A 72,089-nucleotide genomic window follows, 5' to 3' on the forward strand; every position below is an offset into this window, starting at 1 on the left:
ATTACGGTATTTCTACTAATCTGTTATAACAGATTACGGTATTTCTACTAATCTGTTTAAACAGATTATAATCTGTTATAACAGATTACGGTATTTCTACTAATCTGTTATAACAGATTACGGTATTTCTACTAATCTGTTATAACAGATTACGGTATTTCTACTAATCTGTTTAAACAGATTATAATCTGTTATAACAGATTACGGTATTTCTTCTAATCGGTATTTCTTCTAATCTGTTATAACGGTATTTCTACTAATCTGTTATAACAGATTACGGTATTTCTACTAATCTGTTATAACAGATTACGGTATTTCTACTAATCTGTTATAACAGATTACGGTATTTCTACTAATCTGTTTAAACAGATTTTATAATCTGTTTAAACAGATTAGTAGAAATACCGTAATCTGTTATAACAGATTAGTAGAAATACCGTAATCTTTTATAACAGATTAGTAGAAATACCGTAATATGTTATAACAGATTATAATCTGTTTAAACAAATTAGTAGAAATACCGTAATCTGTTATAACAGATTAGTAGAAATACCGTAATCTGTTATAACAGATTATAATCTGTTTAAACAGATCAGTAGAAATACCGTAATCTGTTATAACAGATTAGTAGAAATACCGTAATCTGTTATAACAGATTAGTAGAAATACCGTAATCTGTTATAACAGATTATAATCTGTTTAAACAGATTAGTAGAAATACCGTAATCTGTTATAACAGATTAGTAGAAATACCGTAATCTGTTATAACAGATTAGTAGAAATACCGTAATCTGTTATAACAGATTATAATCTGTTTAAACAGATTAGTAGAAATACCGTAATCTGTTATAACAGATTAGTAGAAATAGTGGTTTTTTTTCTCCGTGGCACTAATGGTCTTTCGTAATCTTGCCCACGATCAATTATAAGAATTCTAACAAATAATAGCTAAAATATTGCAAAATAAAACAGATTATAATTACTTTTTTATATCATATCTATTTATCTGTCTGTCTATCTACCTACATGACATATCTATCTCTCTGTCTAATATATATCTTTCTGTTTGAATACGTCCCTCTCTCTCTATCTATCCATATGTCTGTCTGTCTATCTACCTACATTGTATATCTATCTGTCTGTTTATCTCTCTCTCTCTCTCTCTGTCTAATATATATGTATATATCTGTTTAGATATGTCTATCTATCTATCCATCCATCTGCCTGTCTCTATCTATCTATCTATCTATCTATATATCTATCTATCTATCTGTCTGTCTGTCTATCTATCTATCTATCTATCTATCTATCTATCTATCTATCTATATGTCTGTCTCTCTATTCATCTATATGTCTGTCTCTCTATCTATCTCTGTCTCGATCTCTATCAATCTATATGTCTGTCTCTGTATCTATCTATATGTCTATCTATCTATCTATCTATCTATCTATATATCTATCTATATGTCTGTCTCTCTATCTATCTATATTTCTGTCTCTCTGTCTATCTATATGTTTGTCTATCTATATGTCTGTCTATCTATCCATGAAGCTATCACGAGAAGGAGAACCATCTTCCAATTTCTCTCTTAATCCTTTGTTATCGCTTCCTTCGGGCGAAGGAACGATATCTAACATCAATTGGCGAGCTGCCAGGCGAAAGTTAGAGCCCGCTTACATAACGCGATAGGACCACGCAGCATGAAGCTATTACGAGATAGCTCGTAATAGCTTCATGATATGTCTGTCTCTCTATCTATATATATGTCTGTCTATCTATCTGTCTATCTATCTATCTGTCTGTCTCTCTTTCTATCTATATGTTTATATATGTTTTATTAATATAACCACCAATCATCTCTCTATCTATCTATATATCTATATATCTATCAATCTATCTCTCTATCTATAAGTCTGTCTCTCTATCTATCTATATGTCTGTCTCTCTATCTATATGTCTGTCTCTCTATATCTATCTTTATATGTCTATGTTTTATTAATATAACCACCTATAATTTATCTCTCCATCCATCACTCCATCCATCTAATATAATTATCTTTCTTGTATGTATCTGTTTGATTATGTAAATCTGTTTGTCTATCTATTTTTCAATCTAATATCTGTTTAAATATTTTTTTCCTGTTTATCTATCTATACGACAGACCACCTAATTCGTCCGCATGACGAATTAAAATCTAGTTAGGTGGTCTGTCTATGACAGATCACCTCTTATGTTTGTCCGAATTTTCTTTCTTTATTAGGTGGTCTGTCTATGACAGATCACCTCTTATATTTGTCCGAATTTTCTTTCTTTATTTATTATTAGGTGGTCTGTCTATGACAGATCACCTCTTATGTTTGTCCGAATTTTCTTTCTTTATTTATTTATTTTTATTTATTATTTTTATTTCCTCCATTTCTTGTGGACAGCAAATCTCAGAAAGTTCATATTCAATAATCATCAAAATATCAGCACATATCAACATCAATAAGACCTCAATTCTGCAAGAATCTTAATGTCATGACGTCATCATGACGTCATCTAGACGCCATTTTGTAAAATCACATTATCAATCATATCTCCATTATCAATTATCAAAAATAAATCAAATTCACATGACATAAACTTCAGATCAAGGGTCATCAGGTCATGTCATCAAAGGTCACCTGAAGGTCACGACGCGCGCGTACGCGCGCGTCAAAATTTTAAAATGCTAAAAATCACTTTTTGACCAAAACAGAGTACGTTTTAGGTCATTTTAAGCATTTCAAAAAATTGCGCGCGCAAACGTATGCGCGCGCGTTTCCGCGCGTAACGCCTCAATGCAACTCAGAAACACCGTTTTTTTTTATTTCATTGCATTGATCATATAATTTTGAGCAATTTGATACCTTGATCAACCTTCTACGACCATTAATAAGGAAATTAACACCCGTTAAAGTTTGCAGCACGTGTGCGCGCGAGCTCTCACTATAGGCCATATATGGGCAAAAACATGCCTATAGAAAATCCGCTGTAGCTCTTCAGAACGCATGGGGACCCCCAATTTTTTTTTCATATTTTGATAGAGTATGAACTAGAGATATAATTTCATGTCTCATTTGACCCTCAAGTATATTATGACGTCATCAAAATGGCGTCGGAATTCAAAAAATCCATTTTGCCTATTATGACGTCATTATAATTATGCAAATCTTGCTCTAACTCCGTGAATATTGGTCAATTTTCACCCAATTTTCGATATGTTGTAGCTTAGTTCTTACTCTTTCTGAGTTATTGCCTTTATTTTTCATTTTGATAGACAAATCATCCTCAAAAATTGCAAATAATAATGGCATGTCATTTTTACTCATTTTGCGTGTAATCTCTATGGGAAATGACTTTTTCTCAAAACTGGATTTTACATTCCTCTATTTCGCGAGCCATATCTCCATTTCTGTTAGTCAATTTTCTCTGAGCTTGGAGTATGTTGTAGCTGAGATTGTAAGCTATCGCAAGTGTGGTCTCCATTTTCCGATCAGATGCCGAGATCATGCCCGTATTTCGCTTTCAAATTTGGATTTGAGATTCTCGTGTTTTGCTTACGTGTAAAGTCTATGGGAAATATTCTAGCTCAATCGGTTAGGCGTCAGACTTGCTTCTCATTCCATCATGCGGGCAGGGGTTCGAGTCCGCGGGTGAACATGATTTTTTTTTTTTTTTTTTTTTTTTTAGCTATCTTGCCCACGATCAATTATAAGAATTCTAACAAATAATAGCTAAAATATTGCAAAATAAAACAGATTATAATTACTTTTTTATATCATATCTATTTATCTGTCTGTCTATCTACCTACATGACATATCTATCTCTCTGTCTAATATATATCTTTCTGTTTGAATACGTCCCTCTCTCTCTATCTATCCATATGTCTGTCTGTCTATCTACCTACATTGTATATCTATCTGTCTGTTTATCTCTCTCTCTCTCTCTCTGTCTAATATATATGTATCTATCTGTTTAGATATGTCTATCTATCTATCCATCCATCTGCCTGTCTCTATCTATCTATCTATCTATATATCTATCTATCTATCTGTCTGTCTGTCTCTCTATCTATCTATCTATCTGTCTATCTATCTATCTATCTATCTATATGTCTGTCTCTCTATTCATCTATATGTCTGTCTCTCTATCTATCTCTGTCTCGATCTCTATCAATCTATATGTCTGTCTCTGTATCTATCTATATGTCTATCTATCTATCTATCTATCTATCTATCTATATATCTATCTATATGTCTGTCTCTCTCTCTATCTATCTATATTTCTGTCTCTCTGTCTATCTATATGTTTGTCTATCTATATGTCTGTCTATCTATCCATGAAGCTATCACGAGAAGGAGAACCATCTTCCAATTTCTCTCTTAATCCTTTGTTATCGCTTCCTTCGGGCGAAGGAACGATATCTAACATCAATTGGCGAGCCGCCAGGCGAAAGTTAGAGCCCGCTTACATAACGCGATAGGACCACGCAGCATGAAGCTATTACGAGATAGCTCGTAATAGCTTCATGATATGTCTGTCTCTCTATCTATATATATGTCTGTCTATCTATCTGTCTATCTATCTATCTGTCTGTCTCTCTTTCTATCTATATGTTTATATATGTTTTATTAATATAACCACCAATCATCTCTCTATCTATCTATATATCTATATATCTATCAATCTATCTCTCTATCTATAAGTCCGTCTCTCTATCTATCTATATGTCTGTCTCTCTATCTATATGTCTGTCTCTCTATATCTATCTATATATGTCTATGTTTTATTAATATAACCACCTATAATTTATCTCTCCATCCATCACTCCATCCATCTAATATAATTATCTTTCTTGTATGTATCTGTTTGATTATGTAAATCTGTTTGTCTATCTATTTTTCAATCTAATATCTGTTTAAATATTTTTTTCCTGTTTATCTATCTATACGACAGACCACCTAATTCGTCCGCATGACGAATTAAAATCTAGTTTATTTTTATTTCTTATTTTTATTTCCTCCATTTCTTGTGGACAGCAAATCTCAGAAAGTTCATATTCAATAATCATCAAAATATCACCACATATCAACATCAATAAGACCTCAATTCTGCAAGAATCGTAATGTCATGACGTCATCATGACGTCATCTAGACGCCATTTTGTAAAATCACATTATCAATCATATCTCCATTATCAATTATCAAAAATAAATCAAATTCACATGACATAAACTTCAGATCAAGGGTCATCAGGTCATGTCATCAAAGGTCACCTGAAGGTCACGACGCGCGCGTACGCGCGCGTCAAAATTTTAAAATGCTGAAAATCACTTTTTGACCAAAACAGAGTACGTTTTAGGTCATTTTAAGCATTTCAAAAAATTGCGCGCGCAAACGTATGCGCGCGCGTTTCCGCGCGTAACGCCTCAATGCAACTCAGAAACACCGTTTTTTTTTATTTCATTGCATTGATCATATAATTTTGAGCAATTTGATACCTTGATCAACCTTCTACGACCATTAATAAGGAAATTAACACCCGTTAAAGTTTGCAGCACGTGTGCGCGCGAGCTCTCACTATAGGCCATATATGGGCAAAAACATGCCTATAGAAAATCCGCTGTAGCTCTTCAGAACGCATGGGGACCCCCAATTTTTTTTTCATATTTTGATAGAGTATGAACTAGAAATATAATTTCATGTCTCATTTGACCCTCAAGTATATTATGACGTCATCAAAATGGCGTCGGAATTCAAAAAATCCATTTTGCCTATTATGACGTCATTATAATTATGCAAATCTTGCTCTAACTCCGTGAATATTGGTCAATTTTCACCCAATTTTTGATATGTTGTAGCTTAGTTCTTACTCTTTCTGAGTTATTGCCTTTATTTTTCATTTTGATAGACAAATCATCCTCAAAAATTGCAAATAATAATGGCATGTCATTTTTACTCATTTTGCGTGTAATCTCTATGGGACATGACTTTTTCTCAAAACTAGATTCTACATTCTTCTATTTCGTAAGCCATATCTCCAATTTTTGTTGCTAGTTATCCCTGAGCTTTTAGTATGTTGTAGCTGAGATTCTAAGCTTTCGGTTGCGTTTCCTTCATTTTCCGATCAGATGTCGGGATCATGCCCGTAATTCACTTGCAAGATTGGATTTGAGATTCTGGTGTTTTGCTTACGTGTTAAGTCTATGGGAAATATTCTAGCTCAATCGGTTAGGCGTCAGACTTACTTCTCATTCCATCATGCAGGCAGGGGTTCGAGTCCGACTCCTGCAACTTTTTTTTTCTTTGTTATTCTTTTTTTCACCTTATTTCTTATGTCCATTGGAATGTATATAGGTACACATATTGCAATAAATAACCATTTTAAAGGTCATTTTCCATGTTTTTCATATAATTTCTCAGTATCAAGCCTTTTTTACGTATCTAATGCCTATACCACCATCTTTCTTGATTATGTTCATTTCCTATGTTCATTTTAATCACATGGATTATGATAGTGATCCTGATGATGCTGTTGATGACCATGCTGATAATAATGATGTTATGTATGATCATAATGATGATCGTTATGTTGCTTATCTCTGGTAATATCAAATGGTCATGAGCATATTAATGATCATGATCATCATAATAAACATATTACAGAGAGAGAGAGAGAGAGAGACAGAGAGACAGAGAGAGAGAAAGAGAGACAGACAGACAGAGAGAGAGAGAGAGAGAGGTTAAAAGAGGAAAGATTTTTCTTTCTCTGTTTCTCTTTGTTTTTAACATTACCATCATCACCATCATTACCAATTTTATCATGGTCATAAGCTGCGTTGTATTTATCATTAATCTTAGTTTATTCTGATCTGTCACTATCAATTTTTCCCGAAAATTATCATCGCCGTATCATTTTATGATATTTTTGCCATCATCAAAGGTTTGGGGCAAAAGCCTCCTACCAACCACCAATGAAGTCCGTTGAAAAAGAGAGAAAAGAAACAAATAAAAGAGGAAAATAGAAATGATAGATCATGGTCGACTTTCCTCTTTCAGCATATCTTCTGTATTTTTATCATCATCACAATCCCTTTTTTCATTATTGCCATGATTATCAACATATTCATCATCATAATTGTCTTTAATATGGTTCTCATTTTCCAAGTATGTTTATCAAGGTAGCACAAATATCTCAACATTCCAGCTTATCATTATGTGTGTGCGTGTGTAATTAAGTTTATACAGACGTGTATCAATCAGATATGATTATTTACGCCCGAGACCGACCTTTAACGTCAACGTCCGATAGACGTGACTAGGGCCCGAACCTCGAACATCTGCAGCAATTTATAACTTCCTCAATGTAGCTTAGATTACAGGCGCACGTCACAACGCCCATGCAATTAACTTCTGATATAAGTGGTGATGACGTCTCAAGATGGCGGTATACCACTAATCACAATGGAATTGTTCGTTGCTTTTTAAAGAAAAATTCATACTTTATGTTGTTCCATCAGTTGTAAAACAACAGTAGATTTTTTTTGGAAAAGAAAGGAAAAAAAGGGGGAAAGGGGAACAGAGGATCAGGTACATGGTCTAAAATAATTGTCATCGCTGTCATATAGATAGATAAACAGGAAAAAAATATTTAAACAGATATTAGATTGAAAAATAGATAGACAAACAGATTTACATAATCAAACAGATACATACAAGAAAGATAATTATATTAGATGGATGGAGTGATGGATGGAGAGATAAATTATAGGTGGTTATGTTAATAAAACATAGACATATAAAGATAGATATAGAGAGACAGACATATAGATAGAGAGACAGACATATAGATAGATAGAGAGACAGACTTATCGATAGAGAGATAGATTGATAGATATATAGATATATAGATAGATAGAGAGATGATTGGTGGTTATATTAATAAAACATATATAAACATATAGATAGAAAGAGAGACAGACAGATAGATAGATAGACAGATAGATAGACAGACATATATATAGATAGAGAGACAGACATATCATGAAGCTATTACGAGCTATCTCGTAATAGCTTCATGCTGCGTGGTCCTATCGCGTTATGTAAGCGGGCTCTAACTTTCGCCTGGCGGCTCGCCAATTGATATTAGATATCGTTCCTTCGCCCGAAGGAAGCGATAACAAAGGATTAAGAGAGAAATTGGAAGATGGTTCTCCTTCTCGTGATAGCTTCATGGATAGATAGACAGACATATAGATAGACAAACATATAGATAGACAGAGAGACAGAAATATAGATAGATAGAGAGACAGACATATATATAGATATATAGATAGATAGATAGATAGATAGATAGATAGATAGACATATAGATAGATACAGAGACAGACATATAGATTGATAGAGATCGAGACAGAGATAGATAGAGAGACAGACATATAGATGAATAGAGAGACAGACATATAGATAGATAGATAGATAGATAGACAGATAGATAGATAGATAGAGAGACAGACAGACAGATAGATAGATAGATATATAGATAGATAGATAGATAGATAGAGACAGGCAGATGGATGGATAGATAGATAGACATATCTAAACAGATAGATACATATATATTAGACAGAGAGAGAGAGAGAGAGATAAACAGACAGATAGATATACAATGTAGGTAGATAGACAGACAGACATATGGATAGATAGAGAGAGAGGGACGTATTCAAACAGAAAGATATATATTAGACAGAGAGATAGATATGTCATGTAGGTAGATAGACAGACAGATAAATAGATATGATATAAAAAAGTAATTATAATCTGTTTTATTTTGCAATATTTTAGCTATTATTTGTTAGAATTCTTATAATTGATCGTGGGCAAGATTACGAAAGACCATTAGTGCCACGGAGAAAAAAAAACACTATTTCTACTAATCTGTTATAACAGATTACGGTATTTCTACTAATCTGTTTAAACAGATTATAATCTGTTATAACAGATTACGGTATTTCTACTAATCTGTTATAACAGATTACGGTATTTCTACTAATCTGTTATAACAGATTACGGTATTTCTACTAATCTGTTATAACAGATTACGGTATTTCTACTAATCTGTTATAACAGATTACGATATTTCTACTAATCTGTTTAAACAGATTATAATCTGTTATAACAGATTAGTAGAAATACCGTAATCTGTTATAACAGATTAGTAGAAATACCGTAATCTGTTATAACAGATTAGTAGAAATACCGTAATCTGTTATAACAGATTATAATCTGTTTAAACAGATTAGTAGAAATATCGTAATCTGTTATAACAGATTAGTAGAAATACCGTAATCTGTTATAACAGATTAGTAGAAATACCGTAATCTGTTATAACAGATTAGTAGAAATACCGTAATCTGTTATAACAGATTATAATCTGTTTAAACAGATTAGTAGAAATATCGTAATCTGTTATAACAGATTAGTAGAAATACCGTAATCTGTTATAACAGATTAGTAGAAATACCGTAATCTGTTATAACAGATTAGTAGAAATACCGTAATCTGTTATAACAGATTAGTAGAAATACCGTAATCTGTTATAACAGATTATAATCTGTTTAAACAGATTAGTAGAAATATCGTAATCTGTTATAACAGATTAGTAGAAATACCGTAATCTGTTATTACAGATTATAATCTGTTTAAACAGATTAGTAGAAATACCGTAATCTGTTATAACAGATTAGTAGAAATACCGTAATCTGTTATAACAGATTAGTAGAAATAGTATTTTTTTTTCTCCGTGGCACTAATGGTCTTTCGTACAAGATAGCTAAAAAAAAAAAAAAAAAAAAAAAATCATGTTCACCCGCGGACTCGAACCCCTGCCTGCATGATGGAATGAGAAGTAAGTCTGACGCCTAACCGATTGAGCTAGAATATTTCCCATAGACTTAACACGTAAGCAAAACACCAGAATCTGAAATCCAATCTTGCAAGTGAATTACGGGCATGATCCCGACATCTGATCGGAAAATAGAGACCAGATTTGCGATAGCTTACAATCTCAGCTACAACATACTCCAAGCTCAGAGAAAACTGACTAACAGAAATGGAGATATGGCTCGCGAAATAGAGGAATGTAAAATCCAGTTTTGAGAAAAAGTCATTTCCCATAGAGATTACACGCAAAATGAGTAAAAATGACATGCCATTATTATTTGCAATTTTTGAGGATGATTTGTCTATCAAAATGAAAAATAAAGGCAATAACTCAGAAAGAGTAAGAACTAAGCTACAACATATCAAAAATTGGGTGAAAATTGACCAATATTCACGGAGTTAGAGAAAGATTTGCATAATTATAATGACGTCATAATAGGCAAAATGGATTTTTTGAATTCCGACGCCATTTTGATGACGTCATAATATAATTGAGGGTCAAATGAGACATGAAATTATATCTCTAGTTCATACTCTATCAAAATATGAAAAAAAAATTGGGGGTCCCCATGCGTTCTGAAGAGCTACAGCGGATTTTCTATAGGCATGTTTTTGCCCATATATGGCCTATAGTGAGAGCTCGCGCGCACACGTGCTGCAAACTTTAACGGGTGTTAATTTCCTTATTAATGGTCGTAGAAGGTTGATCAAGGTATCAAATTGCTCAAAATTATATGATCAATGCAATGAAATAAAAAAAACGGTGTTTCTGAGTTGCATTGAGGCGTTACGCGCGGAAACGCGCGCGCATACGTTTGCGCGCGCAATTTTTTGAAATGCTTAAAATGACCTAAAACGTACTCTGTTTTGGTCAAAAAGTGATTTTTAGCATTTTAAAATTTTGACGCGCGCGTACGCGCGCGTCGTGACCTTCAGGTGACCTTTGATGACATGACCTGATGACCCTTGATCTGAAGTTTATGTCATGTGAATTTGATTTATTTTTGATAATTGATAATGGAGATATGATTGATAATGTGATTTTACAAAATGGCGTCTAGATGACGTCATGATGACGTCATGACATTAAGATTCTTGCAGAATTGAGGTCTTATTGATGTTGATATGTGGTGATATTTTGATGATTATTGAATATGAACTTTCTGAGATTTGCTGTCCACAAGAAATGGAGGAAATAAAAATAAGAAATAAATAAATAAAGAAAGAAAATTCGGACAAACATAAGAGGTGATCTGTCATAGACAGACCACCTAACTAGATTTTAATTCGTCATGCGGACGAATTAGGTGGTCTGTCGTATAGATAGATAAACAGGAAAAAAATATTTAAACAGATATTAGATTGAAAAATAGATGGATAAACAGATTTACATAAACAAACAGATACATACAAGAAAGATAATTATATTAGATGGATGGAGTGATGGATGGAGAGATAAATTATAGGTGGTTATATTAATAAAACATAGACATATATAGATAGATATAGAGAGACAGACATATAGATAGAGAGACAGACATATAGATAGATAGAGAGACAGACTTATAGATAGAGAGATAGATTGATAGATATATAGATATATAGATAGATAGAGAGATGATTGGTGGTTATATTAATAAAACATATATAAACATATAGATAGAAAGAGAGACAGACAGATAGATAGATAGACAGATAGATAGACAGACATATATATAGATAGAGAGACAGACATATCATGAAGCTATTACGAGCTATCTCGTAATAGCTTCATGCTGCGTGGTCCTATCGCGTTATGTAAGCGGGCTCTAACTTTCGCCTGGCGGCTCGCCAATTGATGTTAGATATCGTTCCTTCGCCCGAAGGAAGCGATAACAAAGGATTAAGAGAGAAATTGGAAGATGGTTCTCCTTCTCGTGATAGCTTCATGGATAGATAGACAGACATATAGATAGACAAACATATAGATAGACAGAGAGACAGAAATATAGATAGATAGAGAGACAGACATATAGATAGATATATAGATAGATAGATAGATAGATAGATAGATAGACATATAGATAGATACAGAGACAGACATATAGATTGATAGAGATCGAGACAGAGATAGATAGAGAGACAGACATATAGATGAATAGAGAGACAGACATATAGATAGATAGATAGATAGATAGACAGATAGATAGATAGATAGAGAGACAGACAGACAGATAGATAGATAGATATATAGATAGATAGATAGATAGAGACAGGCAGATGGATGGATAGATAGATAGACATATCTAAACAGATAGATACATATATATTAGACAGAGAGAGAGAGAGAGAGAGATAAACAGACAGATAGATATACAATGTAGGTAGATAGACAGACAGACATATGGATAGATAGAGAGAGAGGGACGTATTCAAACAGAAAGATATATATTAGACAGAGAGATAGATATGTCATGTAGGTAGATAGACAGACAGATAAATAGATATGATATAAAAAAGTAATTATAATCTGTTTTATTTTGCAATATTTTAGCTATTATTTGTTAGAATTCTTATAATTGATCGTGGGCAAGATAGCTAAAAAAAAAAAAAAAAAAAAAAAAATCATGTTCACCCGCGGACTCGAACCCCTGCCTGCATGATGGAATGAGAAGTAAGTCTGACGCCTAACCGATTGAGCTAGAATATTTCCCATAGACTTAACACGTAAGCAAAACACCAGAATCTCAAATCCAATCTTGCAAGTGAATTACGGGCATGATCCCGACATCTGATCGGAAAATGAAGGAAACGCAACCGAAAGCTTAGAATCTCAGCTACAACATACTAAAAGCTCAGGGATAACTAGCAACAAAAATTGGAGATATGGCTTACGAAATAGAAGAATGTAGAATCTAGTTTTGAGAAAAAGTCATGTCCCATAGAGATTACACGCAAAATGAGTAAAAATGACATGCCATTATTATTTGCAATTTTTTAGGATGATATGTCTATCAAAATGAAAAATAAAGGCAATAACTCAGAAAGAGTAAGAACTAAGCTACAACATATCAAAAATTGGGTGAAAATTGACCAATATTCACGGAGTTAGAGCAAGATTTGCATAATTATAATGACGTCATAATAGGCAAAATGGATTTTTTGAATTCCGACGCCATTTTGATGACGTCATAATATAATTGAGGGTCAAATGAGACATGAAATTATATCTCTAGTTCATACTCTATCAAAATATGAAAAAAAAATTGGGGGTCCCCATGCGTTCTGAAGAGCTACAGCGGATTTTCTATAGGCATGTTTTTGCCCATATATGGCCTATAGTGAGAGCTCGCGCGCACACGTGCTGCAAACTTTAACGGGTTTTAATTTCCTTATTAATGGTCGTAGAAGGTTGATCAAGGTATCAAATTGCTCAAAATTATATGATCAATGCAATGAAATAAAAAAAACGGTGTTTCTGAGTTGCATTCAAGGCGTTACGCGCGGAAACGCGCGCGCATACGTTTGCGCGCGCAATTTTTTGAAATGCTTAAAATGACCTAAAACGTACTCTGTTTTGGTCAAAAAGTGATTTTTAGCATTTTAAAATTTTGACGCGCGCGTACGCGCGCGTCGTGACCTTCAGGTGACCTTTGATGACATGACCTGATGACCCTTGATCTGAAGTTTATGTCATGTGAATTTGATTGATTTTTGATAATTGATAATGGAGATATGATTGATAATGTGATTTTACAAAATGGCGTCTAGATGACGTCATGATGACGTCTTGACATTAAGATTCTTGCAGAATTGAGGTCTTATTGATGTTGATATGTGGTGATATTTTGATGATTATTGAATATGAACTTTCTGAGATTTGCTGTCCACAAGAAATGGAGGAAATAAAAATAAGAAATAAAAATAAACTAGAAATTTAATTCGTCATGAGGACGAATTAGGTGGTCTGTCTTCAATTTTTATGATCATGCTCATTTTCAATTCAATGATCCAATATAATGTTAATGTAAAATGATGTATTAAGATATGAATTGATGAATGAAGTACTGATGAACTGATAGATTGAACTGATGTGAAATGAACTGAATTGATGAGCTAAACTGATGAATGAATTACTGATGAACTGATAGATTGAACTGTGACCTGAACTGAAGTGATAACTTAACTGATGAACAAAATACTGAGAAATGATTATGATCAAAATCATGATCATAATGAAATCTAATGAAAATATAGATATAGAGAAGGAGAGAGAGAGACGGGTTATAGTCATGTAAAAATACATGAGGTGGACCGAAGGATGAAAGAGGAATCATGATCAGAATGCATACACTTGGAAGAGAGATAGATATGTCATGTAGGTAGATAGACAGACAGATAAATAGATATGATATAAAAAAGTAATTATAATCTGTTTTATTTTGCAATATTTTAGCTATTATTTGTTAGAATTCTTATAATTGATCGTGGGCAAGATAGCTAAAAAAAAAAAAAAAAAAAAAAAAATCATGTTCACCCGCGGACTCGAACCCCTGCCTGCATGATGGAATGAGAAGTAAGTCTGACGCCTAACCGATTGAGCTAGAATATTTCCCATAGACTTAACACGTAAGCAAAACACCAGAATGTCAAATCCAATCTTGCAAGTGAATTACGGGCATGATCCCGACATCTGATCGGAAAATGAAGGAAACGCAACCGAAAGCTTAGAATCTCAGCTACAACATACTAAAAGCTCAGGGATAACTAGCAACAAAAATTGGAGATATGGCTTACGAAATAGAAGAATGTAGAATCTAGTTTTGAGAAAAAGTCATGTCCCATAGAGATTACACGCAAAATGAGTAAAAATGACATGCCATTATTATTTGCAATTTTTGAGGATGATCTGTTTATCGAAATGAAAAATAAAGGCAATAACTCAGAAAGAGTAAGAACTAAGCTACAACATATCAAAAATTGGGTGAAAATTGACCAATATTCACGGAGTTAGAGCAAGATTTGCATAATTATAATGACGTCATAATAGGCAAAATGGATTTTTTGACTTCCGACGCCATTTTGATGACGTCATAATATAATTGAGGGTCAAATGAGACATGAAATTATATCTCTAGTTCATACTCTATCAAAATATGAAAAAAAAATTGGGGGTCCCCACGCGTTCTGAAGAGCTACAGCGGATTTTCTATAGGCATGTTTTTGCCCATATATGGCCTATAGTGAGAGCTCGCGCGCACACGTGCTGCAAACTTTAACGGGTGTTAATTTCCTTATTAATGGTCGTAGAAGGTTGATCAAGGTATCAAATTGCTCAAAATTATATGATCAATGCAATGAAATAAAAAAAACGGTGTTTCTGAGTTGCATTCAAGGCGTTACGCGCGGAAACGCGCGCGCATACGTTTGCGCGCGCAATTTTTTGAAATGCTTAAAATGACCTAAAACGTACTCTCTTTTGGTCAAAAAGTGATTTTTAGCATTTTAAAATTTTGACGCGCGCGTACGCGCGCGTCGTGACCTTCAGGTGACCTTTGATGACATGACCTGATGACCCTTGATCTGAAGTTTATGTCATGTGAATTTGATTTTTTTTTGATAATTGATAATGGAGATATGATTGATAATGTGATTTTACAAAATGGCGTCTAGATGACGTCATGATGACGTCATGACATTAAGATTCTTGCAGAATTGAGGTCTTAATGATGTTGATATGTGGTGATATTTTGATGATTATTGAATATGAACTTTCTGAGATTTGCTGTCCACAAGAAATGGAGGAAATAAAAATAAGAAATAAAAATAAACTAGATATTTAATTCGTCATTGGGACGAATTAGGTGGTCTGTCAGTCAACTTGTCAATCATGATCATGAATATCATCATTATCATCATGGTCATCAACAGCATTATCATGATCATTATCATTATCCTTTTCCTAAAAGAAAAGAGCATAGGAAATGGAAATAATCTGTGATAATGATAATCATGATTATAATAGTGAAGTATTAAATGAAGTAATAAAATTTGGTTGATGTTTGAATTGATAATAATTAAGATGATAATGGTGATGATAATGATAATGTTGATGATGATGATGATGGTGATAGTGATGATGATCATGATCATTATCATGATCCTTTTGCTAAAAAAAAGTGCATAGGAAATGGAAATAATCTGTGATAATGATAATCATGATTATAATAGTGAAGTATTAAATGAAGTAATAAAATTCAGTTGATGTTTGAATTGATAATTAAGAAGATAATGGTGATGATAATGATAATGATGGTGATGATGATGATGATGATGGTGATAGTGATGATGATGATAATGATTATGATGATGATAATGATTATGATGATAATGATTATGATGATGATAATGATAATTTAGAAATTTTATTTTATTGACAACTTTGATCATGAGAACTAAATAAGCACTCTTGAAATTTAAATAATTGAACATGTGTCAAAGCTATGTAAAGCTCCCTCCCCAATTTAGTCTTTGATGTCAAGTTTATCATCACTCTAAACAAAAGACTTCCAAGAATTGAGTGACTCCTCACCACTCGTGCACTTATTTGAAAGAGAAAGGTTTATGAACCATTGCCTGTCAGTCTCATTGTCTACCACGCAAATCCCTGCCCATGAATGCTTCAGACCCTTTAATTTGTTGACTGTGAATCAGTACCTTTGTCAGAGAACAGACCACCTGGAGGACATTAGCACCCGTAAATAATGTAATTAAAGTCTGTCCTGGGTCACTTTGAATAAAGTTGTTTATTATCATCCGAACAATTTTATTGTTATCATGGCAAATCATTTGAATAATAGAAAAAATATGGAAAAAATCCAAGGATAATTTAAAAAAAAAAAAAAGTGGGGAAGGTCGAGACTTAATACAATGAGGGACAAAATGATGTCAAAAATGGGAAAAATGAAGTACTTGTCCTTTAACGCACCTCTTTTACGTTTCCTTTTTCCCCGCTTTTATGGGGGGGGGGGGGCGGAGGAGTACTTTCTTTTTTTATCACTAAAGTGTAAAGGCGGTGCTCCCTTGCCTTTAATCACTTATAATGATGATCATGATAATGACAGCGATGACAATTATTTTAGACCATGTACCTGATCCTCTGTTCCCCTTTCCCCCTTTTTTTCCTTTCTTTTCCAAAAAAAATCTACTGTTGTTTTACAACTGATGGAACAACATTAAGTATGAATTTTTCTTTAAAAAGCAACGAACAATTCCATTGTGATTAGTGGTATACCGCCATCTTGAGACGTCATCACCACTTATATCAGAAGTTAATTGCATGGGCGTTGTGACGTGCGCCTGTAATCTAAGCTACATTGAGGAAGTTATAAATTGCTGCAGATGTTCGAGGTTCGGGCCCTAGTCACGTCTATCGGACGTTGACGTTAAAGGTCGGTCTCGGGCGTAAATAATCATATCTGATTGATACACGTCTGTATAAACTTAATTACACACGCACACACATAATGATAAGCTGGAATGTTGAGATATTTGTGCTACCTTGATAAACATACTTGGAAAATGAGAACCATATTAAAGACAATTATGATGATGAATATGTTGATAATCATGGCAATAATGAAAAAAGGGATTGTGATGATGATAAAAATACAGAAGATATGCTGAAAGAGGAAAGTCGACCATGATCTATCATTTCTATTTTCCTCTTTTATTTGTTTCTTTTCTCTCTTTTTCAACGGACTTCATTGGTGGTTGGTAGGAGGCTTTTGCCCCAAACCTTTGATGATGGCAAAAATATCATAAAATGATACGGCGATGATAATTTTCGGGAAAAATTGATAGTGACAGATCAGAATAAACTAAGATTAATGATAAATACAACGCAGCTTGTGACCATGATAAAATTGGTAATGATGGTGATGATGGTAATGTTAAAAACAAAGAGAAACAGAGAAAGAAAAATCTTTCCTCTTTTAACCTCTCTCTCTCTCTCTGTCTGTCTGTCTCTCTTTCTCTCTCTCTGTCTCTCTGTCTCTCTCTCTCTCTCTCTCTGTAATATGTTTATTATGATGATCATGATCATTAATATGCTCATGACCATTTGATATTACCAGAGATAAGCAACATAACGATCATCATTATGATCATACATAACATCATTATTATCAGCATGGTCATCAACAGCATCATCAGGATCACTATCATAATCCATGTGATTAAAATGAACATAGGAAATGAACATAATCAAGAAAGATGGTGGTATAGGCATTAGATACGTAAAAAAGGCTTGATACTGAGAAATTATATGAAAAACATGGAAAATGACCTTTAAAATGGTTATTTATTGCAATATGTGTACCTATATACATTCCAATGGACATAAGAAATAAGGTGAAAAAAAGAATAACAAAGAAAAAAAAAGTTGCAGGAGTCGGACTCGAACCCCTGCCTGCATGATGGAATGAGAAGTAAGTCTGACGCCTAACCGATTGAGCTAGAATATTTCCCATAGACTTAACACGTAAGCAAAACACCAGAATCTCAAATCCAATCTTGCAAGTGAATTACGGGCATGATCCCGACATCTGATCGGAAAATGAAGGAAACGCAACCGAAAGCTTAGAATCTCAGCTACTACATACTAAAAGCTCAGGGATAACTAGCAACAAAAATTGGAGATATGGCTTACGAAATAGAAGAATGTAGAATCTAGTTTTGAGAAAAAGTCATGTCCCATAGAGATTACACGCAAAATGAGTAAAAATGACATGCCATTATTATTTGCAATTTTTGAGGATGATCTGTTTATCGAAATGAAAAATAAAGGCAATAACTCAGAAAGAGTAAGAACTAAGCTACAACATATCAAAAATTGGGTGAAAATAGACCGATATTCACGGAGTTAGAGCAAGATTTGCATAATTAAAATGACGTCATAATAGGCAAAATGGATTTTTTGACTTCCGACGCCATTTTGATGACGTCATAATATAATTGAGGGTCAAATGAGACATGAAATTATATCTCTAGTTCATACTCTATCAAAATATGAAAAAAAAATTGGGGGTCCCCACGCGTTCTGAAGAGCTACAGCGGATTTTCTATAGGCATGTTTTTGCCCATATATGGCCTATAGTGAGAGCTCGCGCGCACACGTGCTGCAAACTTTAACGGGTGTTAATTTCCTTATTAATGGTCGTAGAAGGTTGATCAAGGTATCAAATTGCTCAAAATTATATGATCAATGCAATGAAATAAAAAAAACGGTGTTTCTGAGTTGCATTCAAGGCGTTACGCGCGGAAACGCGCGCGCATACGTTTGCGCGCGCAATTTTTTGAAATGCTTAAAATGACCTAAAACGTACTCTGTTTTGGTCAAAAAGTGATTTTTAGCATTTTAAAATTTTGACGCGCGCGTACGCGCGCGTCGTGACCTTCAGGTGACCTTTGATGACATGACCTGATGACCTTTGATCTGAAGTTTATGTCATGTGAATTTGATTTATTTTTGATAATTGATAATGGAGATATGATTGATAATGTGATTTTACAAAATGGCGTCTAGATGACGTCATGATGACGTCATGACATTAAGATTCTTGCAGAATTGAGGTCTTATTGATGTTGATATGTGGTGATATTTTGATGATTATTGAATATGAACTTTCTGAGATTTGCTGTCCACAAGAAATGGAGGAAATAAAAATAAGAAATAAAAATAAATAATAAACTAGATTTTAATTCGTCATGCGGACGAATTAGGTGGTCTGTCGTATAGATAGATAAACAGGAAAAAAATATTTAAACAGATATTAGATTGAAAAATAGATAGACAAACAGATTTACATAATCAAACAGATACATACAAGAAAGATAATTATATTAGATGGATGGAGTGATGGATGGAGAGATAAATTATAGGTGGTTATATTAATAAAACATAGACATATATAGATAGATATAGAGAGACAGACATATAGATAGAGAGACAGACATATAGATAGATAGAGAGACAGACTTATAGATAGAGAGATAGATTGATAGATATATAGATATATAGATAGATAGAGAGATGATTGGTGGTTATATTAATAAAACATATATCAACATATAGATAGAAAGAGAGACAGACAGATAGATAGATAGACAGATAGATAGACAGACATATATATAGATAGAGAGACAGACATATCATGAAGCTATTACGAGCTATCTCGTAATAGCTTCATGCTGCGTGGTCCTATCGCGTTATGTAAGCGGGCTCTAACTTTCGCCTGGCGGCTCGCCAATTGATGTTAGATATCGTTCCTTCGCCCGAAGGAAGCGATAACAAAGGATTAAGAGAGAAATTGGAAGATGGTTCTCCTTCTCGTGATAGCTTCATGGATAGATAGACAGACATATAGATAGACAAACATATAGATAGACAGAGAGACAGAAATATAGATAGATAGAGAGACAGACATATAGATAGATATATAGATAGATAGATAGATAGATAGATAGACATATAGATAGATACAGAGACAGACATATAGATTGATAGAGATCGAGACAGAGATAGATAGAGAGACAGACATATAGATGAATAGAGAGACAGACATATAGATAGATAGATAGATAGATAGACAGATAGATAGATAGATAGAGAGACAGACAGACAGATAGATAGATAGATATATAGATAGATAGATAGATAGATAGAGACAGGCAGATGGATGGATAGATAGATAGACATATCTAAACAGATAAATACATATATATTAGACAGAGAGAGAGAGAGAGAGAGATAAACAGACAGATAGATATACAATGTAGGTAGATAGATAGACAGACATATGGATAGATAGAGAGAGAGGGACGTATTCAAACAGAAAGATATATATTAGACAGAGAGATAAATATGTCATGTAGGTAGATAGACAGACAGATAAATAGATATGATATAAAAAAGTAATTATAATCTGTTTTATTTTGCAATATTTTAGCTATTATTTGTTAGAATTCTTATAATTGATCGTGGGCAAGATAGCTAAAAAAAAAAAAAAAAAAAAAAAAATCATGTTCACCCGCGGACTCGAACCCCTGCCTGCATGATGGAATGAGAAGTAAGTCTGACGCCTAACCGATTGAGCTAGAATATTTCCCATAGACTTAACACGTAAGCAAAACACCAGAATCTCAAATCCAATCTTGCAAGTGAATTACGGGCATGATCCCGACATCTGATCGGAAAATGAAGGAAACGCAACCGAAAGCTTAGAATCTCAGCTACAACATACTAAAAGCTCAGGGATAACTAGCAACAAAAATTGGAGATATGGCTTACGAAATAGAAGAATGTAGAATCTAGTTTTGAGAAAAAGTCATGTCCCATAGAGATTACACGCAAAATGAGTAAAAATGACATGCCATTATTATTTGCAATTTTTGAGGATGATCTGTTTATCGAAATGAAAAATAAAGGCAATAATTCAGAAAGAGTAAGAACTAAGCTACAACATATCAAAAATTGGGTGAAAATAGACCGATATTCACGGAGTTAGAGCAAGATTTGCATAATTATAATGACGTCATAATAGGCAAAATGGATTTTTTGACTTCCGACGCCATTTTGATGACGTCATAATATAATTGAGGGTCAAATGAGACATGAAATTATATCTCTAGTTCATACTCTATCAAAATATGAAAAAAAAATTGGGGGTCCCCACGCGTTCTGAAGAGCTACAGCGGATTTTCTATAGGCATGTTTTTGCCCATATATGGCCTATAGTGAGAGCTCGCGCGCACACGTGCTGCAAACTTTAACGGGTGTTAATTTCCTTATTAATGGTCGTAGAAGGTTGATCAAGGTATCAAATTGCTCAAAATTATATGATCAATGCAATGAAATAAAAAAAACGGTGTTTCTGAGTTGCATTCAAGGCGTTACGCGCGGAAACGCGCGCGCATACGTTTGCGCGCGCAATTTTTTGAAATGCTTAAAATGACCTAAAACGTACTCTGTTTTGGTCAAAAAGTGATTTTTAGCATTTTAAAATTTTGACGCGCGCGTACGCGCGCGTCGTGACCTTCAGGTGACCTTTGATGACATGACCTGATGATTCTTGATCTGAAGTTTATGTCATGTGAATTTGATTTATTTTTGATAATTGATAATGGAGATATGATTGATAATGTGATTTTACAAAATGGCGTCTAGATGACGTCATGATGACGTCATGACATTAAGATTCTTGCAGAATTGAGGTCTTATTGATGTTGATATGTGCTGATATTTTGATGATTATTGAATATGAACTTTCTGAGATTTGCTGTCCACAAGAAATGGAGGAAATAAAAATAAGAAATAAAAACTAGAAATTTAATTCGTCGTAAGGACGAATTAGGTGGTCTGTCAGTCATTTGTTGACCAAGAATACATATGAAATCGACTACAGAGAAATGATGAAATAAAGTCAAAAATCTCAGATCATGACGATGATCACCGATTAAATCGGTGATAATGACAATCATGATAAAAATAATGAAATGGTAAATGAAGTAATAAAAGGAAGTCATGAAAAATAGAAATCAAAGGAAATTTGGTAGTGAAATGACAAGATGAGAAGCAGGAAAGGGAATCAAAGATTACTCATTTCTGGCAGCAATTTAAAAAAAAGCAAAATATCTTCTGATTAACAATGAGAAAGAGAAGTACTTTCTTTATAGATATAATAAGATTTTTATGGTAAAATTATACGATTTTTGACAAATAAGGTTGCTAATTCTGCACTTTTAACTTTTTGGTCTAAAATTTGTTTAATTTGACATTAATTTTGTATATATTTCTTTATATTTCTTTTCACAACTACACTTTGATTAAAATTATTAGCAGCATTTATATAAAAAATTGTGAAATTTACTGATTTTGTTAGAGCAAAAAGTTTACAACCTATCTTTTTGTTTCTTGCAGAATAATTTGTTATTAGAACAATTGTAATTCTGATACCACAAAGCAATAGATCAGCATAATTTTTGCATTTCAAACTTCATTCTATATCTACTATGTTTTTTAGCTGTGAATTTGATTTTATCAGAAAGTTGTGGGAAGTTTATTTTTTCCTTATGATTCACACAATTGATAAATTAAAATGAAACATTAACTCAAATTTAAAAGCATTTATTGTTAATACTGTACCATAGGAGATGGTGACATTATGATGTTTTGATGAGACTAGTTTAAGTTAAAGGTAGTATTTAGTTTTGGTAAATGTCAGAAAAAGTATCTTTCTCTATTTCAGTTCATTACCCACAATCCAATTTTTGAAAGTTTACCTAAACTAAACGCTACCTTTAATGATAGAGCTGATGGTGATGATGATAATGATAATAATAATTATAATTATAAAGATGATGTGATGGTGATGAACAGGGTGATGATAGTGGTCATAAAGATAATTATGAAGATGATAATAATAATGATGATACTGATGATTGTGTGATGATAATGATGATGGTGATGATGATTATGATGATGAAGATGATAATGATTATAATGATGATCTAGAAGAAAATTAAGATGATGATAACGATGATGGTTGTGGTGATGTTGAAGATAATTATGATTGTGATGAGGATGATGGTGATGATGATAAGAATGATAATAATGATGAAAACCAAAAGTAGGACTTCAAACACAAAAACAATACACATAAATTTAAAGTAAGCACTCTTAGAGAGCAAAATCACGAAGATATAATTATCTCAATAAAAGGAAAAAATGAAAGGATAAAATTATTAAATCAAAAAAGAAAAGAAAAGAAAGGCAGGGGAAGTTGAGAGTTAATACGATGATGGTCGAAATGATGTCAAAAATAAGAAAGAGAAAGCATTGTCTTATAACGTTTCTCTCCTATATTTCCTTTCATTCCTTCTTTTTTTTGGGGGGGGGGGGGCTGGGGATTCGTTCTTTTTTATCACTAAAGTGTACTTGATATTTCATGCGAGGTGGTTCCCCATTGCTGTTGGTAAATTGTAATGATGATCATGCTAATGACGATGATAACAGTTATTTAATATTATATTGTAATCCTCTTTCCCCCTTTTCCTTTCTTTCTCTTTTTTTCCAAAAAAGCTAGACAGTCATTTCACAAAGAACAATTAACATGGGATAATATTTTTGTTCCTGAAAGAGCGAAGAACAATTTCCCTGCGATAAGTAGTATAGCGCCATCTTGAGACGTGATCATCACAACTGGGCGTTGTGGCGTGCGCCTGTACTGTAATCCAAGCTGCATTTCAAAGTTTCAAATTGATGCAGCAGCGCAGGGGTTCGAAGTTCGGCACACGTATATGGTTGACGCTCCCACATCGCTGCGAAGCACATCGATGAGAAGTACATTGGCTATAGGCCGATATTTCATTGAAATCTTCAAAATATGAAAAATCTGGTAAGTCCCTTGTTATTATTACATATCATTTTAGATATACAAATCCTCTTTTTATGTTCTGCGGAGTTAAATTTTGAATGCCAGTGTCGGGTGAGGTACCTCACCCCGCCTCACCCGCTTTCCTATAGCAGTGCTTAAGGCCTTCACTACAGCGGTGCGTATTGGAGACTTCGGTCTATGTAGGGACTCGGGAGGGATTCCGTGAGGCCAGACGAAGTCTCAGCGGAACATATCGTGACCAAAATAGACAGATTTTTCGGTCTAATTTTTGCAAGCCTAGGCCCTATAAAAGGCTATGTTATTTGCTGTAAGGCCCCCTAGAATTGAAAACTCATTGCCAAACACAAAAAATATTTTCAAAATTAAAGATTTGAGTAGGGCCCTACTCTCTCTGGTGATAGTCTCTAAATGGAAGACGGATCATTCATCTGTTTTAATATTTTTTGTTACGGTACAGTAGATTCTATGCCTAGACTAGAGTCTAGACTCCTAATCATATTTTAATTTAAGAATTATTTTTACTATTTGTTCTTGTGTGCTGTCATGATCGGCCTAGTTTTACTAGTTTTGTTATAATAATAATATTTTAAGACCTTTTTTTACAATTTGTGTTGTGTACTGCTAAGTTTCACTTCACAGCAGGTCTTATTTACATGCTATTTAGTCTGTTTCTGTCTGGGGCATGTAAACAAACAACTATTCTACTAGTATTTTGTAATAAATCTAGAGGTACTCTACACATTTATCCAAAAGAAAATAGAGGGGTTAAAACATTGTACTAATGACAGAACAGCTCTTGCGTGGGTGGATCTAGCTTTAAGAGCGTCGTGATGAGAAAATTTGTATATCATTTTTGATATGGTCTTCATGACACTTTAAAGTCTTGGTTAAAATTTCTTGCGGGCTCATGTAAAGAAACGGCTATTCTAACATTTTATAAAAAATCTACACATTTTACAAAAAACTAGAGGGGTTAAAATATTTTACTTAACTTCCGAACACTTTTTGCGTGGGTGGATCACATTTTTCATTCGGTGAAAAGATGAAAAATAAGTAACAATTCTTATTCAGTGCTATGGTTTTCGCTTCAATATCCACGTGTCACCATGTTTTCATGTGTTAATTCTTGCCGTCGCAATACTGCCATTTGCACAACAAAGAAAGCCAATCTCGCCCATCACATGCACTAGTCTCGATCTTCGCGTACACGTGCAGAATATTTCGTTAGGAAAAACGTAATGGTTACACGTGGGGTTTTCTAAGCAAATATTTTGCACACCTTCAGATCAAGACTAGTGCGTGTGATCGGGTAAGATCGGCTTTCTTTGTTGTGCAAATTGCAGTATTTTACAGCACAAATTAACACATGAAAACATTTGTAGATTTTTTACAAAATGTAAGAATAGTTGTTTGATTCATGACCCGGGCAGGAAATTTTAACCAAAGTGTTAAAGGGTCTTGATCATCATTTCAAGAATCATATAAAAAATTTCATCATCACGATGCTTTTAAATGCTAGGGTGGATCGCATTATTCATTCGGTAAAAAGATGAAAAGAAAGCAACAATTCTTACCCAGCGCTGTGATTTTCACTTCGATACCCACATATCGCCATGACTTCATGTGTTAATTTGTGATGTCACAATACTGCCTTTTGCACAACAAAGAAAGCCGATCTCACACGATCGCACGTACTAGTCTTGATCTTCGCGTGTGCAGAATATTTGTTCTGAAAAACCCAATGTCGAGTTTTCCAAGCAAATATTTTGCACACCTTCGATGATACTTATCTGGGCGACAAAGAGCTGATTAGTTTTTGTTCCCAAGGTAGAAGGTCAAAGGTCATAGAATTCAATAAAGTACATAAGAAATAGATCATTTTCGCGATAAATCAATAATTCTTTGATGGATCAATTGCAAACTTGGCTCATTTGGCACATACAAGTGGTGATGAACTGATTAGTTTTGGGGGTCTCAAGGTTAAAGGTCAAGGTCATAAGAAAGAGACCGCTCTTGCGTTAACTAAAAAAAATTGATTGATCAACTTCAAACTTGGCTCATGTGTACATATGCAAGTGATGATTAGCTGATGATTTTTTTTATTTCAAGGTTAAAGGTCGAGATCATACAATTAGAAAGAATACATCAAAAATAGACCGTTCTTGCAATAACTTTAAAACCCTTTGACAGATTAATTTCAAACTTGGTTCATATTAGCATATACAAATGACAATGATCTTAAGATTTTTGGTCTCATGGTAACATGGTTCGATCAACTTTACATGTTTGATTTTTGGGGAAATAGTTATTTGACAAGACTTCATAGTCACAAGATCAAAGGTTTAGTATTTTTTTAAACTTTATTTGAACAGAAACTAGGATATATTTCTGGTCTTGCACTGGCGGAGGCATGCATTTCGACCGCACACGGTTGAAGATTCGTCAATTTTTTGTTTACCATAACTTGGAAACTATTTTACTCATATTTGAAACTTGAATCATGGACTCGTTACCAAATGACAATGATCTGATTCATTTTGAGGGTAAAAAGTTAGGGTTACAAATTCAATACATAATATGAGAAATAGATTGTTTTGCAATAACCTGAAAATCATTCCAAGGATCAATTTGGAAGTTTGATTACATGTGCCCAGGGATATGACATTTTTAAAATTAGTTTTCAGTTCATTGGGTCAAAGATCATGATTATGAATTCAATATAATACATAATAAATAGATTGTTTTTATAATATTACATTTACTTTTTCATGCATCTAATTGAAAGTTAATTCAAAATTGATAAGAGGGTGACAATGACTTGAAGGTTACATGTTTGAAAAAATTGCTTTATCAATAATAAAACATTATTGGAACACTCGAAAACAAGAAGCTTGGGAAATTTATGTTTCTTTCTATTTTCTCTACAGCTACCCGTAAACAGACAAGAACAGGTGCAAGCTCTATGTAAAAAAAAATAATTAAAAAAAAAAGAAGAGCAGTGGGTTTGAGTATGTATGTGTTATAAAAGCATTTATTTTTCTCTCATTTTTTTTCCCCATTATAGACTACCTAAGTTACGGCATAGACTGTTCGTTCCTGTATTTTGCTGGACATTAGAGTAAGTATGCATGTACAGTCAAAATTCATAAAAAGATCTGATATAATAATATTCCTGATAAAAGAAGATAATATTTTGGTCTTGGCTCTTTATATTCTTTTGTTTTTTAACCCTGATATAACAAGACTTGTGCTATTATTTCTCTTTCTCCCCCTGTTTTTCTTTAATCTCTCTATCTCGTTTCTCTCTTGGTTAAAATGTATACATGTAGATAGCCTATCGAACCAACTTTGAAATAATAGTTTAAATAAAAGAGATTAATTCATACATGAACAAGCAATACACTCTTCTGAAAATGGTATGAATTTGTATTTAATATTGTGAGTGGCAAGTCACGACTTGAAAAGCATTCTACTGATCAATTTTCGAAAGTTTGATCATATGTGATAAGGGAGTGTCAATTATGTAATTACAGTGGAAATTTGGTATAATGAGGTCCTTGGGTACATCAAAATTTCCTTGTTGTAGCGGGAATGTCATTATATCAGGATTAAAAAAAACAACAGAGTAATAAGAGTTGAGACCAAAATATTACCTTGTTATATCAGGAATATTATTTTATCAGATCTCTTTCTAACAAGTTTCTATTGAACTTTTGGGAGTGATGGGTCAAAGGTTCAAAGTAAAAAAATCTATAAAATGCATAAGAATGGACTTTTTATGCTTTCACCCATTAAAAGTGGATGCTGGAAGCATTATGTATTTGGGTTGTCCGTCCGTCCATCTCTCCCATTTTCACTCTCACGATAACTTAAAAATTGGTCAACTGATCAACTTCATACTTGGCTCGATATTTATCTTGGTGACAAAGAGCTGATTCGTTTTTGGTTCGCAAGGTAAAAGGTCAAAGGTCATAGAATTCATTAAAATACATAAGATATGGACAATTTTCACGATAAATCTGAATTCCTTTCAGAGATCAATTGCAAGCTTGGCTTGTGTGTGCACATACAAGTGATGATGAGCTGATTGGTTATAGGGATCTCAAGGTTAAATGGTCAAGATCATAGAATACATAAGACTGTTCTCACGATAACTCAAAAAAATCTGACGATCAACTTCAAATTTGGCTCATGTCTGCATATGGAAGTGATGATGAACTGATTATAATTTGTTTTCAAGGTCAAGGGTTGAGGTCATACAATTCAATAAAATACATTAAAAAATAGACCGTTCTTGAAATACATGTAACTCTCAAACCCTTTGACAGATCATGAAGGTTGTTGACAATGTCACACTTTTAAATTTTCTAAATTAATGAGGTACTATCTAAGCTTTAAATTGAGAATAATTTCATACAATAAAAATGAGTTAGAATTTTGACCCTATTTTGGACTCGTTGTCTTCGTTTCTCTTGAAATAGCCCACATACTCATTGCAAAATGACAATGATCTGATTGATTTGGGGTAAAAAGTTATGTTTACAAATTCAATAGATAACATAAGAAATAGATTGTTTTTGCAAAAACTTGAAAATAATTTTAAGGATCAATTTGGAAATTTTATTACATATGCACTGGGATGTGACATTGATGAAATTAGTTTTCAGGGCCATTGGGTCAAAGATCATGATCACGAATTCAATATAATACATTATATATAGACTGGTTTTATAATAACATTTACTTTTTCATGCATCTAATTGAAAGTTAATTGAAAATTAATTAGAGGGTGACAATGACCTGAAGGTTACATGTTGTGAAAAATACTTCATCAATAATAAAACATTATTGGAACACTACAAAAAATTTATGTTTCTTTTTATTTTCGATACAGCTACCCGTAAACAAACAAGAACGGGTGCTAGCTCTGTGTAAAGAAAAATAATAATTGTTTTAAAAAAAGGAGAGCAGTGGGTTTGAGTATGTATGTGTTATAAAAGAATTTATTTTTCTCTCATTTTTTTTCCCAATGTAGATTACCAAAGTTACAGCATAGCTTGTTCGTTCCTGTATTTTGCTTGAAGTTAGAGTAAGTATGCATGTACAGTTGAAACTCATAAAAAGATCTGATATAACAATATTCCTGATAAAACAAGGTAATATTTCGGTCTCGGCTCTTTATATTCTTTTGTTTTTTAACCCTGATATAACAAGATTTGTGCTATGTTTTTTCTTTCTCCCCGTTTGTCTTTATCTCTGTATCTCGTTTCTTTCTTGGCTAAAATGTATACACGTAGATAGCCTATCGAACCAGCTTTGAAATAATAGTTTAAATAAAAAAGATTAATTCATAATGAACAAGCAATACACTCTTCTGAAAATGGTATGAATTTGCATTTCATATTGTGAGTGGCAAGTCACTACTTGAAAAACATTCTACTGATCAATTTTTGAAAGTTTGATCATATGTGATAAGGGAGTGACAATTATGTAATTACAGTGGAAATTCAGAATAACGAGGTCCTTGGGTACATCAAAATTTCTTTGTTATAGCAGGAATGTCATAATATGAGGGTTAAAAAAACAAGAGAATTTAAGAGCTTAGTCCAAAATATTACCTTGTTATATCAGGAGTATTATTTTATCAGATCTCTTTCTAACGAGTTTCTATTGTACTTATGGGGGTGATGGATCAAAGGTTCAAAGCAAAAAATCTATGACATGCATAAGAATGGACTCTTTAATGCCTCTATCCATTAAAAGTGGATGCTGGAAGTATTACGTATTCGGGTTGTCCGTCCGTCCATCTCTCTCATTTTCGTTCTCACGCTAACTTAAAAACCAGTCAACCAATCAACTTCATACTTGGCTCGATACTTCTCTGAACTGATTAGTTTTTGGTTTGCAAGGTAAAAGGTCAAATGTCATAAAATTCATTAAAATACATAAGTACTAGACCATTTTTGCGATAAGTCTGAATTCTTGTGCCGGATCATATGCAAACTTGGCTCGTGTGCACATACAAGTGACGATGAGCTGATTAGTTATGGGGATCTCAAGGTTAAAGGGTCAAGGTCATAGAATACATAAGAAAGAGACTGTTCTCGCTATAACTCGAAAAAATCTGACGATCAACTTCAAACTTTGCTCATGTGTGCATATGGAAGTAATGATGAACTGATTTTTTTTTTTTTCAAGGTCAAAGATCAAGGTCATACAATTCAATAAAAGACATAAAAAATAGATTGTTCTTGCAATAAGTATCAAACCCTTTGACAGATTAACTTTAAACTTGACTCACGTATGCATATACAAGTGACGATGATCTGATTAGATTTGGGGTCTCAAGGTCAAAAGTCAAGCTCATGGAATTCAATAAAATACCTAAGAAATAGACCGGTCTTGTTATAACTAAAATATCCTTTGATGGATCAACTTCAAACTTGGCTCATTTTAGCATATACAAATGACAATGATCTATTAAGATTTTTGGTCTCAAGGTCACATGATTCGATCAGGTTTACAATATACATGTTTGATTTTTGGAGTAATAATTATTTATTTATCGATTTCATAGTCAAAAGATCAAAGGTTTAGTATTTGTTTACTTTAATTGAAACAGAAGCTGAGATATATTTCTGGTCTCGCACTGGCGAAACATTGTTGCAACACTTGAAACAGGAAGGTGGGGAAATTCATGTTTCTTTCTCTTCTCTCTACAGCTTCCCGTAAACAAAGAAGAACAGGTGCAAGCCCGGTATTAAAAAAAAAAAATTAAAAAAAAATTAAAAAAAAAAAATTAAGAAAAGGAGAGCAGGTGAAACCCCTGGAAAAGGAGAACAGGTGAAACCCTTGAACAGGAGATTAGGTGAAACCCCTAAAAAAAAAAATTGTTCAAAAAAAAGGAGAGCAGGTGAAACCCCTGGAAAAAAAAAAAGATAAAAAATTTAAAAAAAGGAGAGCAGGTGAAACCCCTGGAAAAGGAGAACAGGTGAAACCCTTGAACAGGAGATTAGGTGAAACCCCTAAAAAAAAAAATTGTTCAAAAAAAAGGAGAGCAGGTGAAACCCCTGGAAAAAAAAAAAGATAAAAAATTTAAAAAAAGGAGAGCAGGTGAAACCCCTGGAAAAGGAGAACAGGTGAAACCCTTGAACAGGAGATTAGGTGAAACCCCTAAAAAAAAAAATTGTTCAAAAAAAAGGAGAGCAGGTGAAACCCCTGGAAAAAAAAAAAGATAAAAAATTTAAAAAAAGGAGAGCAGGTGAAACCCCTGGAAAAGGAGAACAGGTGAAACCCTTGAACAGGAGATTAGGTGAAACCCCTAAAAAAAAAAATTGTTCAAAAAAAAGGAGAGCAGGTGAAACCCCTGGAAAAAAAAAAAGATAAAAAATTTAAAAAAAGGAGAGCAGGTGAAACCCCTGGAAAAGGAGAACAGGTGAAACCCTTGAACAGGAGATTAGGTGAAACCCCTAAAAAAAAAAATTGTTCAAAAAAAAGGAGAGCAGGTGAAACCCCTGGAAAAAAAAAAAGATAAAAAATTTAAAAAAAGGAGAGCAGGTGAAACCCCTGGAAAAGGAGAACAGGTGAAACCCTTGAACAGGAGATTAGGTGAAACCCCTAAAAAAAAAAATTGTTCAAAAAAAAGGAGAACAGGTGAAACCCCTGAACAGGAGATCAGGTGAAACCCCTGAAACAAATCCGTCTATCACACAATTCAAGACAGTAGACCTTGCACCTTGCACGAAAGCTTGGTTGAGTAAAAAAGAATTGTGGGTAGCAAACTAAAAAATTTTTAAAAGGAGAACAGGTGAAACCCCTGAACAGGAGATCAGGTGAAACCCCTGAAACAAATCAGTCTATCACACAATTCAAGACAGTAGACCTTGCACCTTGCACGAAAGCTTGGTTGAGTAAAAAAGAATTGTGGGTAGCAAACTAAAAAATTTTAAAAAGGAGAACAGGTGAAACCCCTGAACAGGAGATCAGGTGAAACCCCTGAAACAAATCAGTCTATCACACAATTCAAGACAGTAGACCTTGCACCTTGCACGAAAGCTTGGTTGAGTCAAAAAGAATTGTGGGTAGCAAACGGAAAAAATAAAAAAAAGGAGAACAGGTGAGACCCCTGAACAGGAGATCAGGTGAAACCCCTGAAACAAATCAGTCTATCACACAATTCAAGACAGTAGACCTTGCACCTTGCACCTTGCACGAAAGCTTGGTTGAGTAAAAAAGAATTGTGGGTAGCAAACTAAAAAATTTAAAAAAGGAGAACAGGTGAAACCCCTGAACAGGAGATCAGGTGAAACCCCTGAAACAAATCAGTCTATCACACAATTCAAGACAGTAGACCTTGCACCTTGCACGAAAGCTTGGTTGAGTCAAAAAGAATTGTGGGTAGCAAACGAAAAAAATAAAAAAAGGAGAACAGGTGAGACCCCTGAACAGGAGATCAGGTGAAACCCCTGAAACAAATCAGTCTATCACACAATTCAAGACAGTAGACCTTGCACCTTGCACGAAAGCTTGGTTGAGTCAAAAAGAATTGTGGGTAGCAAACGAAAAAAATAAAAAAAAGGAGAACAGGTGAGACCCCTGAACAGGCGCACAGGTGAAACCCACTGTAAAACCGGCGAAGAGGTGAAACCCCTCAACAAGCACACAGGTGAAACTCCTGTTAAGTTAGTAAAAAAAGGAGAACAGGTGAAACCCCTGAAACCAAGAAAGTCTACCCCACAATTCACGACAGTAGACCTTGCACCTTGCACGAAAGCTTGGTTGAGTCAAAGAGAATTGTGAGGACTGGTAGCAAAAAACTAGTTAACGAGATAAACGAGATAACGAGATAACGAGATTAACAAGAATAACGATAAAAACAAATAAAATAACAAGAAAAACAAAAACAAAAAAAATTAAAAAAGAAAGCGGAGAACAGGTGAAACCCCTGAAAAGGAGATGAGGTGAAACCCCCCAAACAAAGCAAAAACAAAAACAAAACAGAAGAAAAAAGAGAAAATAAAGACGTGTACTTCATTATTTGACTGTAAAGTGTTTCTTTCTTATGAGTTTGAAAAATTACAAAGAGAGTGAATAAAATTGGAGTCAAGAGGACAAGTGGTGTTGAGTAATCTGAAAGAGTTTATTTTACTAAGGTTATTTTTCTTTTAGGATAGCAGAGTGAGGAATATATAATTAAGAGAATAACATTCAGAAGTTTAGAGACTCTCAAGAGAAAGAAGTGAGTAATAAATTATATATACTGAAAAAGGAGACGAGAATTTATATCCAATTAAGTCTAGAGATACAGCTGGGCTTGAATCGTTGAGGAAAGAGTATTTGATTATTTACAGAGTTTTTAGAGGGAAAAAAAGGTGAGGAGAATTGAAGTAATAGGAGTAAGTTGTAATTACAAGTTAGCTTGAGTGGTTGTGAAGAAAATATTGATTAAAAAGTGTTTAGATTGAAAGTAAAGATGTGAGCTTGATTAGGTAGAGTATTGTGAATAAAATTGAAGTCTAGGAAACAAGGTTGAGAAGTACTAGTGGACTTAATAATTTCAGAGGATATTTGATCAAATATATTTCTTATTTAAGGAAGAAATAAGGCTGGTTAATCAGAAAATAAGTGATCAAAATTGTGCTAAGAGACAAAAGGCTAGAGGTTTACAACTTTTGCAAACAAGAAAAAAAGTGGCCTTGATATATTATAAACACAGTTTGTAAATTGAGAATAATTGAAGCTTATGAGATCCAGATAAACAAGTAGGCTCGAGTAGTTCCAGAGAGGGTATTTTATCATTTGCAGAGTTTGATGAAAAGAAGCACACCTGATATAAAAGAATAAGGCTCAGAAGTTCATAGATTCATAAGAAAGAAGTGACTGATGAACTATACTGAAAAAAGGTAAGGAAAATTGAATACAATAAAATCGAGAGATAAAACATAGTTTGAGTAATTAAAGTAAGAGTTTTTGGTTGTATACAGAGGATTGAAGAAAAAACAAACAAAAAAGGGTTAAAAAACAGTTTGAGTAATCAAAGTAAAAGAGTTTTTGGTTATATACAGAGGTTTGAAGAAAAAACAAACAAAAAAGGGTTTTAAAAAATTGATTAATAAGATAAAGTTAAATATCCAAGTGAGCTTGAGTAGTTCGAAGAAATATTTCATAAAAAAGTTTCTAGATTGCAAAAAAGGCTTGAACTTGATAAATTAGAAAAAGAAAATTCAAATCGAGATAACAAGACTGGGAAGTACTAGTGGCTTTCAAATTAGAAAGAGAATATTTGATAAGAGAATTTGTTTTTATCTAAAAAAGAATTGAGCTTGGTTTATTGATAAAAAGTGAGCGAAGTTGAAGGAAGAAAATAAAATTCAGAAGTTAACAGAGCTTGGAAAAGGGAAATTGACCTTGATAAATCACCTGTACATTAAAAAAAGGAAATATTGAAGAGAATAAGATCAAGATACACTGTTATAAAGAGGATATTTTATCATTTACAGATTTTTGGAGAAAGAGCTAAGCTTGATAAATCAAGTATCGAAAAGAGTAAGAAAAATTGAAGTAAAAGAAGAAGGCTTAAGTAAAACAAATTGGTTTAAGTGGCTGGAAAAAATTAAATCACAGATTTTCCATTTTTGTTAAAGCGAGCTTGATATATAACAAAAGTAGAAAAATTGAAGTAAGAGAACAAGGTACAAGAAATACAACAAGGCTTATATAATTTAATAGCCAAAACCCATAAATTCATCCAATAGGAAACCAACGTTTGTTGAGAAAAAAAAAAATATTGGATAAGAGTATTTTGTGAAATACAAGGAGGCTTATATAATTTCATAGCCAAAACCCGTATATTCATCCAATATTCCAGTTGTAAACCAACGTTTGTTGAAAAAAAAAAAGTTATTGGATACGAGTATTTTACGTGTTGAAAACACATCAAGGCATTCATTTGGAATTAACTAGTTGAACTGTAAAATTATAATATTGAGCATTTTATGTCTATTGCAGAAGAGAAATTGAAAATGGCTGTCGATCATTTCAGCTCAGTTGTTCATGAAATTTTGAGCATACTCTCTAATTATACATCGATGATCAATACAGATGTTGATGAATGTTATCTGTGCATGGATAAGATCAATGAATATGAAACCTACGTAACGTGTGAATCTTGCAACAATGATTTCCATGTGACATGTAAGGAATACGTGAACAATAACAAATTTGCTGACCAGAGATTGATATGGATTTGTTCATGTTGTGGTTATAGCAACATTGGTGATCGCATATTTGACAGAGAGTGTATTCCATCTCATTATAACAGATATGAGCCTCTAATGGAAGCAGATGATGATGATGATGATGATGATGACAATAGCAATAAGAACATCAAAACCTTCAAGCAGACAAGGCAAGTTAAGGGAGCAAGGAAGAGGTATGTCAAAGAAAAAAAGAGCACAGTGCTTACAGATCAATGTAGCAGATATGAAAATGGTGTAACAGACAATCTGTCTCAAAACTTGCTCAGTGAAGAATTTGACAATAGCTGGGTGAAAGTAAAATGCAAGAGAGCAAAACTAATGGCAAGAAAAAGGGAAGAAAGGTTGCAATCAAATTCAGAACAAAGAAATGATCAGGGCAAAAGGCAGGAAAGATCAGTCAATGGTGTATTGTTGGAACCAGGTGTAACGTACATTGGCACAGCATTCAAGACATTTTATGGAAGTCGTAAGAGGAAAAACACAGTACAGAAAAAAGAGAATGATGAGAACCACAAAATGAAAAATGAAGAAAAACATGTTGGTGTCCAATCCTATGCAGAAACTCTATTGAGCATTTATGCTTGCAGTGTGAAATCTCCGCTTTCCATGAAATTTTGTAATGATGCCAGTAAGGAATTTGAGAAAATGCAAAATCGATCCTATGCTAATGTAACTACTAAGTTGTCTCCATTGTCGAAACCAGATTCTGCTAAGCACTCCAACCGAAGAACGTGTAATATTCTGGGAAAGATGAAGGATTTGAGACGGTACAGAGTTCATGCAGGAGGCAAACAAAGGAACAAGAAAGGTCAGTTTATCAAAGTGAAAAAAAGGGTAGATGATGTCGATTGCACTTTTTCAAAATCGTCAAAGAAGGAAGTAAAAGAGTTGAACACAGATATGATCCACAATGAAGTGACAAATTCTTCAGAGAAAGAAAAAGTTTCTAATCAATCAAACAATTCTGATAAATCGATCACAGTAGGCAAAGATAAAGGAGAATCAAGAGGCAGTAATGACGGTCATCCTCCAAACATGCCATTAAATGAGAATGGAACAGGTGAAATTAGAAAACAAAGTATCGGTAGTGCAGAAAACATGAATGTCACCAATGGAGTAAGGCAAGTCGATTTGCAGGATGATATTGAAGAGAATGAGGAAAGCGGTAGCGACATTGACATTGATACACCTATCAAACGTAATCGTAGGAATTACATCGATTCAGATTCAGACACCAGCATTGAAACTGTTGCAGTTATACCTTGTAGTTCAATTAAAAGTGAAGAGTCATGTCAGGGTATTGGTACACAGCATGTACTTGATGAAACGTGTCACATTGAAATTGTTCCAGATGCAAGACTGAACGAAAATACAAGCAATGCAATTTTGAATACGGGAGATGAGTGTATTGATTACTCTCATGTGCAAATTTCCTTGGAATCTGATATCAAAGCAGACATTGTTGAAGAAGAAAATGAAGTTGAAATCTGTTCGAATGAATCAGGAGACGAAGTAGAGTTTGTATCAGATCTTGGAATGTGCGATAGACCAGACAAGTCTTTCAAATTTGTACCCCTCGAGATGAATGAGAAACAAGCGATTTGTAAAAAAATGAATATTAATTGTGCACAGAAGAGCTGGCATGAAAGTTTTAATAAAGACGAGAATATTGGGATTCCTTCGTGCATAAAAATTATAATTAGAGATGGCAACTGTTTCTTTCGTGCAATTTCGTATGGAATTTCCGGTACTGAACGTCATCATGCGATTCTGCGGAGACTTACCGTTAATCATTTATTAGAAACTAACGATATGTTCAGGAATACATTGAGAAGTGAGTTCAGAAGTGTCAGAGAATATGTTGTTGAAAAGAGAATATCGGAAGATGGAACTTGGGCTACGGACACGGAGATGAGTGCATTGGCCAACTTAATTGATACTGATATCTATTCTTATAATGACCAAGTACCGTGTTGGCAGTTGTACTCTGCTAAGAAACCTGGCAGCATAAATGTTATTACAACTGAGAGAGGCATTTTTCTACAATACACAGATAATAATCATTTCAATGTAGTTGAATCTGTTAAGAGTCTTGGTAGTGATTCATCAAAGACCACAAAAACAAAACAAGATGTGAGTACAGCAGTAGATACACGAGTCAAACCAGTTGCACAGGGAAGATTCAATCAAGGTCATGAAAGATTTGGTTGTTCATCTGGAAAGCAATGTGTTGCTAATTCATTATCAGCTCTGTTGTACAGCAAAGTGAAAAATGCGGCTGATTGGAATAATGATGATTTGGATAGGATTTTGATCAACGGGGATGAATTGTATCGTAACATAAGGCAGTTTGTTTCACGCCAAGACGAATATTTATTGATTTCTGATCTACCAAAACTCTTGGAAGCCTATGATGAATTGTTCGAGATTGAATATCGTGAATCGATTCCTGGTTTGCTAGAAGGAGATGAATCAACTTTGGTGGACTCAATTTCATTGCCACTGAAACAAGCACTAGAGCAAGAGTTATGCAGTGATGTCAATGCTAGCTTTGTAACATTTTCTGGGAACACTTTTGTTGTCATATCTGCATTTGAATCTTTTTTTGTATTTGATTCTCATTCAAGAAACTCAAGAGGCTTACTCATAGAGGATGGCTTTAGTGTAGTACTAGAAAGTCCAAGCTGGCAAGGTGTTCACAAGCATTGTATGAGGTTGGCAAGGACTTTGGGTTGCTCTGAATATACGCAATATGAAATCACAGGTGTTATTGCAAGAACAATTTCCGGCAAGAATGAGACATTGAATGGTCGCTTTCAGTTACCTGGCATTTCATTGCCCCAAGATCCATTACCGAGTGACAATGCAATACACGTAGAGAATGATATCTGTGATAATGTTGGAACAATAGAACAAAGTGTTTTTTCTGACAAATTAATTGATGAAGACGAGTTATTAAGTCCAGTTGATGAAGTGGATAACATAATCTTTTGTGATGAAAGCAATATGATAAAAGAAGCTTCAGAATCGACAACATGGACTATGAAAAGCTCCCCTGCAGACAAAGACATTAGTATGGAAAGTACTGATGCTAATGATTTTAATCGGTGTGCCAATGAGCCACAGAATTTAGAAAAAAATGGAAGTTGTAATCTGACAAGAAAACGAAAACTGGATACTTTGGAGCAAGAAATAGAAGCTAACATAGATGTTTGCCAAGTAACAAAGAAATTTAGATCGCAGGACATAAACAGAGACAGTTCTGTCCTTAAAGATGGAAATTCTAAGAGAACGGAAAATATCAATGAAAGAAATATTACTCACATGAAAAGTGATAGAAGCAGTACGAAAATGCAGAAAAGACGTAAAAGAAGTTGTACACAAAGAATGAAATACAAAAAGGAGTTTATGAGAAAAATTCGTGGTAGGGTATATGAAAACAAAGTAGAGGCTTGTGTCAAAGATGCAAATACACCTAAGAAAGGACAAAAAGAGAGCAAAAAATCAAGATATCATGAAGATATTATCTGGAGAATGGAAAAAATTAGCAAGGTCAAAGGAAACTACAAATACACATCTGATTCTGATTTTAAGGTAAAACAATGTGCTACCATGAAAAATCTGTATCAATCTAATTTGAAATATAAAACACGTCGACTTAATGCAAATAAAACAAGATATATGACAGATAAAGACTTCCAACAAAAAGTGAAAGAGACTATGAAAACCAGATATCAGAATGAAGAAAATTACAAGCAGAAAAAGAAAAATACCATGAGACACATGATTAAAGAAAAGTATGCAAAAGATTTGAAGTTCAGATATAAACAAAAGAATATCATGAGAAATAGATACCAGAATGAAGAAATGTACAAACAAAAACAAAAGAATATCATTAGAAATAGATACCAGAATGAGGAAATCTACAAACAAAAACAAAAGAATATCATGAGACACATGCTTAAAGAAAAGTATGCAAAAGATGAGCAGTTCAGACAAAAACAAAAGAATATCATGAGACACATGCTTAAAGAAAAGTATGCAAAAGATGAGCAGTTCAGACAAAAACAAAAGAATACCATGAAACACATGCTTAAAGAAAAGTATGCAAAAGATGCGCAGTTCAGACAAAATAAAAGAAATACCATGAAATTCATGTCTTTAAGGAGATATAAAAATAGACAATATAGACAAAGGAAATTGGCAATGTCAAAAGAGAAATATAGAAAAATCAAAAAGTTTAGAGAAAGTGTAATAAAACGAAATACTAAAAGAACTATTGCTAAAAAGGAAAAATTGTGTAAATTTAACAATGTAATCAAAGAATTTAGAGAAATTGTATCTCATGGTCCAGAATATGTATGTGCTGTATGCTTTAAACTTCTTTTTGAAAATCAAGTCAAGAAATGTGTAATTGATGATTATAAGTTTCAGATCTGTATTAGTACAAAGTATTTGCATGTTTGTAATTCAGAATGTAGAGGAGATTGTCCAGTAAAAACCTCAGCTAGATCATCTTTATGGATATGCTTTACTTGCCATAGAAAGTTGAAATCTGACAGAGTACCTGCAGAAGCAAACCTAAATAACTTGCAATTACATGAAATTCCAAAAGAACTTGCGAACTTAAACACATTGGAACAGCATTTAATAGCACTAAATATTCCCTTCATGAAATTGATGGCATTGCCTAAAGGTGGTCAAAACGGAGTTCATGGTCCAGTCGTGTGTGTCCCTTCAAATTCTTATGAAACTGCAGATATTTTACCAAGAGCACAATCAGAAGATCAATTGATTCGTGTTAAACTGAAAAGAAAATTGTCTTACAAAGGTCATTACGAGTATAAATTTGTAAATAAAGAAAAACTGCTTTGTGCTTTGCATTATCTAAAACTAAATAACAAATATTATTCAAATATCACTGTGAATGAGGGATGGAAAAATTCAATGGAACGAAATGAAAATGATGATGAAACTGAAGAAGAACAGGAAAGCGAAATGAGTGCTCAGACTCAATTAAGAAATTATTGGAAAAATTATTGGAAAAAATGGAATGAAGATATTGACAGTATTTTGTCTAAGGACAAGAAAAATGATGAAAACTTCAGACAGAGTGCCAACGTGCCAAATACAAAATCAAACAAAAATGACATCAATGATGAAAAAAAAGACATCACTGACGAGGAAGACCGTTTCCATGGTTTGCATCTAGATTCATGTCTTCAACCAGTTGATATTGGACAGGAAATTCTTGATCAATATTTTGATGAAATAATATGCTGTGCCCCTTGTGAAGGAAAAAATCCTGTATCCGTTCTGCAAGATGAAACTAATGAAGCTAAATGTTTTCCTATATTGTTTCCCAAAGGTCAGCCGACGTACCATGATAAAAGGGAAGAGAGGATAACATTAGGACGTTATCTGCTGAACCGATTGATGCATGTTGACAACAGGTTTGCTCAAAATACAGATTTTATTTTTTATGCTCAGTATATCTATGAAATTCAACAAGTTTTGTCACAAGTGTCTATTGCATTGAGACAAAGTTGCAACAAAAAAGATGATTCCTCACCAATTACTGCCTCAGATTTGAGATGTCCTGAAAAAATTAAAAATGTTTTAAAATCAGACAAAGGATATAAATTTCTTAAGCAGATTCGAGGGACACCTCCTTACTGGCAGAAAACACAAAAAGATATTCTAGCAATGGTTCGACAGCTTGGAAAACCAACCTGGTTTGCTTCATTTTCTTGTGCTGATATGAGATGGCCAGAGATTATGAATACATTACTAAAACAGCAAGGAGATAGCAGAAAGTCAAGTACCTTAGATTGGGCACAAAAATGCAAGCTGATGAACTCAAATCCAGTAACATTAGCAAGGATGTTTGAGAAAAGATTTCATACTTTTCTTCATAAAGTCATTTTATCACCATCTGCTCCTATTGGGAACATCCAAGACTTTGCATACAGATATGAGTTTCAACAAAGAGGAAGTCCACATTGCCATATTTTGTTCTGGGTTGACGCCCCACAATTAGGAAAAGACAAAGATGAAGATGTTGTACAATTTATAGATAAGTATATTTCTTGTGTGACGCCTGATAAGGAAGACGATCCAGAATTGCATGAAATTGTTCGTTCTGTACAGCAACACAGTAAAACGCATTCTAAATCGTGCAGAAAAAAAGGAACGACTTGTAGATTTAATTTCCCGAGACCACCTTCAGAAGAGACGTTTATCATTAAAGTTAAAGATAGAAAAACAAACAAAAAGAAAAAGGGTGAAAATGGAGAAGATGATAGAAAAACAAACAAAAAGAAAAAGGATGAAAATAATGAAGATGCTGAGAAAAAGGCTACAGAAAATGCAAAAGAACTGTTGAATTCTGTTAAAAATGCCTTGTCGGATGGAACTGAATATAATAGTACTAAAGAACTTTTTGATAAACTTGAAATTACACAAAGCCAGTTTCAAGAGGCACATCACGAGATTGCATCACAGGAAAGTGTGGTAATCACAAGAAAGCCTGGCGATGTATGGATAAATCAGTATAACCCTAACTTATTGAGGTGTTGGAATGCTAACATGGACTTACAATATGTGACAAATGCCTATGCCTGTGTTATTTACATTGTGTCCTACATGTCAAAGGCAGAAAGAGAAATAGGAATGCTTTTAGAGCAAACAGTTTCTGAGATGAAAGATGGAAATAAAGATGCTAAAGAAAGTATGAAATCAGTCGGGCAAGTGTACATGCACAACCGCGAAGTATCGGCTCAAGAAAGTGTATTCCGTGTTTGCAGTCTAAGACTGAAAGAATGTTCTAGGAAAGTTGAATTTATATCTGTTGGTCCTGATCCCATAAGAATGAGTTTACCGTTAAATGTCATAAGAAACAGACCTGATTGTGATGATGATGAAGAAAATATTTGGTTTCCTAGCAAAATTGAGAGATACAAAGCTCGACCTAAAGATGCAATGTTCAAAAAGATGTGTCTTGCAACTTTTTGTTCTCAATATAGGATATTGACCGCTTGCCATATGAAAAGCAAAGTGCACAAAAACATCTTTAAACTCAGAAATAATTTGGGATACATTCAAAGACGAACTCGTTCCAAAGATGCAGTCGTAAGATATCCACGATTCTCGTCCACCAGATCACCTGAAACGTATTTCATGAGTATATTGCAACTTTTTTTGCCACATTATATCGATGAGCAGTTGAAGCCTCCTGGGTTCAAAAGTTATGAAGAGTTCTATGAGACAGGTTGTGTAAAATTATCTGGAAATGACTTGCAAAGGGTTAGCTCAGTTATCAGTAATAACATGAAAAAATTTGAAATCAATGCAGATTCTATCGAACTGGCACAAGAGCATTTAGATCGTTTTGGTGTACCAGAAGATGCATGGGGCCTATTATGTCCTGAAAGTGAAGTACAGAGACTTGAACATCCAAACGTGTATGTTGATGCCGAAGACCAGGATGAAGAACTTGCTATGCCTGATCTTAAAGAATCCAAAAATAAAGAAAACTTTGCAGTGGAAATTAGGACTCATAAAATTTCAAAAGAAGATAGGCATTGTATCATTAGGTCAATGAATGAGAAGCAGAAAATTGTGTTTTATAAGATACGGCAGTGGTGTCTCGATAAAATAAATGGAAAACAAGTTGAACCCTTTCATGTATTTATCACAGGTGGAGCTGGCACTGGAAAAAGCCATTTAGTCAAATGCATATACTATGAATCAACACGTATATTAGCCAGAATGATGCATAATCCTGATGATGTCTCAGTGTTGAAAATGGCTCCCACTGGAGTAGCAGCTTATAATATAGATGGTCATACTATTCACAGTATTTTGTCTATTCCACCTAATGCACAGATGCCTTACCAGCCATTAAGTGAAGAAAAAATAAGCATTCTTCGCAACAAGCTAATTCAGTTGCAAATTCTAATCATTGATGAAGTGTCCATGGTAAATCAAAAATTGATGTTTTATGTCCACAGTCGTCTACGGCAAATAAAACAATCACGAGATCAGACTGCTTTTGCTGGTGTTTCCGTTATTGCTGTTGGAGATATGTATCAATTACCTCCTGTCTTTGGAAGCCCTTTATATAAAGATACACTTGAAGGAGTGTTATGGAATGACAATTTTAAAAAAGTAGAACTTCAAGAAATTATGAGACAAAAAGACGATGCAAAATTTGCTCTTTTACTGAACAGATTAAGAGTAAAAAAACGAGATGATATTCTTTCTGATGAAGACCTGGCAGTGCTAAAATCCTGTGAAACTGGTGAAGAAAATGAAGACGCTCTTCATATTTATTCATGTAATAAGGAAGTAGATGAATGGAACAGGAAATTGTTGCATAAGAAATGTTCCAATGTGATATGCTTGAAAGCCGAAGACACAGAAAGAGACTCGAAGAAGGGAAGTACAGTTCGCGAAAAACCTGTCACACGTTGTAGAAGCCAATTACCCAGTTATTTATGGATTGCCATCGATGCAAGAGTCATGTTGGTCAAGAACATTGATGTTAGCAAAGGCCTTACAAATGGATGCTTTGGAAATGTTTGTGAAATAATTATGGACCAAACAAATTCTAAATATGTTTGCATCAGAGTAAAATTTGACAAGGAAAATGTTGGTATACATTCCATTGAAAAATGTAACGAATTTCTGGGTAAGAAGTATTCAAGGAGACAGTTTCCATTGAAACTTGCTTATGCATGTACAATACATAAAGTACAAGGTTTGACCTTAGACAAAGCTGTGGTATCATTGAAAAGGACATTTGAGTCTGGTCAAGCATATGTTGGGCTTAGTCGTGTTTCTTCATTATCTGGCCTTACTATAGAAAATTTTGAATCTAAAAGCATACATTGTAATCCTGAAATCAAAGAAAGATTGGATAACATGAAACCATTTATTGAAAATTTGGAAGCTGAAAAGAGTGATAGTGATAAGTTCACTTTAATTTTGCACAATATACAAGGATTAAGACAACATTTTTTAGATCTTCGTTCCCAACAACAATTTATGAATGCAAACATAATTTGTTTGACTGAGACATGGATTAATGATGACAACATTTTAAATATTTTTATGGATGGACATAAATTCTACCATCAGCCACGTAGTCTTTCATACAATGAATCTGGAAATTCAGGCAAATTTAAAGACCTAGCACACGGCGGCGTTGGAATGTATGTGAAGAAAATTGACACGAGCAGATTAAACATAAATGTGGATAATTTGGAGTTTATTGCAGTTCTTATTAGTAGATCTCCTTCTCTTGTTGTTTCAGTCGTATATCGACCTCCTTCTTATGATATTAATCATTTTTGTCAAAATTTGACTGATTTGATAAATGAACTGAATAAAAGATGCACAAGATGTATTATAACAGGTGATTTTAATGAAAATTTGATGAAAGGATCATCAAAGATACATCAGTTAATGTCTATGAATGGTTACAAACAGCATGTTATGAATCCTACAACAGAGAGTGGAACATTAATAGATCATGTTTACAGTAAGGGATTAGACTCATTAGAAGCTGAAGTCATTCCTGTGTATTATAGTTATCATGAAGCAATTCAAGTAATATTTTAGTTGACGTGAAATGAAATAAAAATACTCATGTACCCGTTTTCTATTGAATTTTGGAAGTGTTTACTTAAGATACATTATAGTAACATCCTAAATCAAGAAGCATTAATTTTGAGGCATGTAAAAAAAAATCATATTGAGTGTAATATGATTGTGAATGCAGTTTGTTAATGTATTAAAATATCTTGACTGTTATTTATCGTACGATACAGATGTCAAAAGGGAGGAGAATGTTTATCTGATATCTTAGAAAAGCAAGAAGGAAAGAATAAAGGGTAAGTGTAGATTTAATTTTGTATTGATCAAATAGTTATGATTGCAAAATGAAAAATTTAACATATTTTGATAAATGAAAGTCTGCATAGATTATGAATAAAGGCAATTTTCAAAAGAGCTCTGCATTTATGAATACATTAATTAAAAAAAAAGGATATTCAACCAAGTATATTTAAATCAAGTTCAAAACATTACATTTCATGTAAAGGACATTATGACAATGCCTCCACCCACCAAAGGTGCTGCCAGAGACATTATGTTTTCGGGTTGTCCGTCCGTCCGTCCCACTTTCGTTCTCGCGATAACTTAAAAACCAGTCAACTAATCAACTTCATACTCGGCTCGAGGACACCTATCTGGGTGACGATGAGCTGAGTAGTTTTTGGGTCCAAAGGTCAAAGGTCAAAGGTCATAGAATTCAATAAAATACATAAGAAATAGACCTTTCTCACAAAAAATCAAAAACCCTTTGACAGATCAATTTCAAACTTGGCTCATGTGTGCATATACAAGTGACAATGAGCTGATAAGTTTTGGGGTCTCAAGGTCAAAGGTCAAGGTCATAACATTCAATAAAATACATAAAAAATAGACTATTCTTGTAATAACTCTTAAACCTTTTGACAGATCAACTTTAAACTTGGCTCATGTGTACATATACAATAGACGATGAGCTGATTAAATTTTTTGAATGTCAAGGTCAAAGGTCAAGTTCATAAAATTCAATAAAATACATCAAAAATAGACCGATCTCATGATAACTCCAAAACCCTTTAACAGATCAACTTCAAAACTGGCTCATGTGTGCATATACAGCTGACAATGATCTGAGTAGATTTTGGGTCTCAAGGTGAAAGGTGAAGGTCATAAAATTCAATAAAATGCATAAGAAATAGATTGTTCTAATGATAACTTTTAAACCCTTTGAAGGATCAACTTCCAACTTCTTTCATGTGTGCATATACAAGTGACAGTGATCTGTTCAGATTTTTGGTCTCAAGGTCACAGGATTCAGTGAAGTTTATATGTTATCTGACTAGATTCTGCAGTCGCAAGATCAAAGGTCTACTATTTTATACTTTATGGAAAGAGAAACTAGGATATATATTTCTCGTCTGGCAGTGGCGGAGGCGTACATTTCGACCGTGCGCAGTCAAAGATTCGTCTGGTTTCAAAATGCAATTACTACTGCAAAGATATTTTATTTTACAATACATGGTGTCATAAGAAGCATCAGTTTATTATTGCAACAGCAATTATCAAAAAGAAATGAAACAGAATTTGAATCTAGTTTGGAAGTGAAAGAAATGAAAACTTTCTACTAAGAATGTGCTTTTATTTTCAATGAATACAGAAATCTTGTAATTTATAATGACTACATGGTATACATCGACTCAGAAAAAAGGTAGTCCAAGGGGGAGGGGGTTATGGGACAAAGATATATAAGTGTATTGTGTAATAGTTCTTAATTTTCTTTACATACCATTTGCAGTTTCTGTAATACACTGTGTAATAATGTTGTTCTCTCAATGTTACTATTAAGTACAGGTACCAACAAGAACCCAAACACCAACAATGTGATAACTCCTCTTGGGGATTACTGCCTGACTTGCGGTTATTAGACCGCTTTTCATCTAATGATTTGGGACCATGTAGGAGTGTGCATAGTGTACAAAGCCATTCATTTATGCAGTTTCACTCCATTGGTTTGTATTGATGAAATTTATATCCAATCCCAATCGGTGCCATACAAGCCTGGTGTCTGTAAATGCTCCTGTGAGTAATGTGCTGACCAGGTTTATCCCTGAAATTGTTAGTGAACGGAGCAGCTGGAGGATCCCAGCCCTTGGTGATAAATGCTGGGTATTGTGGTGAATAATAATGTTTAATATCATCAAAACACTTGTCTACAAACAGGAAAAACAATTTAGAAATTTGTTTTATTGACAAGATTTGATGATGATAACTTATGAAATTTAGATAATTGAAAATGTGTCACAGATATGTAATCCCCTCTCACCCATATTTAGTGTTTGTCGTCCAGTTAATCATTTGTCGTCCAGTTTATCATTACTCTAAACAAAAGACTTTAATGAAGAACACACCTTCAAGACAAGGATTGACTAACTCCTCACTACTTGCGCACTTATTTCAAAGAAAAACGTTTATCAACCATAATCTGTCAGTCTCATTGGCTACCAGACAAATCGCCTGCCCACAAATGCTACAGGTCCTTGAAATTGTCAAAGAAAAGACCACTTAGAGGACATTGGCTCGTCTAAAATGTAACTGGACTCTGTGATGGGTCACTTTCTATAAATTTGTTTATTATCATCTGAACAATTTCAGCTTTCTTATCATTGCAGAATTTTTGTTTATTTTGATTTTCAACAGTTTTTTTAAATTATAGTTCACAATCTGCTTCATATGTAAACCCCAACTGAGATGTGCAATACAAAAAGAAATCAAAAGTAAATCAATGATTCAAGACTTATAAAAGCCATGTCCACCCCAAGAACAAATGGATTTGGACGAAAAGGGAAAAATCAAACGAACATGCTTTATGCTGAAAATTTCATCAAAATTGAATGTTATTATAGTATTTGAAAAGAGGTCGGATTTTTCCTTTAAGATTTACTTACAAGAGTTGGACGAAGAGGGTGTAAAGTGTTTGTCTTATCACAACATTGAAATGTACATCTCAGAACAAATAGTTCCATTTTTGTAAAGTTATTATATTGAATATGGACTGTTATTAGAAATGAAAATTATATATAATTATTTAAATTGCTTGGGATAAAGTATACTTCCTTTTTTATGAAATTGTATTACGGAATGGTGTTATAACTTAGTAAAGAGGAAGGATCTTGTGAAAGTGATTATGTTACGCGGGAAGAAAACCCGCTTGGTCAGTAGAGATCGATTGATTTGAGGTCATTGGTCAAGCTACTCAGTGAGGAGAGCAATCAGTCAGAGAGTCCTGTAGGATCCAGATAATTTAGATCTCAATCCTGTCGAGGTATGTTGATTGATATGTGCTATTTTATAAGAGAAGGATATCTATGTTTTGGAATATATTATCTCTAAATCATGAACTAGAATTAGAGCATTGAATCGTAATTTTTCTGTTAGGTCAAGGATACCTACTACGTGGCATGTTACGTAACAATGAATGTGTGTATATATGTATCGGGTACCTATCGATTCAAGATGGTATCACTCTTTCCTTTTTGTCTTGGAATTGCCGAATTGGAGGACTATATTTATGTAGTTGTATTTCTTTAACGCTCGATAAATTATTTACCTGGTGTATTTAAATAGACGATGAGTAGAATTTATAAATCTGAATAATTCGTAAACCGGGAGATTTGGTAAATGGTAGCCTCAAGGTCAGGCAATGTCAAATCATTTCGTACTGATGGTTTCGATTAATTATCGATTTAACTTTAATCGATTAATATTTTCGCCAGTTCAGTTATATATTTTAGATTTTAAAATGATACGTGATCAATTGATATTATACAATCATATATATTAAGGATTGGTGTATCGTTTATTTATTTAGGAGTTCGAATGTTCATTGTTGATGGAACTAGCTGGATTGTGATGATTTCTGGGTTTTCTACGAAGGTACGAAAAGTTATGAATTTTCCTTGTAATTTAATGACTGTGTTGTTCGAAGTGATATCTTATAATATTAGGATAAGAATGATTGGTGAATTTGATTTTTTTCCTTCGAGCATTGAAGGCTTAAATGATAACTTTTTCATTAGATCACGGTGTTTGAATTAATAATTCTAATTTTTTGTCAATATGATGTTAAGAACATTTACAGTTAATCGATTGTAATTTCCCTGTAAGATGTATAGGAACCTAAAAGGTATTATGATATAGTTGAATAGTTACTCATGCAAATGTATGTTATTATTTATTTTAGATTGCAGTGTTGGGTACCGGAATCTGACCCTAGAAAGTGATTGTTTTGGTCCTTGGTATGGTTTTTAACCTGTATCTGCCCTAGTCGGGTGAGTCAAGATGGCCGTACTTAAAAGATTGATACGTGCAGCATTTTTTACCAAAATTAACGGTGTTTTGTGATCGATTACGAAAGTTTGAATTTGTTGACATATATAAAAGATTGATATATTTGGAAGAATGTTTCCAAAGTTTGCTATATAAATTGTGAATTCATATATTTTACAATGAAAGAAACTATTGCAAAAGAGGTCGATTTAAGCTTAGAAACATATAATATCTATGATAATTGTGACTATTTAATTATCGATAGTTGTATTAATAACTTGTTATAAATATTATTACTTTTCGCATATTATCGAGCGCAGACTAATATCTACTTATATGATTGCAAATCATTTAAAAAAAAAAAAACACACACATTGTAGTGGCCTGCTCAGTGATCGACAGGTGTATTCGTAATATTAAGAGTTTATATTCTGTCTTGACATGTAAATGCTTTATTCATGCTGTAATGATATTTTGAACATTATACTCATGTTCTTTATTGTTTCTCTCTTTTCTGCTTGCAGAGGTTTTTTCTTTTCCAATTTGTTATATACTGAACAACTGTTGTGCTCAAGTGGGAAATTAAATTCCGCTCACAACCTACAACTCTCGTCGTATCGTGTCTTGTGTTCTGGAGTGTCCTGACAACTTCCCCCAAAAATCCAGAATACTACATTATGTCAGTTCAAAGTTTTTCTGTATTCAGCAAAACAGTTGTATACACATCATGCTTTGTATGCAATTTAGAAAGTGATGACATCAAGTCACTATTTCTTTTGTATTTTTATTAAATAAAATATGAAATATTTCATTTTTTTCCTCCTTAGAAAACAAACCAAGTTTGATTCTATTCTCACATTCTTCATAAACCATTGATAAAACCTGTTGTGAAGAAATTAAGTGTATCTGTGTTATCATATTTTCAAAAACATGAAATTTGGTATGATTTATGTAATAAAATGCAAAAGAAGTAGTGAGTATGTGACATCATCAACTCATTGATTTGGACATGACCACGATTTGGTTATAACTGTTTTGTATAAGATAACCAATATTTTAAAATTACATTACTTTCTTATTTTCCATGCAATTTGTATTAAGTGTGTGACATAATGTTTCCTAGATTGTCCTCTTTTGGTTCAAATCAATTTTTGTTGGGGGTGGACTACTCCTTTAAGGAAAGTGTCTTAAATTGGTTACTTATGTTACATTTTTGTATTGTTTTATATTATCCATTTACTACTGTTTTATTTGTCACTGCACTTGAGTGTTTTGTGATTACCAATGTATTCAGATAATTGGAAATTCAGTTTTGCTGTTGTGATTCTTTTGTGAAATGGTGATTGAATGTAAAAAAGAAAATTTGCATCCATTTTAGATTTCAGTTCATATGTCTGCCTTTTGGAGAAACAGTTACCTGACTAGATTTCAAAGTGTGAAGATTGAAGGTCTATAGTGTTTTTTTGTTCATGGAAATAGAAAGTAAGAAATATTTTTCTGGTCGGGCAGTGGCGGAGGCATACATTTTGACCGTGCACAGTCGAGATTTATCTAGTTTTCAATGAGAATTGTGGCAACATCATTTTAATCACCAAAAAACATAGATTGTTTTGACTGAGTAAAAGTAGAAATAATGACACATTTATGAATTTTGGGAGAAAAGTTTATTTGATTTGTTTTGATCATTACAGCATTTTAAAGCCTGACAGTCATTTACATAATATTGCATAACTTGAGAACCACATATATGAATTTGATATGGAACAATGTGCAAAGCTTGTATGTAAATTGTGTTGAACCACTGTGTTGATGAGTTCTCAACATTGTCAGTTTTCACAGTTGATTTAACACCACAAAAAATTAAGCCAGTTATATTTAAAGAGATCTTCATTACCAATTGACCTGCGTGAATGGTAAAACATCCCACTATTCATAAAGGAAAGTTATTATTTTAGTTTCTCTTTATACATCAGTAACTGACATTGTCTAAAGCAAGCTAAAGAATTTTTATTCCTCTGCTCATCAAAAGTGGTTGCCGGTGGCATTATGTTTTGGATTATCCGTCTGTTCGTCCATCCGTTCATCTGTCTGTTCATTCCATTTTTGTTCTCGCAGTAACTCAAAAACCATTTCACAGATCAACTTCAACTTGGACCATATATGCATTAGGTGCTCAAAATGATTTCACACATGCGTATGCATGTATGTATCGTTAGAAAAAAATTAATATTCATATTCTGTTGGTACATGATCTCATTATTTAGGGTTAACAGATCAAGGTCAAGGTCAGAAAGTTCAAGCAAGTACATAATAAATACTCTGTTCTTGCTACAACTCAAAAACAGTTTCATGGATTCACTTGAAACTTGAATCCTGTATGGAATGGCGGTGAAGAAGATCTCATCAGTTTAAAGGTCATGAGGTCAGAGGTCAAGTTCACAAAATTAAAAAAAAATAGATAAAAATACTCATTTTTACTTTTACAATTTTGTAGATCATCTTGTAACTTTGATTGTGTATGCATCTGTAATGAATTTTTGCTTTTCGCTTAATGGACTTTTTGCAAAAAATATCAAACAACAAAAATGGTCTACTCCACCAGGCCCCCCCCCCCCCCTCTTCCCAGTGAATTGTTAAACTAAGCATCACTTTTCTGTTTAGATGCAGTATTTTGCAATAATACATTATATGAATGAAACTTTATGTATGTAGTCTGTGTATGTATTTAGGATCCCTATGATATTGGAATAACAATGTAAGCCCAAGCCTTCAGGGCTTTGGGTAACAGTTAAAATGCTGTGAACCTTTTAATTTGATTATTATGAATTATTTGTTGATCATTGTTATTGTATTTATATTTTCTTTTTTATGTTCAGAAATCTGTCATTATCTTTTATGGCTTTTGATTGTACAAATAAAGATAGAAAATAAAAATACTAAAGAGTATTTTCTTTTAGTGTGATGCAGTAAATTCAATTTTTCCTTAAATTTTGAAATTATTTCCTCTTATCATTGTACTTAAAGTAATAACCACACCATAAGCCTGAAAAAAAAAAAAAACAGTGAAAGAGATTAGGTAATAATAGCAAAGAAGGTCATGGTGGTTTAATGGTGAATGATGATTATGGTAGTGGTAATGATAATGGCGATGTTGATGATCATAATTTACAAGTCTGGTGTCTGTAAATGCTATAGCCCCTGTGAGTAATGTGCTGACCATGTTTATCCCTGAAATTGTTAGTGAACGGAGCAGCTGGAGGATACCAGCCCTTGGTGATAAATGCTGGGTATTGTAATGAATAATAATGTTTAATATCATCAAAACACTTGTCTACAAACAGGAAAAACAATTTAGAAATTTTATTTGATTAAAGACAATATGATGATGAATATGTTGATAATCATGGCAATAATGAAAAAAAAAGGGATTGTGATGATGATAACAATACATTAGATATGCTGAAACAGGAAAGTCAACCATGATCTATCATTTCTATTTTCCTCTTTTATTTGTTTCTTTTCTCTCTTTTTCAACGGACTTCATTGGTGGTTGGTAGGAGGTTTTTGCCCCAAACATTTGATAATGGCAAATATATCATAAAATGATACGGCGATGAAAATTTTCGAGAAGAAATTGATAGTGATTATGTTACGAATGAAAGTAATCAACAAATCGGAATAAACTAAGATCAATGCAGCTTGTGACCATGATAAAATAGAGAATGATGGTGATGATGGTAATGTTAAAAAACGATGAGAAAGAGAGAAAGAAAATCTTTCCTCTTTTTTTAACCTCTCTCTCTCTGTCTCTCTCGTATTGGTTTTCTTTCTTTTCTTTTTCTTTTTTATCTTCTTTTTTTTTTTTAAGCATACATGAATAGTCATTAAAAACGTCATCATAATTGATGTCATCATCATCATGATCATCAATATGTTCGTGACCATTAAATATGTACCAGAGATGAGCAATATAACAATAATGATCATGAATATCATCATTATCATCATGGTCATCAACAGCATTATCATGATCATTATCATTATCCTTTTCCTAAAAGAAAAGAGCATAGGAAATGGAAATAATCTGTGATAATGATAATCATGATTATAATAGTGAAGTATTAAATGAAGTAATAAAATTTGGTTGATGTTTGAATTGATAATAATTAAGATGATAATGGTGATGATAATGATAATGTTGATGATGATGATGGTGATAGTGATGATGATCATGATCATTATCATGATCCTTTTGCTAAAAAAAAGTGCATAGGAAATGGAAATAATCTGTGATAATGATAATCATGATTATAATAGTGAAGTATTAAATGAAGTAATAAAATTCAGTTGATGTTTGAATTGATAATTAAGAAGATAATGGTGATGATAATGATAATGATGGTGATGATGATGGTGATAGTGATGATGATGATAATGATTATGATGATGATAATGATTATGATGATAATGATTATGATGATGATAATGATAATTTAGAAATTTTATTTTATTGACAACTTTGATCATGAGAACTAAATAAGCACTCTTGAAATTTAAATAATTGAACATGTGTCAAAGCTATGTAAAGCTCCCTCCCCAATTTAGTCTTTGATGTCAAGTTTATCATCACTCTAAACAAAAGACTTCCAAGAATTGAGTGACTCCTCACCACTCGTGCACTTATTTGAAAGAGAAAGGTTTATGAACCATTGCCTGTCAGTCTCATTGTCTACCACGCAAATCCCTGCCCATGAATGCTTCAGACCCTTTAATTTGTTGACTGTGAATCAGTACCTTTGTCAGAGAAGAGACCACCTGGAGGACATTAGCACCCGTAAATAATGTAATTAAAGTCTGTCCTGGGTCACTTTGAATAAAGTTGTTTATTATCATCCGAACAATTTTATTGTTATCATGGCAAATCATTTGAATAATAGAAAAAATATGGAAAAAATCCAAGGATAATTTTATTAAAAAAAAAAGTGGGGAAGGTCGAGACTTAATACAATGAGGACAAAATGATGTCAAAAATGGGAAAAATGAAGTACTTGTCCTTTAACGCACCTCTTTTACGTTTCCTTTTTCCCCGCTTTTATTGGGGGGGGGGGGCGGAGGAGTACTTTCTTTTTTTATCACTAAAGTGTAAAGGCGGTGCTCCCTTGCCTTTAATCACTTATAATGATGATCATGATAATGACAGCGATGACAATTATTTTAGACCATGTACCTGATCCTCTGTTCCCCTTTCCCCCTTTTTTTCCTTTCTTTTCCAAAAAAAATCTACTGTTGTTTTACAACTGATGGAACAACATAAAGTATGAATTTTTCTTTAAAAAGCAACGAACAATTCCATTGTGATTAGTGGTATACCGCCATCTTGAGACGTCATCACCACTTATATCAGAAGTTAATTGCATGGGCGTTGTGACGTGCGCCTGTAATCTAAGCTACATTGAGGAAGTTATAAATTGCTGCAGATGTTCGAGGTTCGGGCCCTAGTCACGTCTATCGGACGTTGACGTTAAAGGTCGGTCTCGGGCGTAAATAATCATATCTGATTGATACACGTCTGTATAAACTTAATTACACACGCACACACATAATGATAAGCTGGAATGTTGAGATATTTGTGCTACCTTGATAAACATACTTGGAAAATGAGAACCATATTAAAGACAATTATGATGATGAATATGTTGATAATCATGGCAATAATGAAAAAAGGGATTGTGATGATGATAAAAATACAGAAGATATGCTGAAAGAGGAAAGTCGACCATGATCTATCATTTCTATTTTCCTCTTTTATTTGTTTCTTTTCTCTCTTTTTCAACGGACTTCATTGGTGGTTGGTAGGAGGCTTTTGCCCCAAACCTTTGATGATGGCAAAAATATCATAAAATGATACGGCGATGATAATTTTCGGGAAAAAATTGATAGTGACAGATCAGAATAAACTAAGATTAATGATAAATACAACGCAGCTTGTGACCATGATAAAATTGGTAATGATGGTGATGATGGTAATGTTAAAAACAAAGAGAAACAGAGAAAGAAAAATCTTTCCTCTTTTAACCTCTCTCTCTCTCTCTGTCTGTCTGTCTCTCTTTCTCTCTCTCTGTCTCTCTGTCTCTCTCCCTCTCTCTCTCTCTGTAATATGTTTATTATGATGATCATGATCATTAATATGCTCATGACCATTTGATATTACCAGAGATAAGCAACATAACGATCATCATTATGATCATACATAACATCATTATTATCAGCATGGTCATCAACAGCATCATCAGGATCACTATCATAATCCATGTGATTAAAATGAACATAGGAAATGAACATAATCAAGAAAGATGGTGGTATAGGCATTAGATACGTAAAAAAGGCTTGATACTGAGAAATTATATGAAAAACATGGAAAATGACCTTTAAAATGGTTATTTATTGCAATATGTGTACCTATATACATTCCAATGGACATAAGAAATAAGGTGAAAAAAAGAATAACAAAGAAAAAAAAAGTTGCAGGAGTCGGACTCGAACCCCTGCCTGCATGATGGAATGAGAAGTAAGTCTGACGCCTAACCGATTGAGCTAGAATATTTCCCATAGACTTAACACGTAAGCAAAACACCAGAATCTCAAATCCAATCTTGCAAGTGAATTACGGGCATGATCCCGACATCTGATCGGAAAATGAAGGAAACGCAACCGAAAGCTTAGAATCTCAGCTACAACATACTAAAAGCTCAGGGATAACTAGCAACAAAAATTGGAGATATGGCTTACGAAATAGAAGAATGTAGAATCTAGTTTTGAGAAAAAGTCATGTCCCATAGAGATTACACGCAAAATGAGTAAAAATGACATGCCATTATTATTTGCAATTTTTGAGGATGATCTGTTTATCAAAATGAAAAATAAAGGCAATAACTCAGAAAGAGTAAGAACTAAGCTACAACATATCAAAAATTGGGTGAAAATTGACCAATATTCACGGAGTTAGAGCAAGATTTGCATAATTATAATGACGTCATAATAGGCAAAATGGATTTTTTGACTTCCGACGCCATTTTGATGACGTCATAATATACTTGAGGGTCAAATGAGACATGAAATTATATCTCTAGTTCATACTCTATCAAAATATGAAAAAAAAATTGGGGGTCCCCACGCGTTCTGAAGAGCTACAGCGGATTTTCTATAGGCATGTTTTTGCCCATATATGGCCTATAGTGAGAGCTCGCGCGCACACGTGCTGCAAACTTTAACGGGTGTTAATTTCCTTATTAATGGTCGTAGAAGGTTGATCAAGGTATCAAATTGCTCAAAATTATATGATCAATGCAATGAAATAAAAAAAACGGTGTTTCTGAGTTGCATTCAAGGCGTTACGCGCGGAAACGCGCGCGCATACGTTTGCGCGCGCAATTTTTTGAAATGCTTAAAATGACCTAAAACGTACTCTGTTTTGGTCAAAAAGTGATTTTTTGCATTTTAAAATTTTGACGCGCGCGTACGCGCGCGTCGTGACCTTCAGGTGACCTTTGATGACATGACCTGATGACCCTTGATCTGAAGTTTATGTCATGTGAATTTGATTTATTTTTGATAATTGATAATGGAGATATGATTGATAATGTGATTTTACAAAATGGCGTCTAGATGACGTCATGATGACGTCATGACATTAAGATTCTTGCAGAATTGAGGTCTTATTGATGTTGATATGTGGTGATATTTTGATGATTATTGAATATGAACTTTCTGAGATTTGCTGTCCACAAGAAATGGAGGAAATAAAAATAATAAATAAAAATAAATAAATAAAGAAAGAAAATTCGGACAAACATAAGAGGTGATCTGTCATAGACAGACCACCTAATAAATAATAAAGAAAGAAAATTCGGACAAACATAATAGGTGATCTGTCATAGACAGACCACCTAATAAAGAAAGAAAATTCGGACAAACATAAGAGGTGATCTGTCATAGACAGACCACCTAATAATAAATAAAGAAAGAAAATTCGGACAAACATAAGAGGTGATCTGTCATAGACAGACCACCTAAAAAAGTTGCAGGAGTCGGACTCGAACCCCTGCCTGCATGATGGAATGAGAAGTAAGTCTGACGCCTAACCGATTGAGCTAGAATATTTCCCATAGACTTAACACGTAAGCAAAACACCAGAATCTCAAATCCAATCTTGCAAGTGAATTACGGGCATGATCCCGACATCTGATCGGAAAATGAAGGAAACGCAACCGAAAGCTTAGAATCTCAGCTACTACATACTAAAAGCTCAGGGATAACTAGCAACAAAAATTGGAGATATGGCTTACGAAATAGAAGAATGTAGAATCTAGTTTTGAGAAAAAGTCATGTCCCATAGAGATTACACGCAAAATGAGTAAAAATGACATGCCATTATTATTTGCAATTTTTGAGGATGATCTGTTTATCGAAATGAAAAATAAAGCCAATAACTCAGAAAGAGTAAGAACTAAGCTACAACATATCAAAAATTGGGTGAAAATAGACCGATATTCACGGAGTTAGAGCAAGATTTGCATAATTATAATGACGTCATAATAGGCAAAATGGATTTTTTGACTTCCGACGCCATTTTGATGACGTCATAATATAATTGAGGGTCAAATGAGACATGAAATTATATCTCTAGTTCATACTCTATCAAAATATGAAAAAAAAATTGGGGGTCCCCACGCGTTCTGAAGAGCTACAGCGGATTTTCTATAGGCATGTTTTTGCCCATATATGGCCTATAGTGAGAGCTCGCGCGCACACGTGCTGCAAACTTTAACGGGTGTTAATTTCCTTATTAATGGTCGTAGAAGGTTGATCAAGGTATCAAATTGCTCAAAATTATATGATCAATGCAATGAAATAAAAAAAACGGTGTTTCTGAGTTGCATTCAAGGCGTTACGCGCGGAAACGCGCGCGCATACGTTTGCGCGCGCAATTTTTTGAAATGCTTAAAATGACCTAAAACGTACTCTGTTTTGGTCAAAAAGTGATTTTTAGCATTTTAAAATTTTGACGCGCGCGTACGCGCGCGTCGTGACCTTCAGGTGACCTTTGATGACATGACCTGATGACCCTTGATCTGAAGTTTATGTCATGTGAATTTGATTTATTTTTGATAATTGATAATGGAGATATGATTGATAATGTGATTTTACAAAATGGCGTCTAGATGACGTCATGATGACGTCATGACATTAAGATTCTTGCAGAATTGAGGTCTTATTGATGTTGATATGTGCTGATATTTTGATGATTATTGAATATGAACTTTCTGAGATTTGCTGTCCACAAGAAATGGAGGAAATAAAAATAATAAATAAAAATAAATAAATAAATAAATAAAGAAAGAAAATTCGGACAAACATAAGAGGTGATCTGTCATAGACAGACCACCTAATAATAAATAAAGAAAGAAAATTCGGACAAATATAAGAGGTGATCTGTCATAGACAGACCACCTAACTAGATTTTAATTCGTCATGCGGACGAATTAGGTGGTCTGTCGTATAGATAGATAAACAGGAAAAAAATATTTAAACAGATATTAGATTGAAAAATAGATAGACAAACAGATTTACATAATCAAACAGATACATACAAGAAAGATAATTATATTAGATGGATGGAGTGATGGATGGAGAGATAAATTATAGGTGGTTATATTAATAAAACATAGACATATATAGATAGATATAGAGAGACAGACATATAGATAGAGAGACAGACATATAGATAGATAGAGAGACAGACTTATAGATAGAGAGATAGATTGATAGATATATAGATATATAGATAGATAGAGAGATGATTGGTGGTTATATTAATAAAACATATATAAACATATAGATAGAAAGAGAGACAGACAGATAGATAGATAGACAGATAGATAGACAGACATATATATAGATAGAGAGACAGACATATCATGAAGCTATTACGAGCTATCTCGTAATAGCTTCATGCTGCGTGGTCCTATCGCGTTATGTAAGCGGGCTCTAACTTTCGCCTGGCGGCTCGCCAATTGATGTTAGATATCGTTCCTTCGCCCGAAGGAAGCGATAACAAAGGATTAAGAGAGAAATTGGAAGATGGTTCTCCTTCTCGTGATAGCTTCATGGATAGATAGACAGACATATAGATAGACAAACATATAGATAGACAGAGAGACAGAAATATAGATAGATAGAGAGACAGACATATAGATAGATATATAGATAGATAGATAGATAGATAGATAGATAGATAGACATATAGATAGATACAGAGACAGACATATAGATTGATAGAGATCGAGACAGAGATAGATAGAGAGACAGACATATAGATGAATAGAGAGACAGACATATAGATAGATAGATAGATAGATAGACAGATAGATAGATAGATAGATAGAGAGACAGACAGACAGATAGATAGATAGATATATAGATAGATAGATAGATAGATAGAGACAGGCAGATGGATGGATAGATAGATAGACATATCTAAACAGATAGATACATATATATTAGACAGAGAGAGAGAGAGAGAGATAAACAGACAGATAGATATACAATGTAGGTAGATAGACAGACAGACATATGGATAGATAGAGAGAGAGGGACGTATTCAAACAGAAAGATATATATTAGACAGAGAGATAGATATGTCATGTAGGTAGATAGACAGACAGATAAATAGATATGATATAAAAAAGTAATTATAATCTGTTTTATTTTGCAATATTTTAGCTATTATTTGTTAGAATTCTTATAATTGATCGTGGGCAAGATAGCTAAAAAAAAAAAAAAAAAAAAAAAAATCATGTTCACCCGCGGACTCGAACCCCTGCCTGCATGATGGAATGAGAAGTAAGTCTGACGCCTAACCGATTGAGCTAGAATATTTCCCATAGACTTAACACGTAAGCAAAACACCAGAATCTCAAATCCAATCTTGCAAGTGAATTACGGGCATGATCCCGACATCTGATCGGAAAATGAAGGAAACGCACCCGAAAGCTTAGAATCTCAGCTACAACATACTAAAAGCTCAGGGATAACTAGCAACAAAAATTGGAGATATGGCTTACGAAATAGAAGAATGTAGAATCTAGTTTTGAGAAAAAGTCATGTCCCATAGAGATTACACGCAAAATGAGTAAAAATGACATGCCATTATTATTTGCAATTTTTGAGGATGATCTGTTTATCAAAATGAAAAATAAAGGCAATAACTCAGAAAGAGTAAGAACTAAGCTACAACATATCAAAAATTGGGTGAAAATAGACCGATATTCACGGAGTTAGAGCAAGATTTGCATAATTATAATGACGTCATAATAGGCAAAATGGATTTTTTGACTTCCGACGCCATTTTGATGACGTCATAATATAATTGAGGGTCAAATGAGACATGAAATTATATCTCTAGTTCATACTCTATCAAAATATGAAAAAAAAATTGGGGGTCCCCACGCGTTCTGAAGAGCTACAGCGGATTTTCTATAGGCATGTTTTTGCCCATATATGGCCTATAGTGAGAGCTCGCGCGCACACGTGCTGCAAACTTTAACGGGTGTTAATTTCCTTATTAATGGTCGTAGAAGGTTGATCAAGGTATCAAATTGCTCAAAATTATATGATCAATGCAATGAAATAAAAAAAACGGTGTTTCTGAGTTGCATTCAAGGCGTTACGCGCGGAAACGCGCGCGCATACGTTTGCGCGCGCAATTTTTTGAAATGCTTAAAATGACCTAAAACGTACTCTGTTTTGGTCAAAAAGTGATTTTTAGCATTTTAAAATTTTGACGCGCGCGTACGCGCGCGTCGTGACCTTCAGGTGACCTTTGATGACATGACCTGATGACCCTTGATCTGAAGTTTATGTCATGTGAATTTGATTTATTTTTGATAATTGATAATGGAGATATGATTGATAATGTGATTTTACAAAATGGCGTCTAGATGACGTCATGATGACGTCATGACATTAAGATTCTTGCAGAATTGAGGTCTTATTGATGTTGATATGTGCTGATATTTTGATGATTATTGAATATGAACTTTCTGAGATTTGCTGTCCACAAGAAATGGAGGAAATAAAAATAAGAAATAACTAGATTTTAATTCGTCATGCGGACGAATTAGGTGGTCTGTCGTATAGATAGATAAACAGGAAAAAAATATTTAAACAGATATTAGATTGAAAAATAGATAGACAAACAGATTTACATAATCAAACAGATACATACAAGAAAGATAATTATATTAGATGGATGGAGTGATGGATGGAGAGATAAATTATAGGTGGTTATATTAATAAAACATAGACATATATAGATAGATATAGAGAGACAGACATATAGATAGAGAGACAGACATATAGATAGATAGAGAGACAGACTTATAGATAGAGAGATAGATTGATAGATATATAGATATATAGATAGATAGAGAGATGATTGGTGGTTATATTAATAAAACATATATAAACATATAGATAGAAAGAGAGACAGACAGATAGATAGATAGACAGATAGATAGACAGACATATATATAGATAGAGAGACAGACATATCATGAAGCTATTACGAGCTATCTCGTAATAGCTTCATGCTGCGTGGTCCTATCGCGTTATGTAAGCGGGCTCTAACTTTCGCCTGGCGGCTCGCCAATTGATGTTAGATATCGTTCCTTCGCCCGAAGGAAGCGATAACAAAGGATTAAGAGAGAAATTGGAAGATGGTTCTCCTTCTCGTGATAGCTTCATGGATAGATAGACAGACATATAGATAGACAAACATATAGATAGACAGAGAGACAGAAATATAGATAGATAGAGAGACAGACATATAGATAGATATATAGATAGATAGATAGATAGATAGATAGACATATAGATAGATACAGAGACAGACATATAGATTGATAGAGATCGAGACAGAGATAGATAGAGAGACAGACATATAGATGAATAGAGAGACAGACATATAGATAGATAGATAGATAGACAGATAGATAGATAGATAGAGAGACAGACAGACAGATAGATAGATAGATATATAGATAGATAGATAGATAGAGACAGGCAGATGGATGGATAGATAGATAGACATATCTAAACAGATAGATACATATATATTAGACAGAGAGAGAGAGAGAGAGATAAACAGACAGATAGATATACAATGTAGGTAGATAGACAGACAGACATATGGATAGATAGAGAGAGAGGGACGTATTCAAACAGAAAGATATATATTAGACAGAGAGATAGATATGTCATGTAGGTAGATAGACAGACAGATAAATAGATATGATATAAAAAAGTAATTATAATCTGTTTTATTTTGCAATATTTTAGCTATTATTTGTTAGAATTCTTATAATTGATCGTGGGCAAGATTACGAAAGACCATTAGTGCCACGGAGAAAAAAAAACACTATTTCTACTAATCTGTTATAACAGATTACGGTATTTCTACTAATCTGTTTAAACAGATTATAATCTGTTATAACAGATTACGGTATTTCTACTAATCTGTTATAACAGATTACGGTATTTCTACTAATCTGTTATAACAGATTACGGTATTTCTACTAATCTGTTATAACAGATTACGGTATTTCTTTTAGCTATTATAACAGATTACGATATTTCTACTAATCTGTTTAAACAGATTATAATCTGTTATAACAGATTAGTAGAAATACCGTAATCTGTTATAACAGATTAGTAGAAATACCGTAATCTGTTATAACAGATTAGTAGAAATACCGTAATCTGTTATAACAGATTATAATCTGTTTAAACAGATTAGTAGAAATATCGTAATCTGTTATAACAGATTAGTAGAAATACCGTAATCTGTTATAACAGATTAGTAGAAATACCGTAATCTGTTATAACAGATTAGTAGAAATACCGTAATCTGTTATAACAGATTATAATCTGTTTAAACAGATTAGTAGAAATATCGTAATCTGTTATAACAGATTAGTAGAAATACCGTAATCTGTTATAACAGATTAGTAGAAATACCGTAATCTGTTATAACAGATTAGTAGAAATACCGTAATCTGTTATAACAGATTAGTAGAAATACCGTAATCTGTTATAACAGATTATAATCTGTTTAAACAGATTAGTAGAAATATCGTAATCTGTTATAACAGATTAGTAGAAATACCGTAATCTGTTATTACAGATTATAATCTGTTTAAACAGATTAGTAGAAATACCGTAATCTGTTATAACAGATTAGTAGAAATACCGTAATCTGTTATAACAGATTAGTAGAAATAGTATTTTTTTTTCTCCGTGGCACTAATGGTCTTTCGTACAAGATAGCTAAAAAAAAAAAAAATAAAAAAAAAATCATGTTCACCCGCGGACTCGAACCCCTGCCTGCATGATGGAATGAGAAGTAAGTCTGACGCCTAACCGATTGAGCTAGAATATTTCCCATAGACTTAACACGTAAGCAAAACACCAGAATCTCAAATCCAATCTTGCAAGTGAATTACGGGCATGATCCCGACATCTGATCGGAAAATGAAGGAAACGCAACCGAAAGCTTAGAATCTCAGCTACAACATACTAAAAGCTCAGGGATAACTAGCAACACAAATTGGAGATATGGCTTACGAAATAGAAGAATGTAGAATCTAGTTTTGAGAAAAAGTCATGTCCCATAGAGATTACACGCAAAATGAGTAAAAATGACATGCCATTATTATTTGCAATTTTTGAGGATGATCTGTTTATCGAAATGAAAAATAAAGGCAATTATACAGAAAGAGTAAGAACTAAGCTACAACATATCAAAAATTGGGTGAAAATAGACCGATATTCACGGAGTTAGAGCAAGATTTGCATAATTATAATGACGTCATAATAGGCAAAATGGATTTTTTGACTTCCGACGCCATTTTGATGACGTCATAATATAATTGAGGGTCAAATGAGACATGAAATTATATCTCTAGTTCATACTCTATCAAAATATGAAAAAAAAATTGGGGGTCCCCACGCGTTCTGAAGAGCTACAGCGGATTTTCTATAGGCATGTTTTTGCCCATATATGGCCTATAGTGAGAGCTCGCGCGCACACGTGCTGCAAACTTTAACGGGTGTTAATTTCCTTATTAATGGTCGTAGAAGGTTGATCAAGGTATCAAATTGCTCAAAATTATATAATCAATGCAATGAAATAAAAAAAACGGTGTTTCTGAGTTGCATTCAAGGCGTTACGCGCGGAAACGCGCGCGCATACGTTTGCGCGCGCAATTTTTTGAAATGCTTAAAATGACCTAAAACGTACTCTGTTTTGGTCAAAAAGTGATTTTTAGCATTTAAAAATTTTGACGCGCGCGTACGCGCGCGTCGTGACCTTCAGGTGACCTTTGATGACATGACCTGATGACCCTTGATCTGAAGTTTATGTCATGTGAATTTGATTTATTTTTGATAATTGATAATGGAGATATGATTGATAATGTGATTTTACAAAATGGCGTCTAGATGACGTCATGATGACGTCATGACATTAAGATTCTTGCAGAATTGAGGTCTTATTGATGTTGATATGTGCTGATATTTTGATGATTATTGAATATGAACTTTCTGAGATTTGCTGTCCACAAGAAATGGAGGAAATAAAAATAAGAAATAACTAGATTTTAATTCGTCATGCGGACGAATTAGGTGGTCTGTCGTATAGATAGATAAACAGGAAAAAAATATTTAAACAGATATTAGATTGAAAAATAGATAGACAAACAGATTTACATAATCAAACAGATACATACAAGAAAGATAATTATATTAGATGGATGGAGTGATGGATGGAGAGATAAATTATAGGTGGTTATATTAATAAAACATAGACATATATAGATAGATATAGAGAGACAGACATATAGATAGAGAGACAGACATATAGATAGATAGAGAGACAGACTTATAGATAGAGAGATAGATTGATAGATATATAGATAGATAGAGAGATGATTGGTGGTTATATTAATAAAACATATATAAACATATAGATAGAAAGAGAGACAGACAGATAGATAGATAGACAGATAGATAGACAGACATATATATAGATAGAGAGACAGACATATCATGAAGCTATTACGAGCTATCTCGTAATAGCTTCATGCTGCGTGGTCCTATCGCGTTATGTAAGCGGGCTCTAACTTTCGCCTGGCGGCTCGCCAATTGATGTTAGATATCGTTCCTTCGCCCGAAGGAAGCGATAACAAAGGATTAAGAGAGAAATTGGAAGATGGTTCTCCTTCTCGTGATAGCTTCATGGATAGATAGACAGACATATAGATAGACAAACATATAGATAGACAGAGAGACAGAAATATAGATAGATAGAGAGACAGACATATAGAGAGATATATAGATAGATAGATAGATAGATAGATAGATAGATAGACATATAGATAGATACAGAGACAGACATATAGATTGATAGAGATCGAGACAGAGATAGATAGAGAGACAGACATATAGATGAATAGAGAGACAGACATATAGATAGATAGATAGATAGATAGATAGATAGACAGATAGATAGATAGATAGAGAGACAGACAGACAGATAGATAGATAGATATATAGATAGATAGATAGATAGAGACAGGCAGATGGATGGATAGATAGATAGACATATCTAAACAGATAGATACATATATATTAGACAGAGAGAGAGAGAGAGAGATAAACAGACAGATAGATATACAATGTAGGTAGATAGACAGACAGACATATGGATAGATAGAGAGAGAGGGACGTATTCAAACAGAAAGATATATATTAGACAGAGAGATAGATATGTCATGTAGGTAGATAGACAGACAGATAAATAGATATGATATAAAAAAGTAATTATAATCTGTTTTATTTTGCAATATTTTAGCTATTATTTGTTAGAATTCTTATAATTGATCGTGGGCAAGATAGCTAAAAAAAAAAAAAAAAAAAAAAAATCATGTTCACCCGCGGACTCGAACCCCTGCCTGCATGATGGAATGAGAAGTAAGTCTGACGCCTAACCGATTGAGCTAGAATATTTCCCATAGACTTAACACGTAAGCAAAACACCAGAATCTCAAATCCAATCTTGCAAGTGAATTACGGGCATGATCCCGACATCTGATCGGAAAATGAAGGAAACGCAACCGAAAGCTTAGAATCTCAGCTACAACATACTAAAAGCTCAGGGATAACTAGCAACAAAAATTGGAGATATGGCTTACGAAATAGAAGAATGTAGAATCTAGTTTTGAGAAAAAGTCATGTCCCATAGAGATTACACGCAAAATGAGTAAAAATGACATGCCATTATTATTTGCAATTTTTGAGGATGATTTGTCTATCAAAATGAAAAATAAAGGCAATAACTCAGGAAGAGTAATAACTAAGCTACAACATATCCAAAATTGGGTGAAAATTGACCAATATTCACGGAGTTAGAGCAAGATTTGCATAATTATAATGACGTCATAATAGGCAAAATGGATTTTTTGAATTCCGACGCCATTTTGATGACGTCATAATATATTTGAGGGTCAAATGAGACATGAAATTATATCTCTAGTTCATACTCTATCAAAATATGAAAAAAAAATTGGGGGTCCCCATGCGTTCTGAAGAGCTACAGCGGATTTTCTATAGGCATGTTTTTGCCCATATATGGCCTATAGTGAGAGCTCGCGCGCACACGTGCTGCAAACTTTAACGGGTGTTAATTTCCTTATTAATGGTCGTAGAAGGTTGATCAAGGTATCAAATTGCTCAAAATTATATGATCAATGCAATGAAATAAAAAAAACGGTGTTTCTGAGTTACATTCAAGGCGTTACGCGCGGAAACGCGCGCGCATACGTTTGCGCGCGCAATTTTTTGAAATGCTTAAAATGACCTAAAACGTACTCTGTTTTGGTCAAAAAGTGATTTTTAGCATTTTAAAATTTTGACGCGCGCGTACGCGCGCGTCGTGACCTTCAGGTGACCTTTGATGACATGACCTGATGACCCTTGATCTGAAATTCATGTCATGTGAATTTGATTTATTTTTGATAATTGATAATGGAGATATGATTGATAATGTGATTTTACAAAATGGCGTCTAGATGACGTCATGATGACGTCATGACATTAAGATTCTTGCAGAATTGAGGTCTTATTGATGTTGATATGTGGTGATATTTTGATGATTATTGAATATGAACTTTCCGAGATTTGCTGTCCACAAGAAATGGAGGAAATAAAAATAAGAAATAAACTAGATTTTAATTCGTCATGCGGACGAATTAGGTGGTCTGTCGTATAGATAGATAAACAGGAAAAAAATATTTAAACAGATACTAGATTGAAAAATAGATAGACAAACAGATTTACATAATCAAACAGATACATACAAGAAAGATAATTATATTAGATGGATGGAGTGATGGATGGAGAGATAAATTATAGGTGGTTATATTAATAAAACATAGACATATATAGATAGATATAGAGAGACAGACATATAGATAGAGAGACAGACATATAGATAGATAGAGAGACAGACTTATAGATAGAGAGATAGATTGATAGATATATAGATATATAGATAGATAGAGAGATGATTGGTGGTTATATTAATAAAACATATATAAACATATAGATAGAAAGAGAGACAGACAGATAGATAGATAGACAGATAGATAGACAGACATATATATAGATAGAGAGACAGACATATCATGAAGCTATTACGAGCTATCTCGTAATAGCTTCATGCTGCGTGGTCCTATCGCGTTATGTAAGCGGGCTCTAACTTTCGCCTGGCGGCTCGCCAATTGATGTTAGATATCGTTCCTTCGCCCGAAGGAAGCGATAACAAAGGATTAAGAGAGAAATTGGAAGATGGTTCTCCTTCTCGTGATAGCTTCATGGATAGATAGACAGACATATAGATAGACAAACATATAGATAGACAGAGAGACAGAAATATAGATAGATAGAGAGACAGACATATAGATAGATATATAGATAGATAGATAGATAGATAGATAGATAGATAGACATATAGATAGATACAGAGACAGACATATAGATTGATAGAGATCGAGACAGAGATAGATAGAGAGACAGACATATAGATGAATAGAGAGACAGACATATAGATAGATAGATAGATAGATAGATAGACAGATAGATAGATAGATAGAGAGACAGACAGACAGATAGATAGATAGATATATAGATAGATAGATAGATAGATAGAGACAGGCAGATGGATGGATAGATAGATAGACATATCTAAACAGATAGATACATATATATTAGACAGAGAGAGAGAGAGAGAGATAAACAGACAGATAGATATACAATGTAGGTAGATAGACAGACAGACATATGGATAGATAGAGAGAGAGGGACGTATTCAAACAGAAAGATATATATTAGACAGAGAGATAGATATGTCATGTAGGTAGATAGACAGACAGATAAATAGATATGATATAAAAAAGTAATTATAATCTGTTTTATTTTGCAATATTTTAGCTATTATTTGTTAGAATTCTTATAATTGATCGTGGGCAAGATAGCTAAAAAAAAAAAAAAAAAAAAAAAAATCATGTTCACCCGCGGACTCGAACCCCTGCCTGCATGATGGAATGAGAAGTAAGTCTGACGCCTAACCGATTGAGCTAGAATATTTCCCATAGACTTTACACGTAAGCAAAACACGAGAATCTCAAATCCAATTTTGAAAGCGAAATACGGGCATGATCCCGACATCTGATCGGAAAATGGAGACCACACTTGCGATAGCTTACAATCTCAGCTACAACATACTCCAAGCTCAGAGAAAACTGACTAACAGAAATGGAGATATGGCTCGCGAAATAGAGGAATGTAAAATCCAGTTTTGAGAAAAAGTCATTTCCCATAGAGATTACACGCAAAATGAGTAAAAATGACATGCCATTATTATTTGCAATTTTTGAGGATGATTTGTCTATCAAAATGAAAAATAAAGGCAATAACTCAGAAAGAGTAAGAACTAAGCTACAACATATCAAAAATTGGGTGAAAATTGACCAATATTCACGGAGTTAGAGCAAGATTTGCATAATTATAATGACGTCATAATAGGCAAAATGGATTTTTTGAATTCCGACGCCATTTTGATGACGTCATAATATACTTGAGGGTCAAATGAGACATGAAATTATATCTCTAGTTCATACTCTATCAAAATATGAAAAAAAAATTGGGGGTCCCCATGCGTTCTGAAGAGCTACAGCGGATTTTCTATAGGCATGTTTTTGCCCATATATGGCCTATAGTGAGAGCTCGCGCGCACACGTGCTGCAAACTTTAACGGGTGTTAATTTCCTTATTAATGGTCGTAGAAGGTTGATCAAGGTATCAAATTGCTCAAAATTATATGATCAATGCAATGAAATAAAAAAAACGGTGTTTCTGAGTTGCATTCAAGGCGTTACGCGCGGAAACGCGCGCGCATACGTTTGCGCGCGCAATTTTTTGAAATGCTTAAAATGACCTAAAACGTACTCTGTTTTGGTCAAAAAGTGATTTTCAGCATTTTAAAATTTTGACGCGCGCGTACGCGCGCGTCGTGACCTTCAGGTGTCCTTTGATGACATGACCTGATGATTCTTGATCTGAAGTTTATGTCATGTGAATTTGATTTATTTTTGATAATTGATAATGGAGATATGATTGATAATGTGATTTTACAAAATGGCGTCTAGATGACGTCATGATGACGTCATGACATTAAGATTCTTGCAGAATTGAGGTCTTATTGATGTTGATATGTGGTGATATTTTGATGATTATTGAATATGAACTTTCTGAGATTTGCTGTCCACAAGAAATGGAGGAAATAAAAATAAGAAATAAAAATAAAGAAAGAAAATTCGGACAAACATAAGAGGTGATCTGTCATAGACAGACCACCTAAAAATAAATAAAGAAAGAAAATTCGGACAAACATAATAGGTGATCTGTCATAGACAGACCACCTAATAATAAATAAAGAAAGAAAATTCGGACAAACATAAGAGGTGATCTGTCATAGACAGACCACCTAACTAGATTTTAATTCGTCATGCGGACGAATTAGGTGGTCTGTCGTATAGATAGATAAACAGGAAAAAAATATTTAAACAGATATTAGATTGAAAAATAGATAGACAAACAGATTTACATAATCAAACAGATACATACAAGAAAGATAATTATATTAGATGGATGGAGTGATGGATGGAGAGATAAATTATAGGTGGTTATATTAATAAAACATAGACATATAAAGATAGATATAGAGAGACAGACATATAGATAGAGAGACAGACATATAGATAGATAGAGAGACAGACTTATAGATAGAGAGATAGATTGATAGATATATAGATATATAGATAGATAGAGAGATGATTGGTGGTTATATTAATATAAACATATAGATAGAAAGAGAGACAGACAGATAGATAGACAGACAGATAGATAGACAGACATATATATAGATAGAGAGACAGACATATCATGAAGCTATTACGAGCTATCTCGTAATAGCTTCATGCTGCGTGGTCCTATCGCGTTATGTAAGCGGGCTCTAACTTTCGCCTGGCGGCTCGCCAATTGATGTTAGATATCGTTCCTTCGCCCGAAGGAAGCGATAACAAAGGATTAAGAGAGAAATTGGAAGATGGTTCTCCTTCTCGTGATAGCTTCATGGATAGATAGACAGACATATAGATAGACAAACATATAGATAGACAGAGAGACAGAAATATAGATAGATAGAGAGACAGACATATAGATAGATATATAGATAGATAGATAGATAGATAGATAGATAGATAGACATATAGATAGATACAGAGACAGACATATAGATTGATAGAGATCGAGACAGAGATAGATAGAGAGACAGACATATAGATGAATAGAGAGACAGACATATAGATAGATAGATAGATAGATAGACAGATAGATAGATAGATAGATAGAGAGACAGACAGACAGATAGATAGATAGATATATAGATAGATAGATAGATAGAGACAGGCAGATGGATGGATAGATAGATAGACATATCTAAACAGATAGATACATATATATTAGACAGAGAGAGAGAGAGAGAGATAAACAGACAGATAGATATACAATGTAGGTAGATAGACAGACAGACATATGGATAGATAGAGAGAGAGGGACGTATTCAAACAGAAAGATATATATTAGACAGAGAGATAGATATGTCATGTAGGTAGATAGACAGACAGATAAATAGATATGATATAAAAAAGTAATTATAATCTGTTTTATTTTGCAATATTTTAGCTATTATTTGTTAGAATTCTTATAATTGATCGTGGGCAAGATAGCTAAAAAAAAAAAAATAAAAAAAAAAATCATGTTCACCCGCGGA

At 33.6% G+C, this 72,089-nt stretch overlaps 1 protein-coding gene across 6 annotated transcripts; it reads left to right on the forward strand.

Annotated features, from left to right (window-relative positions):
* Positions 1–24,250: 24,250 nt before the first annotated feature.
* On the forward strand, positions 24,251–52,528 carry LOC135156233 (uncharacterized). Of its 6 annotated transcripts, XM_064108069.1 has the most exons (12): positions 24,251–24,404; positions 27,469–27,522; positions 29,440–29,493; positions 31,127–31,161; positions 35,725–35,835; positions 36,366–36,470; positions 41,031–41,115; positions 45,496–45,558; positions 47,108–47,265; positions 49,125–49,189; positions 49,497–49,584; positions 50,107–52,528. In XM_064108069.1, exons 5-11 carry the CDS (start codon positions 35,748–35,750, stop codon positions 49,521–49,523), a joined length of 591 nt encoding a protein of 196 aa, XP_063964139.1. In that variant the 5' UTR covers positions 24,251–24,404; positions 27,469–27,522; positions 29,440–29,493; positions 31,127–31,161; positions 35,725–35,747; the 3' UTR covers positions 49,524–49,584; positions 50,107–52,528. The 6 variants fall into 6 exon arrangements, 5 of the variants coding, with proteins under 5 accessions (XP_063964139.1, XP_063964138.1, XP_063964142.1 ...); XM_064108068.1 differs by lacking the exon at positions 31,127–31,161; XM_064108072.1 differs by lacking the exon at positions 31,127–31,161 and having other exon boundaries at positions 35,725–35,811.
* Positions 52,529–72,089: the final 19,561 nt, after the last annotated feature.

This window comes from Lytechinus pictus, chromosome 12 (assembly GCF_037042905.1).
Source record: "Lytechinus pictus isolate F3 Inbred chromosome 12, Lp3.0, whole genome shotgun sequence".
Lineage (NCBI taxonomy): Eukaryota > Metazoa > Echinodermata > Echinoidea > Temnopleuroida > Toxopneustidae > Lytechinus > Lytechinus pictus.

What these genes read in the sequence shown, in the direction of transcription:
- LOC135156233 (XM_064108069.1), top strand. Translation starts at nt 35,748, where the DNA reads ATGATGATGATGATGATGATGATGACAATAGCAATAAGAACATCAAAA. An exon ending in TTGATGCATGTTGACAACAG is followed by an intron (nt 41,116 to 45,495) that starts GTTTGCTCAAAA and finishes CGTACGATACAG; the next exon opens with ATGTCAAAAGGGAGGAGAAT. An exon ending in TATGCAGTTTCACTCCATTG is followed by an intron (nt 47,266 to 49,124) that starts GTTTGTATTGAT and finishes TTATTTATTTAG; the next exon opens with GAGTTCGAATGTTCATTGTT.